At 44.8% G+C, this 72,089-nt stretch overlaps 1 long non-coding RNA gene across 1 annotated transcript; it reads right to left on the reverse strand.

The window, feature by feature from the left end:
• Positions 1-30,342: 30,342 nt before the first annotated feature.
• LOC122675688 lies at positions 30,343-49,893 on the reverse strand. The gene is made up of 4 exons (XR_006335318.1): positions 49,659-49,893; positions 41,445-41,557; positions 39,979-40,026; positions 30,343-30,569 (listed from the first exon to the last, which is right to left on the reverse strand). It is a non-coding gene; the product is annotated as an uncharacterized LOC122675688 (long non-coding RNA).
• Between the last annotated feature and the right edge of the window lie 22,196 nt (positions 49,894-72,089).

Here is a 72,089-nt window from a genome sequence, read left to right on the forward strand (position 1 = left end):
TCAGAAGAGTAGGCATGCCTAGCCCACTTGTAAATCTCACTGCCTGGCACCCAGTAGGTATTAGTTGCAGGAATGGTCTGGGAGGTCTCTCCAGTAATTCACTGAAAAGAGACAGAGGCTTCTTAAGAGGAATTAGAGTTGAGATTCATGTGGGACACTTCACCTATTTCCTGACTAGCAAAGTGATTCCGGAAGCCCAGCACTTGGCCTTCAGCTACAGAGGCCCATAAACAGTAGCTCCATTTTTCCTTCCAGCTCTAAGCTCTGTGTCTCCCCCACTTGGCTGGACTTCCTCCCCCGAAATGCTAAGTTTGCCTGTCTCTCTAGATAGTCCTGAGCTTCCCAGATCCAGCCCCTTCAAACCCCTGTAAAGCTCCCTTACCCTCACTTAATGCAGGTTTTAGGCCCAAGGGGGATGAAAAACATGGTGATACTGAGATAAAGATGTTCTTGCTTGCATGCATGCTAAGTAGCTTCCAGGTGTGTCCAACTCTGTGCAACCCTATGGACTGTAGCCTGCCAGGCTCCTCTGTTCACAGGATTCTCTAGGCAAAGACATTTTTAGGTTTGAACAAACAAAGCCGACTCATTCTAGCAGGAGGAGCTGTCCAAGGATAGAGTAGGCTACTTTCTGGAGTGAGAATTCCCCACCATCTGAGGGGTCTACCAGAGGCAGGACCACCTCCTCAACAATGAAGTGGGAGAGTCAAGCATGGGATGGAGACACATCACTTCTAACATCCTTTCAACCCAGTCTTCCGGGACCACCTCTCCATTCTTCACCATTTTGAGTATCAATGATGTACTAAATACCTGAAATTTCATCCCCCTTTTTCCCTGAGGAGGAGTCCAACTTGAAAGGTTAACTTTCATCTAACTTCATCGTTACCAGGACACAGACTGTGGTAATAGTGGTGATCAAAGATGAATGGGTTTCTTCCCTTTTGTTAGTTTAACTCTCTTAAAATTCCACTTTTGATGCATTGCTCACTACCTCTGAAACCTTCATCATTTGTCTATCAGTTCCACACTAAACTCTGATCACTGTAGCCTGGCCTCCTAGATCTTTCACCATCAGGCTCCAACACCTCACCTTTTCAGCCTCACCTTGAACTATTCTTTATCCACTACCTTGTTCCTAGGGTGATAACTGCAAAGCCTCTTCATCTTTTCCATCTCCACATTTTTCTTTACATTATTCCAATACCAATCATATTTGTAGGGTCTATTTCCTTACTCCTCGGAGTATTTCCTTATTTGCTTATGCTCCTGCGTCCTCACTGTCATGTGCCCAGTGTTCAGTCTAGCTCTCAGGCCAGGTTTATTGGCTAGAATTAACTTGAATTAGAAGACATTTTTCCATGCAGGGAGGCAGAAGGGCACGTTGGTGACTCCCTTGCTATGAGTCCTTGCTTTGTCACTTCCTGGTGGGGTGATTCTGACCTAGTTACTTAAACTCCCAGGGACTCCATTTCCTCATCTGTAGAATGGGAACATTAACCCCCACCTCATGTCATGGGGTTTATATGAGTTGGCTTTAATGAAGTGCTTACTTCAGTGCCTGGCATACACTTAGGGGGTACCAATTCATTGTTTAAGGTGCCCTTTTATTTCTCCCTCTTTCATGAATATTAACTCTATTTTCCATGTATAAAGCACTTCAGAATTTACGAAGACCTTTCATATGTGTTTTCACATTTAATCATCACAGTAGTATGGGAGGTAGGTGTCACCATCCCCGGAGAGTTTTGGTGACACAGGTAAAAGCAGGGGGAGGCAGACTGTGACAGGAACTCAGAGATCCTGGTTCTCCGTCCTAAATGTATTCCGCTCCAACATCTGGCTCTCAGTCTTGCCCAGAGTGCTGGCTGTGACACTGTCCAGGCTGTTGCCAGATAAACCTCACCCCTGCCCTGAGGGGAGGGTCCATGGAGACCCAGGGTGGTGTCCCGCAGAGCCTCAGTGCTCTGACTGAATGCCTGGATCAGGCTTTGTCTTGTCTCCGTGGTGAAGGGGGTTTACTAGCTCCACGCACTCCCTGGAGACTCTGCGGTTTCATTTCATCTCTGCTGCAGATCATTCTGTGACCTTTGCTCCATCTCTGTATGCAAACCTTTCTCACTGCAGGCCACCAGGTAATGCAATCATGGAACAGAACACCCAGGCTAGATGGGATCGTGGAGATCATAAAGTCCACTTCCCCAAAACCGTTTTACAAGTGAGAACATAGAGCTGCAAGGAAGGAAATTGCGTGTCCAAAGATCCCTCTAGTCTAGGTGGTCCTTAAGGCAGGGTCATATTTAGGCCCAGGAGCAATAAGGACTTCCAGATGTTCAAGCTGGTTTTAGAAAAGGCAGAGGAACCAGAGATCAAATTGCCAACATCTGCTGGATCATCAAAAAAGCAAGAGAGTTCCAGAAAAATATCTATTTCTGCTTTGTTGACTATGCCAAAGCATTTGACTGCGTAGATCATAATAAACTGTGGAAAATTCTGAAGGAGATGGGAATACCAGACCACCTGACCTGCCTCTTGAGAAACCTGTTTGCAGGTCAGGAAGCAACAGTTAGAACTGGACATGGAACAACAGACTGGTTCCAAATAGCAAAAGGAGTATGTCAAGACTGTATATTGTCACCCTGCTTATTTAACTTATATGCAGAGTACATCATGAGAAACGTTGGGCTGGAGGAAGCACAAGCTGGAATCAAGACTGCCATGAGAAATGTCAATAACCTCAGATATACAGATGACATAGCCCTTATGGGAGAAAGCAAAGAAGAACTAAAGAGCCTCTTGATGAGAGTGAAAGAAGAGAGTGAAAAAGTTGGCTTAAAGCTCAACATTCAGAAAACTAAGATCATGGCATCCAGTCCCATCACTTCATGGCAAATAGATGGGGAAACAATGGAAAGAGTGGCTGACTTTATTTTTTGGGGCTCCAAAATCACTGCAGATGGTGATTGCAGCCATAAAATTAAAAGATGTGTACTCCTTGGAAGGAAAGTTATGACCAACCGAGACAGCATATTAAAAAGCAGAGACATTACTTTGTCAACAAAGGTCTGTCTAATCAAGGCTATGGTTTTTCCTGTAGTCATGTATGGATGTGAGAGTTGGACTATAAAGAAAGCTAAGTGCCAAAGAATTGATGCTTTTGAATTGTGGTGTTGGAAAAGACTCTTGAGAGTCCCTTGGACTGCAAGGAAATCCAACCAGTCCATCCTAAAGGAGATCAGTCCTGGGTGTTCATTGGAAGGACTGATGCTGAAGCTGAAACTCCAGTACTTTGGCCACCTGATGCGAAGAACTGACTCATTTTAAAAGACCCTGATGCTGGGAAAGATTGAAGGTGGGAGAAGGGGACGACAGAGGATGAGATGGTTGGATGGCATCACCTACTCAATGGACATGGGTTTGGATGGGCTCCGGGAGTTGGTGATGGACAGGGAGGCCTGGCGTGCTGTGATTCATGGGGTCGCAAAGAGTTGGACACGACTGAACGACTGAACTGAACTGAACTGAACTAAAATAAGGAAGGACCCTTGCTTTCAGGAAACACAAAGTCTAGGAAACTATGTTCTACTTGTTGTCTCCAGTGTCTAATCCAGAACCTAACACACACAGTAGGTGCTCCATAAATGCTTCCTGAGGAAATGAGTGATGAGTAAATGAATGTCACTGATCAGTCACTGGACAAGCTGGCCCTAGACCCAGGGCTCCAAATTTCCAGGCTGGGGCTCCCCTCTGCTCTGCTTTCCACCTCCCCCATTCAGACTCAAGTCATAGGTTTGAGAAACAGCTTGGAAACATGGCTAACATTGTTGCAAATAGTCCTGCTCATCATGTTTATTTGGGAGTCACAGGTGGACTCCCCGTCATCTTGGAGAAGAGTTTGAGCTCCCTCTTTCCTCCAGAAAGATGGAAGCTAAGCAAAGAGGCAGAGATGCCATGGAAAATCAACATTCACAGACCAAGACCTGCCCTGTGGGATACCATCACTGCCTAGAATGTTCCCATGCCTTTGTTGCCCAAACAGAAACTAGTATATGATAGATATTGGTTCATGATGGGTATCTTGACATGTTTCCTATTTTTTCTTGAGTTCACTCATTTCATAAAGTGTCCAAGCTGCAAGGTGCCTTAGAGATACCTAAGCCTAATAATCCCTCTATAGGACAAGTGGAAAATCAGAAGTCTAGAGGGGGAAATTGAGTGACTCATCACCATACAGCACGTCAGCAGCTCAGACTAACCTGGAAGCCAGGCTTCCTGGATTCCAGTTCAGAGATTTTTTCCATGCCCCATACTGCTAGACTCGGCATTAAGCCAGTAGACTATCTAGTGTCAGATTCTCAAAAGTGCAGGTTCTATATGATTTACCCATCTCTCTTGTGCTGCTGGCATGGTGTTTTGATTTCACAGAAACTCTTCCTTTGCTCAGCACTGTGAAGTTCTCAAAGTGTTTTCTTGTTCATTATAAGTCCCATTTTACAGACTGGGGAGCCTCAGGTGATCCAAAGGGCCAAGGGCTCTTGGCCTTAGAAGAATGGTAGCAGGACTTAAACCTCAGTGTTCTGACAACTAGTCCGTGCCTTTCCCCTACAAGCATAAGCAATGCAGTCACTCCTTGATGAGCAAGTGAATGAACGATGGAAGGATAGATGAATGAATTAATGAATGACAAACATAGGAATCAACCAATCACTCTTAAGAAACGATTTAAAGAAAAGGCCTCCAGACCCTCACTCTGCTCGGATCCACGGTAATTTGCTGCAGCTCCCTCACCTGTCATTTCTCTCCATTCAACACCACACATGTGTGCTTAAGGGAAGAAGAAAAGCTAACAGCACTAAATCTCCATTCTTTAAGGGGCCAATAATTTCACAAAAGCATGGAGAAAGAAATTTTAACCTCTCCAAATATCACCATCCAGAGATTACCAGTAGTTAATATTTTGGTAAGCATCAACTTTTTAGTTTTTTTTTTTTCAAAGCATATATATATATAATTTGTTTAATGGATTCATATTGAATCAATTGCCTAGTAATCTGTTTTTATCACTTAATAAATAAATCACAAATATCCAGTCAGGTCATAAAGGGGTCAAGGGGGAGAAGGAATGTGATATTCTGATCACATTTGATCTGCTGAGTAACACACAAGTGGTGAGATTCCCAAACACTGCTTTCCATCAATCATTTCAAGAATCCAGTGAAGCCCTATTGCTGGGCTCTGCCTCGGCCTTCCTGCTGCTAAGATGGCCATGGCTCTGACAATTGTTAGTTCAGTCACTCAGTCATGTCCAACTCTTTCCGACCCCATGGACTGTAGCACACCATTAAGACGTGAGTAATTAAAACAAAGGTCCATCTAGTCAAAGCTATGGTTTTTCCAGTAGTCATGTATGGATGTGAAAGCTGGACTATAAAGAAAGTCAAGCACTGAAAATTGATGTTTTTGAACTGTGGTGTTGGAGAAGACTCTTGAGAGTCCCTTGGACTGCAAGGAGATCAAACCGGTCAATCCTAAAGGAAGTCAGTCCTGAATATTCATTGGAAGGACTGATGCTGAAGCTAAAACTCCAGTACTTTGGCCACCAGATACAAAAAACTGACTCATTGGAAAAGACCCTGATGCTGGGAAAGACTGATGGCAGGAGGAGAACGGGCAACAGAAGATGAGATGGTTGGATGGCATCGCCGACATGGGTTTGGGTGGACTCTGGGAGTTGGTGATGGACATAGAAGCCTGGTGTGCTGCAGTCCATGGGGTCACAAAGAGTTGGACATGACTGAGTGACTGAATTGAATTAAAACAGCTTGGAATACCAACCTTCAATTCGCTAACCTCTTTTATACACACACACACACACACACACACACTCGCTATTACAAAGTCAGTCAGTGCTCAGACAGAGAGGCAGGCATCACAGGTCTTGCATGATCTTTGTAAAAACCCTGGAGAAAAAGCAGGGCTCACGTCATTATTTTAGAGATGAAGAAATTTAGGATCAAGGAGATTACATGTACCTGCCAGGGACTTTTGTAATACTTTTTTTTTTTAAATTATAGCTTCAGAAGTAAAATAAGTCAACAGCAATGAGCCAGTGTTTAGAGGGGAATTTCTTACATTTGAAGATTAGCAGAGAATTTATTCTGCTAATATTTATAGCGGAGTGGAGGCTTGAGCTCATGTCTGATCTTTCATTCCAGACTTTTCTTTCTACCATGCTACACTGCCTTCCTGACTTAAAACAGGTCTGAAAGGTTGAGCGATTTTAGTTCACTGCATAGAAGAGAGTACACATATGTGAGCGTGCCCCACCTCGACCAGCACGAGTGCTGACGGTGCATTCTGTGGCCTCTGCGGATGGGCTGGCAGCCTGTCACATCTGTAAACGAGGTTTAGTTTGATTAACGTGGGCCACTGGTCAGGACAACCTCCCCTGCTCAGTGAGGTGCGGGCCACTGGGCATGGCTGGCTGGAGGGCCAGAGAGAGGTTGTGATTCATTTCTGCCCCAGGCACCCACCTGGCCGGCCTGGTGCATGGCTGTGGGACCAGGGGAAAGTGAGAGGCTGCAGGCGCCCTGCCTGTGAGCTGGGGCTCGGGAGTAATAGCGAGAAGTGGGGTGAGAGCAGCAGCTGCTGAGGTTGATATTTATATAATGACTCTCTGTGTTCAAGGCAGGAAGTGAAACCGAGGTTCTGCTGAGACACTTTCCTTCCCCCACACCGCTGCCCACGGGCGGCTCCAGAGAGATGACATGGGGAGAGCCTAGCGGGCTATGTCCAAGTGTGTACAGAGACGAGCATGCCAGGGATGTCACGCTCATCTTCATTAAGGCCTTGTACAAAGGAAAGGGACTTAAGCAGGACAGTCCCCTGAGTTCCATCCTGACAACATCCTCTTGCTGTGTGACCTTGCACAGGTGCAGCTCCATCTTTGAGCTCTTGTTTCTTCCACCTGGCAATGAGCATCTTGGGCTCATCCCTGGGATGTCAAAGCCAAAGCTCTGCCACCTGGTCACAGAGACCACCCCCGCCACCTTGGAGTTCTTGACCTCAAACCCTTCTTTCTCTCCACCTAGTTCCACCTGAGGATGAGGAAAGTCTTGTCATTCTCCTGAAGCTTTGCAGGAATGCTGTGAGGATACACAAGATAATATCTCTAAACCCAGGGCCAACCATGCCTCATGGTGGAATTAGCATCAAGATCTTTATTACATTTCTGTGACCACCACCTGTGGTTCCTAGGGACAGTTGTTCCCTGACTTTTCTATCTACCTTGAGCAAACTTTCTGCCTCTCTCCTTTGCTTTCCTTTCAAGCTTTCATATCTTTTCAGACTGTCTTGGGCTTGAAAGCAAATATTCCCATCCATGGCCACCTTCCATCTTACTTAAGCCTAGGTTTAAGAATTCTGTTCTCATCTCTCTTTTAAAAGAGATATTTTAATACAGACAGGACACCATCTAGAGAGTCTTTCCTATTCTGCTTCTCACCTATCATGGAGAGTTCACAGTGGAAAAGGGCCTTAAAAATGAGGTAGTGCCTTGCTTCTCAATGAGGGATGGACAAGCAGCAGCTGCTTCATTGAGGAGCTTATGAGACCTGCAGGATGCTAGGCCCCACTCTGGACTTACAGAATCAGAATCTGTGTTTTAGAACGATCTTTAGATGATTCATATGCACCTTACATTTTGAGAACCACTGCCTTAGCCCAAGATGCTCATCGCCAGGTGGAAGAAACAAGAGCTCAAAGATGGAGCTGCACCTGTGCAAGGTCACATAGCAGGAGGATGTTGTCAGGATGGAACTCAGGGCACTGTCCTGCTTAAGTCCCTTTCCTTTGTACAAGGCCTTAATGAAGATATATTCCCAATGCCAGCACGATGAAGCAAGCTGGGTAATCACATTCCTCCTTTTCTTTTTTCTCTATATTTCATTTATGAGTATTTTTACAAGCTACTTGACTAATAGAAAATCAATACATATGATTTTTCCATCATCTACTTTGAACTCATATCTGGTCTAAGTTGCCATCTCTTGTTACTGAGTTCTACAGAGTCTGATGTTTATTCAAAGAATGTCCATCTAAAGTTTATTTGAAGGGGAGCTTCTGAGTAGCTGGCAAGGAAAGAGAAATGTGTTATCAGATGTTTCAGCTACCTCAGCTTTGCCCCTCAATGACCTTGCCAGGAAGAACGATGAATGACAGCGTATTTTAGAATCGCAAAATGACAAAACTGGAAGAGACATTCGAGATCATCTCATCCAGCCTCTTCTGGTGGCAGGTGGGGATGCTGAGGCATAGAGAGAAATGAGTTGTTCAGTTTTTTCCAGAAGTTAGTAGAATACTGGGGGCAAGAGTTCAAATCTCTTGCCTCTCAATTCAGGGCTCCATGCTATGAACTTCTGTCCACTCCCTTACCAACTAAATGGAATGGACAAACTAAATGAATAAGTCCTCTGGGCCAGAAAGCATCTACTCTAGAATTCTGGAGTAAGTCATGGGTAGAATTGGCGTGCTATTGTCCAGAATGCACATCCAGTCATTATAAACGGTCACTGAACCGGAAGGAATGCCGCCCTGCCGATGGATTTCCCACCTGGGAAGTATGAACTACTAAACTTCATTATTGTGTCTGGAATTCACAAGAACAAGTGGGATCTTGAGACTGTAAAACCATAACTTATTGGGAGAAAAAGCAGAAGGACTTTAACAAACCAGTGTTCTCTAGGTTTTAAAGCAGGGGACTATGGAAATTCAATGCTTTCAGTTTTCATAGATTCAAGCTCTCTGTGCCTGGATTTTTACATCAGAGAGCAGCTTGATTCCAGAATGGTTTGGCATGATACTATGCCATCTTTCATAAAGATCATGGAAATAATAATAGTAATATTGTTACAACCTCTCCAAAAAGAGACTATTAACCAAGAAATCTCCAGAAATCAAAAAATCACCCAGAACTGGGGTTTAATTCATCCTTTAATAAAAGACATGAAAGAAAGAATATAAAGTAGTAAAATCTTCACTTTTGCAAATGTCACTGAGCGTTTCTAGTCATCATGGTGCCTCATTTTCAGACTACCTTAATGGTTTCACCATTAATATTTCATCAGATGCTCAAGATGCACCTGTAAGCTGAGCAGAGCGAGGTCTGTCCCCAATTTTAGACCAGGAAGCCACACTTCAGGGACCAGAATGTCTTTCCAAACCTTACAATCACTTGAATCCCAGTTGGACTCCAAATCCAACACTTTTCATCACACAATATTGTTTCTGGGCAAAGAATTACCACAACACACAATACCTTCTAACATCTGCACACCTCTTCAGAAGTTACAAAGCATCTAGACAGCTTTGTGACATGAGGAAGAAGGCAACTAGCTGTTGAGAACCTGCTGTGTGTGACCAGGGGCTATATTAGATTCTGTACATAGTTGCCTCATTGAATTATGACCATGACTCTTTGAGGTGGGTGTTATTTTTTCTTTCTGCCTATTAGGAAACTGAGCAAGATTAGGCAATTTGTCCATGGTCACAATGTTCATGGTCTGAGCATGGGTGAACCTTAGATTTGAACCCTGAGTCTATTTGGGTTCAAAGCCTTTCAAGGTGGAATGTTTCTGTTTTTCTCAATGTAATATTTGAGGAAATAGAAATGTTAATCAACCAAAATTGTAGAGTTAATAAATCAAAAAGAAAGAATTCAAACTGGAGTTTCCTGACTTTAAGTCTCAGGAGCATAAAGGTCTGAGGAGAATGAGGGGAAAATGTAATAGCTGAGCCCCAGTTTGGGAAAATATAAAGCAGTGCTCTTAGATAAATTATTCCTTAATCTCTCTTTATAAAATGATGGCCACTAATGTATCTCAGGAGGAGTACATGGCAACCCCCTCCAGTATTCTTGCCTGGAGAATCCCATGGACAGAGGAGCCTGGAGGGCTACAGTCCATAGGGTCGCACAGAGTTGGACACGACTGAAGTGACCTAGCATACATGCACAATGTATCACAAATCAGGAAATGTATTTAAGTTTATTTCATTTCACTTCTCTAAATGAGTACTGAGCATAGATGCTGTACAAGGTTCTGTCCAAGCTATTTGCATGGATCTTCTCTTTCTTGTCTCTTACCAATTTTTTGGAGTATTGTTTTCCCCATTTTCCAAAGGAAAATGAGTGACAAGTTCAAGGTCATATAGTTAGTAACTGGCAGGGCAGAAATTGAGATCATCAATGACATCAATCATCAAAGCTACTGAACTCCAGTAGCTTAAGCTGGGGCATGTGGGTTTCATCAGAATGAGTGTGGAAGCCAACAGAAAGACATCCTATGATCAAATGATATCAGTGTGTGGCCTCAGGGAAAACATGACAGTTCTATTTATGGGTCTTCAAGACAACTTCAGCAGAGCTGGGGGAAGGGCAGAGGGCTATTCACATCACCAAAATGATGGAGCTTGTTGGTAAAAAAGATAGACTTAAAAAAACTAGATTTTTGCCAATCAAAAAAAGACAAGATACTATAACACTTGATAGAATGGAATTGTGTACTTAATCAGTAAGTCTCAGAAAGACAGAACTATCCCAACCTCCCCTTAACCCAAAGTTTGCAAGAGTTAGATTCAGTGAAAATGAAAGGAAGTATACTTTATATAGCAGGTGGTAACTCAATGAACCCAGAGGTAGTAATTGGCTAGAGATGGATTTAAGAAGGGATTATTTAAATACAGTCATCCGTCTTGCTCTCATCCTAAGTCACTTCTGTTGTGTCTGACTCTTTGCGAGCCTATGAACTGTAGCCCGCCAGGCTTCTCTTTCCATGGGATTCTCCGTGCAAGAATACTGGAGTGCCATGGCCTCCTCCAGGGAATCTTCCTGACACAAGGATCGAACCCACATCTTTTACACCTACACCTCCTGCCTTTGCAGGCAGGTCTTTTACCACTAGCACCACCTGGGAAGCCCATTTAAATATATGAGGATTCATAAATTTCACATGGATGTATTAAAAATGTGTGAGCACTTAATTTGACCTGGCCTAACTTACCAGCTCATGGGCATCCACTTGATTGCACCCAATAGTAAAGAGCTCACTCTCTCCCTAGGTGGAAGATTCCAGCTGTTGAGAGCTCTGTACATCCAAAATGTGTTTTCTTAGGTTTAAACAAAACTTATCTCTATTTACTATGCTCATTTTGGCTCAATCTCTGCCTTTAAGATGCTGAACAACAAATCTGAAAATTCTTCCTTTTTATATGCCTTCTGGAGTTAAAATCCAGCTCTTACTCCTATTTGTTGAAGTCAACATCATGAACAGAAACCATATTTAGGCAGAAATTTTGAGGGGCACTTTAAAAATTCTAAAGGAAGAGTATAATGTGGCATTTCCAGTTTTGAGAAGCCTAAAGGAATAAGTATTGGATTGGAAATCAGGAGACCTAGATTCTAGCATTCTTTGACTTTTTATATGAAGTCCATGCCACTGTGTCTGTCACTAATTAGATTAGTTAATGGATCTTAGAGGGCAGGGACCTCACATTTCTGGACCACAGGTTTTTCTCTCTCCTCCTCCTCTCTCTCTTCCTCTCTCTCACACACACATACATATACACACACACAAACATGCGCGCACGCACACGCACATATATATCTCTCACTTCTTAGCCTTCAGAATCATCTAATTGCCTTTTGGGTATCTTTATTTTCATATCCAGCAGGCAGTTTATGCTCCATATGTTCTACACCAAATTCTCTCACTCCCACCCTCACTCCTTTTCGTTTCCAGCTTTATCGAGATATAATTTACATACAACATTGTGTAAGCTACAGGTTGATTTGATACATTTATATATTGCAAAATTATTACCATCAAAGCATAAGTTGACATCTATATCATGACACATAATTACCATGTCCTTTCTGTAGTACAAAAATCTACTCTCTTTGCCACTCTCAAGTACATAACAATATTATTAACTAGAATACAATGCTATACATTAGATCCTCAAAACTTACTCATTTTATGACTAGAAGGTTGTACTGCTTGACCACCCCCAGCCCCTGATAACCATCATTCTACTCTCTGTTTCTGTGAGTTTGGCATTTTTAGAGTCCACATATAAGTGAGATCATACAGTATTTGTCTCTTTCTGTCTGACTTATTTCATGCAGCATAATGCCCTCAAGTTCCATCCATGTTGTTGCAAATTGTTGAATTTTTTTCTTTGGCTTGGCTGAAAAAAGTACTCCATTACATATATCACATCTTCTTTATCCATTCTTCCATTGACGAACACTTACGATGCTTCCATGTCTTGGCAGTTGTCAGTATGGGACCACAGTTCCCTTAAATATAAGATAAAGAGGTTGAACAAGATAGTGTTTATTCTCCCTTCTGTCCATGATTCTCTGGCTTCAGTTTAGTTAACCGGTGGTAGCTGTGAAACACCAATTCACTTATGAAACTCTCTTCAATATATTATCTCTAGAAAGTAGTTTTACCAGTCCCTAAAGATGGACCAATACAACTGGATGGAAATTTCATTGACCTTAATTATTGGACACTATAATTATTGCCCCCCCATTCCTTGTGAAAGCAAGTTCATCTAAAGTTAGAGCAAATATCATCAGACTTTTGTTCATTTTCAGCTAAACTGTTTATTAGTAGCCAGAGAAAAGTTATTAAGTAGAAAGCAAATGGAAAAAAAAAAGTTAAAAATTTAGTTTCAGATCTTCCCAACACAGGTCTCCTGAATTGCAGGCAAATTCTTTACCATCTGCGCCACCCAAGAATACTGAAAGCCCAAAAATACTGGAGTGGGTAACCTATCCCTTTTCCAGGAGATCTTCCTGGCCCAAGAATTGAACCAGAGTCTCCTGCATTGCAGGCAGATTCTTTATCAGCTGAACTACCAGGGAAGCCCAAGCAGCTACAACACACTTGGAATTGTGCTAAGCTTTTAAAACAGGTTATCACATTTCAGCTCTATTAGAAAGTTCTGAGGGAGCAGGAATTTTACATCTTGTTCATTTTTATCTAAGTCTCATGAACATCACCTGGCACATAATAGAGATTCAATAAATATCTCAAAAATTTTAAAATAAGCATTAATATTATAAATCACTAATATTAACGAATTATTGACATCCCCATTTTCAGATGAAGAAATGGAGGCTCAAAGAGAGAAATTAACAAAAATTTTTTAAAAGTTAGGAAACAGCAGAGCTGGCATTTGAACCCAGGCTTTCTGAAGTCAAGATTAATGCTCTTGTCAGTAGAGCATAACTGCCTCTCAACTTAATTATCTTAAAAACCGAAAATAAAATTGGGGTTAATCTCCTCAAAACATAAAGTAAAATTGGTAAGTAAGCATGACTGTCTCAATGATCGTCTTTCTGCCACTCAAAACCTTCAGCTATAATTGGTGACTGTAAGTTCTCTACCCACGAAAGCAACATTGAAGAGATTCAAAAGGATTCTAATAAACGCAAACAAAAAAACAGAAACACCTTGCAAACTTCACGGAAATTGCGAATGACTTTCTTACAGAAGGCATAGTGTCCCCTAAATTCCTGTGGCTCTGGGAACCTGGTAGCTTGAAAGGTGTATGGGAAAAAGATGGACGCTGACTGGCAGAGAACAGCTGGTCAGGAATGAATGCCAATGTGTCTTGTGAGGGTACCCAGGGGCTCTTCAACCCGGTTATTTTCCTTTTCTGTCCCTCTCCTCCAGCCTAGTCTTGCAAGAGGACAGGATGCACGCAGCTCCTGCCCTCTGTCCAAAGATGTGGGTGCTCGCCAAGGTCCCGACAGCTGCTGACTGAGGGACAGACCATGGATAGGCCCATTGCCCCTCTTGAGTTTTCTCAGGTGTAAAATAAAGGAGTTAGCTGAAATGGCCCTGGGGCCCCTTTTCTCTGACAGTTTCCCATCATAGTATCCCTACTCTTTCCTGCTCACCCCTCCAAACAGCACGGGCGCTGGCGGCCCGGAGTGGCTCTGGGGACTCCCCACCCTGCCGCGCCGCCGGAGCATCTCTGCTGCCGAGGTCTCTCCCCGCAGCTGCAGAGCCACAGCTGGTCCTGCACTGCTGACCGCTCCGATTTCCCTATGCAGATGAGGCTATGAATAAGCGAGCTCTGCCCAGAGGGAGAAGGCCCTCCTTCCTCACGTTCTTCTCAGACTTTCACTTTCCCTAACCGAGAGTGGCCAGGTGAGGCTCCTTTTCCAACACCCTCCTTGCTTAGAGACTCAGTCCTGCCTTCCACCTGCACAGGTAGGACTTGGTTTGCAGAAGAAGGAATTACTTTCCCTTTTTCAGTAAGGTTTTCCATTTCTTAGTTTTGTTGAGCCTTCCTGCACACCATACACACACATACACACACACACACACACACACACACATAAAGCAGTGTGGGCTTCTTTGTCATTCTGAGACATACACACTGGTCAGTCAATACCCATTATCCTTGGAAAAGACAGGCCCTGGTTGCTGCCTATCTGGGCGTAACAGTCCCCTGCACCCTGACCCAATCACATTTGCCTTCCTCAGATAACCTCATGACGTTAACTCATACTTTGATCCCTTCTCACAGACCATTTCTGGAGTCCAGTGGAAAGCCAGCCCATTCTCACAGCCTCTGCTTCCCAAACATGGTCTCCATAACACTTCCCCTTATATTTGTCCTTGTCTCCCTTTTCCCTTATTCAGAGTTACTTGTTGCACTTTCCACAGCTCCACAGCACATGTGTGATACATTCCTACATATATATACACATGTGACCATACGTGAGTAAGTAATTGAGTGAAAGTCACTCAGTCGTGTCCAAGTCTTTGCGACCTCATGGACTATACAGCCCATGGAATTCTTCAGGCCAGAATACTGGAGTGGGTAGCCATTCCCTTCTCCAGGGGATCTTCCCAACCCAGGGATCGAACCCAGGTCTCCCACATTGCAGGTGGATTCTTTACCAGCTGAGCCACAAGGGAAGCCCAAGAATACTGGCATGGGTACCCTATCCCTCCTCCAGCAGATCTTCCCGACCCATGTGGTTTATCATGATTACTTGGAACCATGTCATCTTTTTCCGAGTAGACTGTGAACTCTTTGGGAACAAGACTTGCATCTTGCCCATGTTGATAATTTTCACTGACTTAAGATAAGTACTAAATGTAGGTGAATTCAGTAACTTTTGATGCCCCCTTAATGTGCTTAAGAAATTAATCTTCTATAGTTTCTACCATGGGGAGGACATACAGGGCCATTCAAGGGTTAAATGGAAGCCTTATGATTCCTTGGGTCCCACCCTATCGTGCTTCTTTCAGCTTATGTTGACTTCTCCTGTTACCAAGCAAAAAACAAACACGGCGTCTCCACACCGTCGTCTCCCTTGTACCTGTCCATTTGGTCCCCTGGGTTGCTGTCTTGTGCCAGGCTCTTTTCTTTCTGATCCGCCTTTCTTTGAATGTATTTATTTGCATTTCCCTCCACACGTGCCTCAAAAGGACATTCTCAGGTTAATTTGGGGTTTATGGTTAACTTTATTTGTAGCTTAGGTGGTAGAGTTCTGTTTCCTGTCCCAACAAGCACTGGTTCACTTATGTCTTTATTAATTCATCCAATAACTAAATAGCAACCGAGACATGAGGGATTAAAAACTTGAAAGTCCTCTGTCTCCCGACAGTGAGGTGATCCCAGTCTCGCAAGAGAAACTAGACACTCACAGAAATCATGTATAGTACCAGGTAGATGGCAATAAAAGTCTAAAAGAAGAGGTGGAACCATCAGGTATTCGATACACTCAAAGCGTGAGAGATCACTCCCTCTGGAGGGGAGAGGGAAAGGACGAGGAAAGGTGTCACAGAGAGAGGGGTGGCCTTAACGTGGATCTGCAAGAGTGAAGTGGGATTTGCACTCACAGGCAGAGTTGAGCTGCAGGAAAAAAACACAACCAATGTCCAGAGATGGAAAAGTACAGGACCGAGAAGAGTGCATAGTTCAGCTGGGCAGTGTGCTCAGACAGAGCTCTGAGAACTATGGCTCAACAAGCAGGACGGGATGCATGTCGGGTTGGAATGGAGCAGGAGAAGGCTGGAGGGGGAGACCAGGTGCCTGCAGCCTCCAGGGTGAGAAGTGAGAGGGTGGTGGCGGTGAAGATGGGGGGAAGGGAGGGTGTGAGAAATGCTTCTACAGTCCTGCCTAATGCCTCCAAATCTCCTTGACTCATTCTCCACAGTCACTCATATATCCCTTCTCACTGAAGGCATCACACGACTTGCCCTGCCCCCTCTTTGGAAGCTTATCTTTTGATCTTCCAAGTGCGTAACTTTCTGCCCAATTATTTGTCTTCAACCCATCAGAGCAGGTCAACCGCGCGCAGCTCAGAAGTCTCACTGTTCCACTTGGCCTAGGTTGCTCGCTCGCCCTGTCTCCATCCTCGGCACCCTCATCTGCAGAGCCCACATCTCCGTGCCCTCACGAGGAGGTTCGGTCAGAAGGTGAAACCTAGAGGAGGACTTAGGCACAGGAGGAAAGAGCAGAGTGGGTGAAACGAATCCTCATGGGGCTTCGTCTTGTGTACTCAACCGGGACTGAGCTTCACCAGGTTAAGAGGTTAAAAAAATCTTAACCTCTTTTACTGGGAGGCCAAGCAAGGACCAAGATAGCAGAGCCTGGGCAGGGGAGGGAGATCAGGAGGAACTAAGAGAGGCTCACATGGGCCCAAGGGACCAACACAGCAGTGTAACCACCACCAGTCCTGGGGGTCCCTGGCAGAAAAAATCAGAACTGGGAATGTAAAAGCACTGCTTTATCTCTACTCAGCAATATACCTTGGGGCCCTTTCCTTCCTCTGAGCCTCAGTTTTGTTGTCTATAAAACAGGGATTATGACATCCATCTTTTCTGCACCCCATTGAGCTGTCTGTAAAGCTAGAGTAAGGTAAGTGAATATGGAAGCACTTTGAATAGGTAGAGCACTACTTCACGGGCTTATTCTCATTCAACTCAGAACCCACTCATCGGGATAGGTGGACAGGGTGAGAAGAAAGGAACAGGGGTGCCTAGAGAGTGGAGGCTGTGGATGCTCCTATTTTCCATGTAAATCTAAGGTGATTGTCCCTGTGGAGCATCTAGTTCAGTCTCATTTGACAGACGAGAAACTGAGGCCCAAAATGAGGGACTTCATGGTCCATGATTCCAAGGTGGGTCAGAGGACAAACTCAGGGTCCGAGGATCTCAGGCCAGTCCTTCTTCAACCCCACATCCCTGGTTCTCCAAATGGAAGCCAGAATGGAGGTAACTGGCCCAGAATGGAGACCACTGGGCTCGCTTAGTTCCTAAATCACTGGTGAATAGCTACACGATTGGAATGAAGGGCTAGGTGTGGACTGGATCAGACTCCAGTTTTTAAACCATTGTGTTTAGAATCCTGGAAAATCAGTTTCCAAGATCCAGAGCATTCGTGACCTGAAATGAATGTTGCAGTTTCAAATTCGGGATTGCCTATCACCTTTCTCTTCTCTTCCTTGGGCATTATTGGGCTTCAAGATAGGAGAAGAAAGGAAGAGTTCTCCTAGGAGCCAGTAACAGGCAAGTGTCAAGAGAATAGGAGTGCCTACCCTCCAATAAACATTCCACATGTACCTAACCCTGCTTTGTCTTTCCAATGACTCTAGGTATAAACAATCTCAGAATGTCCATTTTCAGGTGAAAACAAATACTGGGACTTAGATAACTCAAGTATCTTGAGTAACAGATTAGCGTCAGGTTTGTACCTAAGGCTTCTCTATGCCACAGGGAGATTTCTTTCATTTGCAACTTCTGCTCCAAATCTTTCTCACATGAGCTCCTGCAAAGCATTGGACCCACTGAAGAGCATGTTCATTTCACCCATGAGAGTCTATAAAATACTCTCCCTGCTTCATCCACTAGCTTGCATGTTTTTGTCTTCTAGTTCATTCATCATTACACAAGTATCATCTGAGGATGGCGCTGAGCTGGGCTTGAGGGGGCTGAAACACACTCTGACTCCCTGATTTTGAGAGCTGGCGAGAGTGGGGAGGCTCCAGTCAAGGAAGGACAGCTGTGCCACCGAGAGAGGCACACAGGTATGTGTGTGGTGCACCTAGCTGGTGAGCATGGAGAAGGAAGCACACCTGCACAAGGCGAGGGCTCAGGTGATCAGGAAGACCAGTGGGATGTGGGATCTGGACCGGGTAAAATGCAGGATGAGAAGGGGCTCGAGTTGAGGACAGAAAGTCTGGGGCTGGTGTGTGAAGGATTCTGAGGCTGCACTAAGGTGCTAGTTTCTTGCCCGAGTCAGCCCAGATGTAGGTGGTCCCTCGGGTGGCTTTGTCGAGCCTCAGTCTCCCCTGTTGTGACCTGGAAGCCTTGAAAGTTGCAGTGAGGGTCCTGTGTGAAGGCGATCAGGACAGAGAGCAAAGGCAGAACGTGCTGAGCAGCTCCAGGGGAGGATGTGAAGGGAATGCAAATCACAGATATTTATAATTGCAGCAAACTGAGACTGCGGGCCGCCAAGCACTCCCTCTGGAAATCCTGAAAACCTGCCGCCATGGGCTGTGCCCAGATCCCAGCTGGAGGCCGACTTCTCTCTTCTCAGCTCCTGCCAGGCTGTTCCTCATACAACAAACACGAAGCTCCCCGCGTCATTCCACCTACAGAGGCGTCAGCTCCGCACCCTTCCGTCCTCCCTTTTCAAAAAACCCAGCCGAGTCCTAAACTCCCAGGTCCTGGCAAGCTCTTTTTCAGTCCTCAGTGCCTCACCAGGCAGCCCTGTGAAGGCTAGACTCCCAGAGCCAAGAAGCAGCTGAGAAACAATCTGATTCCCATTAGTCCCCCATACAGCCCCTCATTGATGGAGCCACCCCCACGCCAGGCTTGTACCAGGCATCTGAGGAGCTGATAGGCAAGGCTGGGTGGGAACTGACTTCAGAGAGGCAGGGAGAACTCCCTATCAAAGAAAGGGAAAGGATCAGCCTTTTCTTCTTTTGTTAAATACAAGTGAAACTTCTTTTTCAAATGTTATCTTTTATGGGACCCCATGAGGACAACTGGAAGTTCTCTTTTGGTGACTGCCTCAGGTTCTCTAGAGGGATTCTAGAACAGTGCTTCTCAGACTTTAATGTGCACATGAATCCATAGTGGATCTGGTTAAAAGGCGAATTCTGACCTAGAGGTCTGGGTTGGGACCTGAAACTCTGCATTTCTAACAACTCCTGGTCAATGCTCATGTTGATGATCCATGGGCCACACTTTAAATAACAATAATCTAGAGCTCTTAATATTATTTTTTGAAAACCACTGATCTCTAGAACAGAGAGATGGTGAGAATCCCCACTCCCCATTCCCAGAAAAATCAAACCATGGCTCCTGGATCAGCACCTCCTTCTCTAGATGGAAGTCAGCTTCTACAGTTAACTCCACAGCAAGGTCCTAGGATCCACCTCTTTACTTTCCTCTGCCTGGAGGTGTCTGTCATTCCCACAAGGAATGTCTGCAAACATTCCTAGGAGGCTTGGCTATGAGGAAGAACTTTAAGATGTAACCTTCATTCTAACAGGGAAGTACAAAAGGTTCAAGTTAATCTTCTTAACGGACAGACAGAGCAACAGACAGACAGAGAAAGTGATCAAGACAGTGTTCCCACTGGCCCTTGACAAGGGTGGTCTGTGACAGCCACCTTCTCCCTGCCCTATCCTAATCCCAGCCCCTGAATGATGGAAGTCATTTCCCTCACGGTCTCTGTCCCTTATGTCTCTCCCCCTCAGGATTGAAATGCTCCCACTGAGGTCAAGGGTATTTTTAGCTCTGATTATGTGGGTCTAGGCTTGGCCAACCCTCCCTGGACATCAGTCTTGGATTCTGCAAATGCCAGGTGTCCTAATCCAGGAGGCACGGAGGCGACAGGGAAATCTGAGTGCATTGGAAAATGCAGCATATGGCCTTTTGAGGATTTTGTCCTCATGTTGTGTCTAATAAAAACAACAGTAACACCTAATGCTCAGAAAAGGCTTCAACATTTCAGAGTACTTCCACTGGCATCGCCTCATTTGGTCTGCCCCCAAAGACTCATGGGAAACGTAAGGCAAAAATGATTCTTCCTTCTATTTATCAGAAGGCCCAGGTGCCCAGCAGGATGACAGAGCTAGTTAGCAGTTAACTTGAGTCTTCAGCCTCCCAGGTCCAACTTCACTGCCCTTTACCATATGCCCTGGCAACCCCAACCTTTTGCTTTTCTCTTTAGCTTGGTTTTGTTTTTTGGTTTAAACCCTTCAAGGAACAATATTGGCAGACCTTCATGTAAAAAGTCTGGGATCATCCGTGCTTTTAAGAATGGAAGACTAGAGACAAGGAGGAAATAAGCAGCCTATATCAGTCATGGTCCAAGGAGGAAGCAGAGGACATACTCAAAAGAGGGTCACCAAAGAGAGATTAATTAAAGAATAGCTCATTAGGCAAGGCTAAGGAAACCCAAGAGATGGTGATGCACCCTGAGGATAACAATAACTGGGAGTTGTTACTAGTCCTCAGGCTGAAAAGGCAAACGGAAAGATGGAGAGGCAGTTACCAGAACCTGGTGAGCTAGGCAATTTTGAGGAGAGGAGAGGGCTGTCCAGCTGAAGCTGGAGACTTCGACAAATGCATGCAACCATTGCCAACCTATAGCCTGTAGAGAGGGGGCTGAGGAAGAACCATCCTCCCTTCTCCCACCCTCTGCTCACCCAACTGAATCCAACCAGAAGCCAGAGGGCAGAGTAACCTACTGAGCTCCTCAGCAGTCAGCCTCCTAGAGAGGCAGGACAGGACGGAAGGAGCATGGATGTGGAGGGTCGGTCACACAGAGAACACCCAACACAGAGCTGTTGGCAGCTGCTGGTAGCTGCCCTCAGCAAGAAATTTGTGGAGGGGCTGGGGTTAGAGGGGGACGCAGTAGCCCAATTGTCTCAGAGCAAAGTCACGCTAGAGCCCAGCTGCAGCTCTCTGGGAGCCAATCTGGCCCTAAGTCTCAGGGGAGCACAAGAAAAACCAGACCAAGTGCTCCCAAGAGACGTTACTAACACCACAGGCAAGGTTGGCCATCCTGGGGGCTGGGTTTAAATCCCAGTTCCTTCATCTTGCTTGGGGTGACTCCAGACAATTCATTAAATCTCTCTGAGTCTCTGTTTCCTTGTCTGTAAAATGAATGTGAAAATAAGAAGTCTTGTGCTGTCTGTCTCAGGATGCACTGGTACTTTATACACGGGGGTGGTGCATAAGTCAGAAGGCCACATAAGAAGCCACAGAAGAGTGCCCTGGATCCCTCACTGCCTAAACCATCCAAACCTCACTTGTTCTCTGTAAAACAAGCCCCTAATGCCTGGATTTGAGGAAGGTTAAAGCCAAGGGAGCCCTAGAATCATTTCATCAACCTCCTCTCATATGAAAAGAAGACACTGAGAGAAAGGTCCCGCAGTTAGTGGCAGAGCTGGCCACACAGGTCTCCTCTCACAAGCCCGTGGTGCCCCTCCAACCTGCTCTTGCACACAACAATCAGATGAGATAAAGGACAACAATGTGTTGTGCCCATTGTATTGGTAGTTGTCATAATTGTAATTAATAACAATTTGTGCCCCACATACCTCTCTAGGGCTGAAAACTCCCATCAGTAACTATGTTTTCAAGGGCCTGGTGAAATGTGACGATTTTACCAGGGTAAAACACGTGAATACCCACATGCACATCAGCAGGTGTGTTCATCACAGTAGCTAAGGATAAATGTCACCTAGTGGTGGACAAAATCCTGAAGGCACCAGAACACAGGACAGGCAAGTTGTGATGGACAGTAGGTGGCTGGGAAGGACGGGGCCTGATATGTTCACTTTGCAGGAAGAAAAGCTCAGGTGGGGTCTTATGAGGCTGAAGGCTTAGTCCAAACCTCAATTGGCTAGAGGAGAAATTGGATAGAGGATGCAAGCCCAGCCCAGAGAGGCTGAAGGGCCTGCCAAGGCCTCCCTGAGGGCTGGCAGAACCAGGTTCCACTCTCAAGGTGATTCATTAGCAGCCAGACCCTATGGGGTAGACATGTCCATGTGTAGACTCCTCAATGAAGAGTTTGTTCATTACAACGGGATCCCATGCTACACTGTGGCTTTCTATCTGAAAGCCCAAATCTCACCTCTTCATGAGTTAAGGTCTTTAGATTTCAGACTGTCTGGATCCCTCACATTACACTGAGCTGGTTCTGTTCTGCTTCTCCCACACTTCCCATTGCTTCAACTGCTCCTCTGCTCAGCCAGGGTTGGTAACTCGTCCCTACATTCATTCCACAAATACCACTGAGTACCTCCTATGGATCAGGCACATTGTTTATCACTAGAGATGCAATGATGGAGCCCTGTGCACCCAGAGCTGATGGTCCAGGGGAGGTTGATGGAATCTTCCAAATTCCATGGAAACAAAGTCATGCGCAAAGACAGGCTCGGTCTAGAGTCTGAAGCTGAGCAAAGCCATCTACTGCTCCTGGAAGGGCCACCTTCATCACAAGTATCTTAAAAGGACTGTATGTAGTCCATCCAGAGAGCCTACCCCTCTCTATAAAGACAAGGGCAGTAGAGTGTTATGTCTCAAAATGTGAGAGGGAGCTAGGTACCTGGGTTCCCAGGTAGTTCAGCTGGTAAAGAATTGACCTGCAATGCAGGAGACCCCGGTTTGATTCCTAATGGAGAAGTTCCCCTGGAGAAGGGATAGGCTCCCCACTCCAGCATTCTTGGGCTTGCCTGGTGGCTCAGACAGTAAAGAATCCGCCTGCAATGTGAGACCTGGGTTTGATCCCTGGCTTGTGAAGATTTCCCTGAAGGAGGACATGGCAACCCACTGCTGTATTCTTGCTCGGAGAATACTGGACAGAGGAGCCTGGAGGGCTACAGTCCGTGGGGTCTCAAAGAGCCGGACATGACAGAGCAACTAGGCACACAGATAGATGCCCTAGGAACAATTCTCAGCTCACTTCTTGGTGTATGACCCTGGGTGAGTTCCTTCACCTCTCTGAGTCTCCTCTTCCTCCTCTGGCTTATAAAAGCAATTAGTGTGTTGCCCATGGCACCACTATAAGAATTAGAAAGAGGAACACATGTCGAGCTCTGAGAACAGTTCTCAGCATGCCAAGGAATCAAGAAATTCTATCTGTTTGCTTGTTTTTTAAATATTTATTTATTAATTTTAATTTGGGGAGTGGGCTGCATTGGGTCTTAGCTGTGTCGCTCGGGATCTTTCATAGCCCATTCAGGCTTAGTTGCCCCTCCGCACATGGGATTATCTCCTCAACCAGGGATCAAACCCGCATCCCCTGCTTTGGAAGGCAGATTCTTAACCCTTGGACCTCCAGGGAAGTCCCCACTCGCTGACAGTTTTTATAGGTAAACTGAGGCTAAGATGGGATGTGACTCATCTATTGCCTTTCACCTGGCTAGGGGCAGATGCGGGGCTGGAACTCAGATGTCTCAACACCAGGCTAGTGCTCTTTCCATTCTACCTACTACCTCCCCATGGGAATATCCACAACGTGAATTTCGTGATAATCCCATTTGAATGTTTAAACAAACTGGGAAATTGAGATTGTATTACCATACAGAACCTTTCTCATTTGGGCCACTAGAAAGGTCAAATTTCTTCCACTCAAGTAACCCCATGGCCAGCAACCAATCACCTGCCTGGCTATTCTTGCTTAGGAAACCGAAGCCTCTGGTCTACCTCCCTGGCGAGCACTCAGGGCCAAGTGTTTCCTTCCGGCCTTATCTCACTGAATCACTGTACCCCTGCAGCCCTAATCTCTAGTTACTTCCCCATCGCACTTATTTGCCTAGATTGAGTGCTGTTTTCACAATTCCATTGGCTAGAGCTTTGCGAAGAGGTGTAGAATCTCTGAGTCCCTGACGTGAAGATCTGGGGCCCTACAATAGGCCAGCAGATCCATGGAGTCACAGCCGGGGTGGTGGCCAGCCGATGGCCAGAACTTGGTGAAATGCACACAGAGGGGTATTTGTGTCGCACCGAAGCATATTTAACAGCTTACTGAAAACTCACAGCCTGAGCTCTAACCACTTACTGATTCCACTGAATCACAAAGTGTTAGAGCTCGGTGCAACTTTAGAAATGATTTGCTCTGATCTCCCTCTTTTGTAGGAGTGCGAGAGGCTGAGTGGAAATCAGAATGAAGAGCAACAGAGTTGAGACCCTGTAATTGTTCAAACTGCTCAGGCTTAATCCTGACTTTATGAATTACTGTGAGGCCCTGGTCAAGTTGCTTCATGTCTCTGCACCTCAGTGTCTTCATCAGTAAGACAGGGTAGAGGTTCATAACTTATGGAATGTTATGAGAACTGAGTAAGTTGATAACTCATGAAGTGCTTAGAACAGTGCCTGGCACATAAGCACCGTAGGTTTGTAAAACAAACTGGGAAGACAGGTGACTGCGTGAGTGACAGTGAGTCACATGGCCACTCTGGGCACACATAGGCTGGATTAACTTATGTCTGCTTGCCTGTATGCTAAGTCACTTTAGTCATGTCCAACTCTCTGTGACAGTATGAACTATCATCCACTAGGCTCCTCTGTCCAAGGGATTCTCCAGGCAAAAATACCAGAGTGGGTTGTCACGCCCTCCTCCAGGGGATCTTCCCAACCCAGGGATCAAACTCGCATCTCTCACATCTCCTGCACTGGCAAGTATGTTCTTTACCATTAGCTCCACCTGGGAAGCCCCAGTTGTGTCTAAGTTCCTCTGTCTCTCATTGTCATGTCGACTGCTTTCCTTGCTGGGATGATGAGGCCTGGAAATCTCACTCTGAGCTGCAGTCTGAGATGCCAAAGCAGCTGTTTGGAAGGAAGAGCATGACCACCAGTGGCCACCCTGGCCTGGCTGAGGCAAAACACTCTGGAGCTTTCATTCTTGTATTGACCTGGGTCAAGCCATTGCAGGAGGCTCCTTGGAGTGAAATGGAGTCTGCGCTCAGGCTTTTGTTAGACGACACAGGAACCTCCCCCTCTCCCTACCTCCCCCCTCCCCCCACCCTGTTACTCTCTCATCCACCTCCTCTTTGATCTCTTGAAACTGGCTGAGGACTCACGGAACACACTCTTTTGTTCCACTCAGGTGTTCTCTTTTGGACCCTGATTCTATTTAAAGAGCTCTGTGATTCATTTGGTTCTGCTGCTTGGGGTTTTGAGAGTGGGGAGAAGAGAGTGAGGGACAAGGTATTATATATACAAACTGAATGTGTACATGCGTGCCTGCTCAGTCAATTCAGCCGTGTCCGATTCTATGCAACCCCATGGACTGTAGCCCTCCAGGCTCCTCTGTCCATGGGATTTTTCAGGCAAGAATACTGGAGTGGGTTGCCATGCCCTCATCCAGAGGATCTTCCTGACCCAGGGACCCAACCCGCATCTCCTGCATCTCCTGCATCTCCTGCATTGCAAATGGATTCTTTACTGCTGAGCAACCGGGGAAGCCCTTGAACTTGTACAAAAGGTTGTAATTCAGGGGAGGCACGGCTCACTGAAGATGAGGAAAGAGTACCAGCCGCCTCACTGGTGCCTGACGTAAGACTTGAGTGACAGGGAGACGCCCCAGACCCCTGTGGATCCTCAGCAGAGTAAGCTGTCCCCATATCTTTCTCTGGGTGCTGTGCCATTGATGGTGAGAGCAGGGGGATGGGTGGAGAGGGGCTCAGACTCAGGTTGCTCCTCTCCTCACCCCTCACCACCTCCTCTGATCTCCACCACCCTAACTTGATCCCTCATCACTCTCATCTCTCAGCTCAGCCCCCTCTTCTCCAGTCCTACTGCTGCCCCCCCTGCTCTCCCTACTAAATTGCAGCCAGCTTCTCTTTAAACCATGTCCTGTTGAAACACCCCCGGCCTCCCTGCAGCTGCTAGAACAAAGTAGACTGACTCCTCACTAACCCTCAAGCTCACTGATCTTAACTCCCACAGCTCCCCATCAAGTTACACTCTGCTTTTCCACTCCAAGCAGTCACTCTTTATCCTCCACTAGGAAGACCTCATCACTATGCCTCCGTGGAAACCATGGGCTCCAATCATTTACCTGCAGGGTGGCCTTGGGAAAGTTACTTAGCCTCTCTGAACCTCATGTTCTTCATTTACAAAGTAATGCTAAGAGCGAAGGGCTTTCGTAAAGAGGAACTAAGATAATACTTAGCACAGTGCCTAGAACACAGTAATAATAGAATAAAAGTTAGCTATAATCATAGCCATGGTCATAATGATGTTGATGATTGGTCTGTCTTAAGTCATTTCTGCCACACAGCCTTCTATGTTTTCCCAACCGAGTACTAGCTCTTTTTCTTTTGAAGTGTCCCTGTCTGATGGCTGTCCCCATGTTCTACATAGTTTTACAGAGATTTTTCCAATTATTCTGTTTCCCTCCCTGAAAGCAGAAACTGATCTTCCTCTGAATTCCTGGTTTCATCTAAAAATGGATTCTAGCCTTTCATAGGTGCTCAGTAAAGTTTCTGTTATTTGAATGTTCCTCTGAACCCTGGATGCAAGGCCAGAGGAAGTTAATGGTGATCCCGAGCTGCTTGGGAGCAATGGGTCCCTCTTTAGAAATGAGAGAGAGCCACTCACCACAGGACTCTGCCTGCTTGACACTCAGCATAGCCTGGGCAACCAAAGGGGCCAACAGGTCAGCTTGGTGAACTCTCTCCTCACGCCCCAGCATCCTACTTCCCAAAGCCTGGACCAGTGTTGTTCTTGGTTACCAGAAAGAACTGGGGAAGCGTGTACGAGTGAGAAAGTGCTGCATTTGTCACTGAGATGCTGCTTGGGAAATGGGAGAAGGAGCAGGAAGAGGTCCTATTTTCTAAGACTTGGGGAAGGAGAATGCTGGTCAGAGGGAAATGACCTATGGCTTATGCTCTTCTTCCAAGCTCAAGGGGAAGATGCTGCCCTTGTATATGGAATTGGTTAGGAAAATTTTCCTATTTACAAGGAGCTCCTCAGCTCTCTGTGGGTGAATGCGGAGGGGTCCCAACTTGCTGGTTCATCTGAATTGCAAGCCTTGGCTGGCAACCGCAGTTACCTCTGCCCCAGGCTGACCTCATTTGAAATTCCCTGTGTTGCTGTCATAGCCAGAGCTAAAACCTGATCACAGAGCTCAGTGGCTCTGGGCTGTAGGTCAATTCACTCTCAGTAGTTGTTCCTTCTGAATCCCAGTGTGCAGAGACAGGCTGACTGTCCCCCACCCCCCAGGAGTCTAGACTTGGAGGGCACCCCAGGGATCATGACGCCTAGTCTACCTCTAGCCCCAAGAGGAAGGATCATCCCACCGGGCAGTGATGGAGCCAAGAATGGAATGCAGAGCTCTGGCCCTGAGTCCAGGGCACTTTCCACTCACCCGAAAAGGCCCCAAAGACTGTTCAATCCGAGGACATAACCCGCAGAGAAAGGAGGAGATTGTGAAATGCTTCCACTAGAAGCTGAGGGCTGGCTGAGAGCCTAGAAAGTTCTCCAACCCTCCTAACCTAGTCACAATTCAGCAGTTTTCGTCCCACTTGTCCATGTTAACCCTCTCTTCTACGAGGGCAAGGCCTGCCTTCCAACAAGCAACTCTGAGAAGAGCCATGTTGACTTCTGCTTGTACCTTCCCGGACACCTCTGCAGGCAAGACCTTTCCATTGAGCAACCACCTTGAGCAAACCAGCTCTTCTTTGCCCTCCATGATTACTCGGCAACTCTGCACAAGAGTAACCCAAATGTTTGTTTTTATTTCAAACTTAAGATCGAAAAGCTAGCTGTGTGTTTTCTTTCTTTCCCTTGAGGAAGTTACCAGGGACCTGGGGGACTTCTCATCTTCAGCTCTTGATTCCTAGCTCCACACATCCCCATCTTTTGCTGACCCCCAGTCTGTGCCAGGTGACCCAGGACATGCCAGGGAGGAAAAGATACCCCTCCAGAGGGAAGATGTTCCCTCCAAATGGAGTCTCTCACTCAACCTCCGCCTAACCTCCCAACTCCAGGGTCACCAACCAACTCTTGTCTCTACCGCCTCCTGCCAGCCTGGATCATTATCCCCCAGTTTTCTAGTTTACAAAGCATTTTAACCTCATGGTATATGATGTCCAAGGCCGCCCTGACATAGGGGCAGTATTTCACATTTGAGAGAAGACAGTCCCATGCAATTATGCATATATCTGGACATGATCTGTCCAAGTTTACATAGAAAGCAGCATCATTAGCCTCCTGATTCTAAGTCCTCTGTTCCTTGCGATCTCTCTTCTCCCAGCGACTCCCTTATTATACATCTTGCATATTCGGCTAAAAGGAGTTTTCTAGATCACCATTGTTCTCTGACTACTCTCACATTCACAAAGCTTCAGAGATTCCTCCTGCCTCCAGGATAAAATTCCAGTGATCCGGCTGATCTTTCAGAGCCCTCCACAGTATGACTTCAGTGTTTGCTCAACGTTACTTCCACTGCTTCTGCTGGGTGGGTCTAATTGAATTTTCAATACTATCTTCTGCACTTTTTAAACATTTGGACCTTTGTCCTATGGCTTCTCTGGACCTCCTCCCCATACTTTACTCCAGGTCTAGCCTTCAAAATTCTATTTCCTTCAGGGCTACCTCCTGCTAGAAGTCTCCTCGAATGGCCTCAGCCCACAGTGAACTCTCCCTTGTGACATTCCTCAGCCTTCATCAGCCACCCCACTCCCCTGGCCTCAGAGCAAACCTTTGTCAGGGAGGACTGAAGCTTGCCTTTACCTGCCATCTCCCACCTCAGCCCAGGCCTGGGCTTTGCATATCGAAAAAGAGTTGGTCACATACATCTATTGGTAGTTCTCTGCTAAATGCGAGGTTCAAGAAAACTTAGGGGTAGTATTTGCCTTCTCATGACCCAACAAGTAAGAAACACAGAGTAAATGTTGGATCAAAAGTAAAAATCTTCTTTTCCATAACTGAAGTGTTTAGTGGACCTTTTTCTCAGAGAAGGAAGAGGAAGAAGAAAGGGATAGAGCAGGATGGTTCAAGTCCAGATCAAAGAGCCTGACTTCCATCTCTGGCTCCTCAGGACCTAGTAATGAACATACAGCACTGCCCTGGTACCAGGTACCTTAAAAGTGAAAGTGAAAGTGCTGGTCTTTCAGTCCTGTCTGATTCTTTGCAACCCCACGGACTGTAGCCTTCCGGGCTCCTTTGTCCACAGCATTCTCCAGGCAAGAGTACTGGAGTGGGTTGCTATGCCCTTCTGCAGGGGATCTTCCCAACCCAGAGAATGGAACCCTGGTCTCCCGCACTGCAGGCAGATTCTTTACCATCTGAGCTGCAAGAGAAGCCCATACCATTCAGCTTGGAGCCTCAGTTTTTTCAACTGGGAAATGTGAATGATTGACTGCCTAGCGCATATATCTCCATAATAGATGTGAATGTGCTTTGTGAGTTTAAATGCTAAACCTCTATGAGGGATGGTTAATTTCCAAAGCTCGAGCCACCCACTCCTGCCCAGTGTCTTTCCTCTGTTAAAATCCATGAGGACATTTGGATCAACAGAGAAGCGAATGCTCCCTTTTTTACCTATGCTGTTGACCAATGGCCTTTGATGCTGGAAAAGTCCCATGATCCTTGAGCTATTATTAGGATGGTTACATTGGCAGAGGGAGGCTATAAACAGCCAGCAGGGCCATCATTAACCTTTGGGTTTCCCATTTCAGGAACCAGTTTCAAAATAAACCTTTCCTCTGAAGAGAGCGCATGTCTACAGTTGCTCATGACCCACTGAAAGGAAAGGGAATTGCACTTCATTGCAATTGGGGAGAGATTGGGGAATTTGTCTTGCGTGAGTTTGCTTAGCCCCAGCCCTTAATCATGAAACATGGCTCCAAACTGCGGACTTGAATCTTGAAGTTCAGCCAAGTTGGGTGGACTTCTGAGTGCCTCCATGGCTGGCTCCTCTGAGCCTCATGCCCTGCTCCAGGGAAATGACTATGACACAAAGTGAGGGGACAGAATCTCAGGGAACAGTAAGGAGTCAGGAAGGGAGGAGTCTGGGGCTGAGGGTTTCTGCGGGGTCTTGCTCCCAAGTCCATGCCTGCCTCGGAGCTCCCCATGGGGATTTAGACCTCCCACATTTTCATCTGAAGTACCCCTGGGGGTTCCAGTTTCCCATGGCCCAGCAGGCTGCAGTGAACCATCCCCTCATCGCCCCCTTCCCCTACCACACATTGGTAACCTCACTTCATTTACCACCCCCCACCACCTCTAAAGCAGCCAGGATATTTTAAAAACCCTTGTTTTGATCTCCTTTGCATATCAGTTACACTATTTCTGAGCGTGTTTATTTTTATTTTTTTTTTCCGGTGGTGAGCCCGTTGCTTTGAGCCGTCTGCTCGCACGTTTCCACTTCCCCCCGCTTTCCTGTGCACTGCTGTGGCCTCCAGGCATGTGGCTCAGGCTACAGTGAATGGTTCTCATGGGTCTGTGGCCTTTGAAGGAGCAGGGAGGCAGGTTCTTCTGCCAGTGGTCCTCCACTTCTCCTGACATCTGCAGAGGGGAGATGAAATTTCAGTTATGTTTCCTCTGCCTCATCTCCCAACAAAACCAATTCTGTTGCTCAGTCTGAGAGACGGGGGTCAGGGAAAAGGCTCTGGATTGGGCATGAGAGAGACCAGAGTATTCATTCCAACATTGACACTGACCTTGAAAAAAGCCTCTACCTTCTTTGGGATGGTCTTAAATTTTCTAAACTTCTTTCTGGCTCTAAATTCTAGGATTCTAACCAACATGGGGATGCTACCCTATCACCGAGCAAGATAGCTCCTATTCTGAGGATCAGCTTTGGAGATGGTTCTGAGATGGACGTGTTGGAGATGCAGAAATGACTGTGATACTCCCGTCTCAGGGAGTCAATTTGTGGGACAGAACATCTCTTGCTGATACGATCTTGTAAAATGTATGTGTGATGACTTGTGAAATGTCCAAGCTAAAGCTTTCGAGTGAGTCATGATGTATGTCTAAATCTACGTGCTTTCCAACATTTTCCATGTCATGGCATCCTTAGAAAGTGATAGTATTAATACTTATACAGCATACTAAGCAAATGAATAATTGTGTACTTGTTGTGTTGGCAACCAACCCATTGATTCTGATTACTCCAAGGACTAAGGAGAAAATATGTGGGTCCACTGGGCCCAGATTGGGAAGCTTTGGTTGAGAGGATTAAGACAACTCCAGAAAAACAACAGTGTTAAGGCCTATGATAAAACACAAAATGCTAGCGATTGTGGTTCTGAGCTTTGTGTTAGCAAAGCCAAAATGTAAGAAAGAGAATCCTGAAAACAGACCATAGGGTTCAGATAGAAAATCCACCATTTGTCAACTCTCAGAAACACTGAAGTTCAGTTTCCTCTGTCCTGGAAATAGTATTATCAACCACTGTAGGACTAAATAAAGTATTGCACCTCAGCACATTCTAAGCTCTCAATCAATGTTAGCTATTATTGTTATGGCTAGTGTAAGACAGGAAATTAAATGTCATTTGGTTCAATCCTCCCATATGAGAGAAAAGGAAACTGACTTGATCAAAGTTGCATAGCTAGTTAGTAGCTGAGATGGGATTGAAACCCAAGTCTTCTGACATCAGTTTTATGCTTTTATATAACTTAAAAAATAGTAGCTCATCCTGTATTAAAAACCATCCAAATACCTAAGTACTTAGGGTGGGTTCCCCATCCCTAAAGAGGTTTGGAAGATGAGACGATTCATATTTGTTTTAAGCTGGTTTATCAGTGACTCTGCCGTAGGCACTGACAGGAATGAAATCACCTGACATCTGCCTTATATTCCAAGTAGGTAGTCAAGGGCCAGCCTCCAGGTTCCAGAAAGCATGGGAATAGGTGCAGGGGCTACACATCTGGCATCTCAAATGCCAAAAGCACCAAGCCATCATTCTAGAAACCCCATTTTACATCTGAACATACTGAAAATCTAGCTCATTTGGAGTCACCGGTCCTATTCAACCACAAAACAAAGATTAGAATCTGGAGCTCAGACTTACTGCTGGAGCCTTTCCACAGAGCTCCACAAAAGAGGGAGAATTTTAGACTCATTGTTTGCATTTGCTGACCATGTTGCCTAAGGCTAAAAGCATACTAAGGCATGCATGTTCAATTGTGTCCAACTCTTTTCAACCCCATGAACTGTAGCCTGCCAGGCTCCTCTCTCCATGTGATCTTCAATTACTCATTTAAATGGTGTGTGTGTGTGTGTGTGTGTGTGTGTGTGTGTGTTAACCAGCCACAAATGATTAAGGCAACTTATAGGAAATATAATAACCAATAATAAAGTGGACATTAAAATAAATTCTAATGTCTTGGAAATAAACCATAGAATACCCAGGCCCATGCAGTCCAATGACACATGTGAAGTGAAAGTGTTAGTCGCTCAGTTGTGTCCAACTCCTTGTGACCCCATGGACAGTAGTCTGCCAGGTTCTTCTGTCCATGGGATTCTCCAGGCAAGAATACTGGAGTGGGTTGCCATTCCCTTCTCCAGGGAATCTTCCTGACTCAGGGATTGAACTCGAGTCTCCTGAAGCTTCGGGCAGATTCTTTACTGTCTGAGTCCCCAGGGCAGTCCAGTGGCACATGTCTATTTAAATTTAAATTAATTAAAACTAAGTATAATAAAAAAAAAGTATCTAGCTTCCCAGTGTCACTAGCCACCTTTCAAGTGCCCAGTGACTCCATGTAGCTGATGGCTACTTATTGGACATTGCAGATGTGGAATATTTCCATGATTGTGAAAAGTTCTATCAAACACTGCTGTCTGCACAGGTAACCAGGTTGTATAGTTCTACACACTTGCAATAATTCAGCCAAGACTGTGGCTCTGAGCTTTGTGTTAGCAAAGCCAAAAAAAAAGAAAAAAGCCAAGTCAGTGTCCCATTACCAGTTCCTCAGGGGAAACAGACATTTTAGCCCTTAGACCTAAGAGAATTCATCTGATGGGGCTTCATAGAAAGATCCCTGAATGACATGGGAAATCATATTTTTTAAACCACAAGGGACAGAGTAGGCACAAATTTCAATGTTAATCTTTATACTGACTCACTTATAAAAGTTGAGGGTATAATTCACCCAAATTCAACCTAAATGAAAATACTTGTTTGGGGTGGGAAGGTGGGGAGGATACTTATTTTCTCGGTCCTGGAGGGGACCACCTTCGCAACGCAGCTCAGGTGAATTGGCTCCCAGGGAATGGCAAAACTTGTGCTGAGGCCTGAATGATAAGATGAAGTAGTCATTGAAAGTGTGCAAGAAGAGCATCTAGCAGAAGAGGGAACAAGTGCAAAGACCCTCAGGTTGGGAAGCGTTGGCAAGTCTGAGGGAGAAAAAACCCAGTGAACATTGTGGATGAGGCTGAGATTGAAAGGAGATGATGTTAGACATAATTTTGTTGGCAAAGGTCCATACAGTCAAAACTATGGTTTTTCCAGTAGTCATGTACAGGTGTGAGAGTTGGACCATAAAGAAGGCTGAGCACTAAAGAACTGATGCTTTCTAACTCTGGTGCTGGAAAAGACTGTTGGGAGTCCCTTGGACAACAATGAGATCAAACCAGTCCATCCTAAAGAAAATCAACCCTAAATAGTCATTGGAAGGACTGAGGCTGAAGCTGAAGCTCCAACACTTTGGCCACCTGATGCAAAGAGCCAACTCATTGGAAAAGACCCTGATGCTGGGAAGGATTGAGGGAAAAAGGAGAAGGGAGCAACAGAGAATGAGACAGTTGGATAGCATCACTGACTCAATGGACATGAATTTGAGCAAACTCAGGGAAATAGTGAAGGACAGGGCAGCCTGCAGCTCATGGGATCACAGACAGTTGGACACAAATTGGCAACTGAACAACAAGACGGAAGTCAGGGGACTGGACCTGTATGGTTTTACAGGTCATAGTAAGAGAAGTTGGCAGAGCTGTGACATAATTTGTGATTCTCGAAACATCACTCTGGTGACTGCACAGAAAGTTACTAGGGGCACAAGAGTCTAGGGAAAGAATGTGATGGTAGTTGGAATAAGATTATTGCTGTGGAGATAATGAAAAATAGTCTGAATTGACACCTATTTTAGACGTAAAGGTCAATGTAACTTGCTAATAGATTAAACATGGAGCTTGAAGGAAGTCAGGAAAATTACTAGAATGATTCAAGTATTTACCCTGAACAAATAGCAGCTAGAAGGCTCAAACCACTTCCCATGACAGGGAAGACTTGGGAAGGAGGAATAGGAGGAGGAGAAAGGGATAAATCAATTGTTTTGTTTGGGTCATGGTTTCTGTGAAATACCTATTAGATATACAATTAGAGTTTTATCAAGTCTGGAACTCGAGGGAGAAGTCAGGTGGAGACAGAAACTTGAAGTCATCTGCATATAGATAGTATATTAAAGCTTTGGGATTCATGGAGTTTATCTAGGATGAGTAGAGACAGAATTGAAACAAGAACCTCTGAGCACTCCAAAATTTGATACAGAGGAGAAAGAGCCAGGCAAGGAGACAAGAAGGTAAGAGCAAAAAAAAAAAAAAAAAAAGAAGGTAAGAGCAAATGAGATGAGTGTGGAATTCCAGAAAGCTAGAGAAGAAAACGTTCAAAATCAGAAGGATCAACCATGGTGCATTCTATCGAATAATCTAGTTAGTTGAATATATTTTGGCTTTGGGTGCATCCACCATTGGTGACCTTGATAAGGGCTGTTAAGTATAGAGTCAGAAGAAATTTGAAGCATTGTTGAGGAAAGAATGGGAGCTGATCAGAGGAGAAAGGAAACACAGATTTTACCTTTTTAAAGTTTTTTTGTGACGGCATCAGAGAAACGGGATGGCAGCTATGGGGATATGTGGGGTCAAGGGAGAGTTGTTGTTATGAAAACATATTTGTTGGTTAACGGAATGGATGTAACAAAATAAGAGAAAATAATGTTGCAGGAAAGAAGTACATGAAAGGAGATAACATCCAGAGGACACAAGGAAGAAGTGAACTTAAGAGGCTGTGACACTCCCTCCACTTGATAAGAAGTAGGCAGTGTATGTGGGTCCAGATGCAGGTGAGTTAAGGAGTTGGTAGAGGAAAGAGGCAGTGATTTCCTCTGATAACAAAGAAGGAAGGTCATCATCCTGAGGTACAGAGAGGGTGCAGCACGGTGGAGATTTCAGAGGGAGATAAAGGTATGAAAAAAAATCAACCCAGAGCCTGATAAAGTAAATTTGCTAGAAGTGTTAGAGGGCACACTGGCAGGGTCCACTGAGGGCTGTGGTCATAAATTTAAAGTGACCACATGATCCACAATGTTCTTAACAGCATTCTGTTGCTTAGTTGCAGGCAAAGGAGGACTGAGAAGATAATCACATTTCACCAGTATGGGGGTTTTGCCCAATGAAGGGAAGCAAGGGAATTTAGGGTGTTGGAAAGAGAGTGGTTATGATACAGAGCAGAGGGAGTTACAGTTGGAATAGGGGTTAAGGCTAGTCAATAACACATCAGTGAACTCCACATGTATCCAGACCATCTGCCTGGACCTCTCAGTATGTCGAGAGATTTCCTTCCCCCGGAAAAGGGAGTTTATTACTGGCTTCCTTTGGTTTTTTGCCACATCTAGAATCCCCCCTTCAAAGTTATGCAACCAATTAGAAACTGAGTGTTGGGTACCAAACTAGGAGATGGAGGGAAGAGTCAAACCTGAGCACAGAAGGGGATGTTTTTCCTAGTAACTCACAGTCTACAGCCAAGTCTCACCACTTGACTTAGACCTAGATGAAGGCATGGGGCAAGAAAACATCCCACACATGCAGAGAAAAGACTTGGGTTTCCATCGGTGTCTGTTGCACTCACGAGGTGAGAAAGTTCCCTCACATCCTGAGCCTTTGTTCCCTTAAACCTCTGGCCCTACCTAAGTTACAGCTCATTATACAGATCTGATGAAATGGTGAGTATAAAATCATCTTAGTTGCCAGAAAGTGTGGAGATGTGTGGAGATTATACTGTCATGCCTCTGTACATTGGTCTGCAAATATAGGTCACCATGGCTAGTAGGCCACTGGCCTTAAAATTGGAAACTGATGAAATGCTAACAATGAAAGGCAAGTACATTTCAAAACAGAAGCAATGGGAAGCAACTGTCTCTCTTTTTTGTGCAACATCCTATGAACTCGTGGCTCTCACAGCCCAGGATGTTGCTGCAGTTGTCAGCCCAGCGTGCTTTAACAGCACAAGACTAATCCCTGAGTCACCCCATAATCCTGATTTAGTAACTTTATTTTTCAATACCTCAGTCATCTTCTCTGTAAAGTGGGAAGACTCATACCAGCTCCTACTCAACTTCTAGGGACTCCAAAAGATTCAACTTATTATTATTATTTTTTTAAGAAAAATTAATAACTGGAAAGTACTCCGAGTTACTTTGAAAACAGGTGAGGGTAAATGTGAAGTGTCACTATTATTAAGTGTGAGGCAATACTTCCCACCCCCACCATGTCCCGGGGTGACAATGTGAGCTGTGTGACAGGCTATTTTTAAATTATCATCTCTGGAAGCATATGGTCCTGCCCGGTGCCAAAAAGAGAACTGACCTGCTTCTGTTTGTTTACTTGCCAGTTTTGACCTGATGGAGCATTTTCTATATTCTGTTAAGATGATCCTTTATACCCTAAACTTTTCAAGCAAATACTGAAGTTTTTCTGCAACATAGCCTCCAAGAGACCATGTCAATATAACTTGCTTAGACAATAACAAAGGCCATAAGAGGACAGTAGTGTGTTTATACAAATCTTCCTTCTGTGTCAGTGAAGACATTTGAGAGTTTGCCTGGTTGGTGTTGGTGATGATGATGGCGATGGTGATGGTGATGGTAATGATTTATTTTATGTTTTATTAATAACAACTGCTACCAACTAAAGCTGTTTTGTGCTCCAAATATACAGCGCTGGTGGCTCAGACGGTAAAGAAATATACAGCGGTAGCTTTTTAAAAGCTTCATGTTTGCTGCCCCCTCTAATTGACCTGACTTCACCCTCTGCCTGGCAGGACTCCTGAATTGAGTTAAACTTCTTGGATTTGATTTCTGATACCAAATCCCTGGAAAGATATCCAGCCACTCAGGTGAAAAAAGAAAGAGATGAAAACACCTATTTTGTGGGACCTGACTTTTGTACAAGGCAGATAAAACATCCCGGTCAAAGTAAAGAAAGAAGGATAAGAAGGAACCTACAATTTTCTCTTTCTTTTTTATTTATTTTTTCTGTAAAGTCCAGAGTCAAAGTCTCTTTTCTTGGGGTCAAGTGATAACCAAAAATAGAAGTAATGAGATTTTGTGGCACTTCACTTATCTAATTTAAAAGGTAATTTATAAATGTGAGTGACAAGGAAAACTTAGAAGGTAGGGCCTGCTTCTGCAATTAAATGACTGAATCAAGAAGATGTGAAAGGAATGTAAAAAGTTCTGGATGCCTCTGGGAACAAATAAGAGAATCAATTATGGAAATTCACACAAGGTCAAAGTTTAAAAATTGTGAAGCACAGATACAACCAACTACAGGTCTTCCTCAAGCACTAATGAATGCTCTTCATTAGAGAAGTTCAAGAAGAGAATGGATGCATATTTTCTGGAGATAGTGGAGGAGAAGTTCTGAAATTGGCTACAGGTGTGAACAGGTGAACTTTATGATTTTGGCCAGCTCCTAAAATCTATCTTTCTTTGGATCAGCCAGCAACTTCAAATCCTTTTTTTATGCAGAGACAAATAGACACGGTGAGACCAATTTGGGTTTTCTGGAATCTTCCATAGAGATGCTCCCTATTTCTTGCTCCTCCTTGCCCAATTTCACTCAAATCCCAAAGTTGAAGCAGGAACAAAGGAGGAAAGATTAATAAGGTGACTTTGTTCTCCTGTTACAAGCAGAACTCTTTCACTTACATGTAATTCCTTCTCTTACCATTTCCGTTGGTCTGGTCCAAACCACAGCATCCTGTGTCTGGACTCCCCCACCATCCCCCTTCTCTCCTGTATCTCCCCACAAGTCCATCTTTCATATGTGAGTCCTCCTAAATCATTATCATGGCTTATTATTGACCTAAAAACTGTCCTGACTTTTCCTTTCTAATAACTCTCTAAAATCCTTAAACCCATAATTCAAGCTTGATGGTGACTCTAATGCCAAGTAGATTGATCTACCAAGAAAGTCTTCCACTATTTGACTCCATTATGCCACACCCCGATGGGGAGATTTTCTGTCTTCTTTGTCTACTTCATCTCCCAACTCAAGCCTTACCTCCTCCAGGAATCATTCCCAACATCTCCTGCCTGGCTGATGATCTCAGCTTCTCTGAGCTCCTACAAATCTTAGCGTCTTTACCCATCATTTAAGCAGTTAATAGAGCCTTGAGGTGTTTCATATATTTCATTTGGATACCCAAATGAATTGTCTTGTTTCCTAATATAGGGTTATAGGTTTCTGGAGTGTAGGGATCATCTCCTGTATTTCTTTTGTAATCCCCGGGTGCCTAGCACATTGTTGGACACAGAGTAGTAGCAACAATCCTTCAGTCTCACAGCAGCCTTTAGGGTTGAAACAGCACTTTGATATGTCACTCAAATGATTCCTGAAACAACTAGCAAGGTCCACAAGGCAGACAGTGAGTGAGGAAACTGAGGTCCAGCAAGCTGCATATCCAACAGGGATTCTAACCCAATGCTCTCCCAAATAATAACTATTAGAAGAGTAAACAAATGAACAGATCTTGCAGTTCAAATATTTGTAGGTAGCCAAAGGGAAGTGACTGTATGTTTGATCACTGCCTATTCTGTTGATGTAGGTTGACCTCCAAAACAGGCTAAAGAATCCACTTTGTATGGGTAGACTCCGTTTGAGAGACAGATGGCCTCTGCCCCTCTGACTTCATCTGGTAATGAGAGGAGATTCTATGGAGAAGATTGAGTGCTTTGGAATGTGTTTGTGTGGGAGCCTAGATGGAAATCAGCAACCTCAGGGCAAACCTCTGAACCTGCCCATCTTGAGGCTTCTAGGACTCTGACCAAGGCAGGTAGAAGGGACCAGTCTGGAAGAGGCCTTAGGCACCAAACGGTCCTCAGTGATCTTCACTTCTTTAATTGGTAAATTCACCCTCTCACATTTAAAGACAGTTTAAAAGACTTTGGAAATGTGTTCCTGTTCCTACAGAAACTACCTCTGAATTTTCTAGTGAAAACTCTGCCAACTTTGTTAAGCCAAGTTCCTTTTCCCCCTCTTTTCTTTGACCATGAAATCAGCTTTGGTGCCAACGCTCAGATCTAGCAGGTGTTTGACGCATCATGTGCTGTGATAAGTGTTTGTTACAGAAGTTCATTCAAGCTAATCACCATAGCTTTTGAGGCATCATTGCCACTGATCATAAAACTGTCCTTGAAAATGAGAAGCCCAAGATACTCAACCAGAATGTATTCTTTTCTTTCTACTTTTATGTTCTCTGTGTCCTCTCCACACCTGGTGTAATAGAGAGAGGAGGTAGAAGTCAGGGGATGGGGACTTGAATCCTGCTTCTGCCCCAAGCTAGCCATGTGACCCTGGTGAAGTCATTTCTCAGTCCTGAGCCTTATGGCTCTTTTTTACACTGGAGAGGTGAGAGCGGGAGACTGCCAAGTTCTCCCTAAGTCCTGATATGTCCTGAAGAGAAGACAGACATGCTTGCCTTTCCTCACCCAGAATGTACTTTACATAAGTGAATTGACTTCCTTTTTTCACTCGTTTGTTCCTCTAGTCAGGGGTGAGGGGAGCGACGCTGCCCACAGGAGCATGGGTGGGGGCGGGGGACTATGTGGGTGTGGGGGTGGGGAGGGGTTATGCTGGTAAAGAAAGGAGGTGCAAACACCACTAATTACTTGAACTACATAACACTTACTTCTGTGATGATATTAAAGGACCTTCCGGGTATTTAGCGTATGAACACCTACAGGAGAATGATGAAGAAATTTTCAGTTCCATAATTGTTCCTGAAAAGGCATTCAGAAATTCTAATTCTGCAAATTAGATTACTTTAGAGGGGGAAAAAAGGTGAGAAAAAATTTTCATATCAAGAAGAAAAAAATATCCCCTTGCTATTCTTTGCCCCCAAACCTTTAAACCAGCCCATGGAGAATCAGACTTTAGGTCTTTTTATGCATTAGAGTTTGTACCCAAAATGTTTGCATACATTTTATCACTTGATCTTTGAAACAGCCCTCTGAAAGGAGGTCTTTGTCATTGTCTTCGTTTCACAGGTGAGGAAACTAAAGCTCTAACAGGCTTAGCAACTTGTTAGTGTACACAAATCATAGGTGGCCAAGTTCAGAGTGAACCAGCTGGTCTGGAGCTGTCTGTGCTAAGCGCTCTTCCACAATATCCCAAGAGGAGTTCTCATTGGCCTCAGACAAAGAGGTGAATGGGCTTCCCTGGTGGTTCAGATAGTAAAGAATCTACCTGCAATATAAGAGACCAGGATTTGAGCCCTGGGTTGGGAAGATCCCCTGGAGAAGGGAATGGCTACCCACTCCAGTATTTTCACCTGAAAAAAAGGCTGTGGACAGGAGTCCATGGGCTTCCCAGGTTGCTCTAGTGGTAAAGAACCTGCCTGCCAGTGCAGGAGACATGAGACACAGGTTCAATGTGAGACACAGGTCAGGAAGATCCCCTGGAGGAGGGCATGGCAAACCACTCCAGTATTTTTGCCTGGAGAATCCCACGAACAGAGCAGCCTGGCGGGCTACAGTCCATGGGGTCGCAAAGAATAGGACATGACTGAAGCGACTTAGCACACACACAACAGTCCATAGGGTCACAAAAGAGTCAGACACAACTGAGCGACTAACAATGTTCACTTTTCAAAGAGATGAGTAATTATCTACAAGACTGGATTGGGGGTTATCTCTCTAAAGGTCTAAAGGACTGCTGTTCAATCACAGACTGACAGAGCAGCAAAGTCCCACCTACCCCTGCCACACCCCCTCCTCCAGATATCACCCTGGCCTTTTTCTTCAGCTGAGTACATCCCTGGTACTCTGACCTACTGGGATAATTTGGTGGCAAAATCAGTCCTGAAATCCTTCAATTTCATCTTATATTCTTCAAGATACCTGGTATTAAAAATCAAGTGATTCCACAGAACACGCGCTAAAGAGAAGACCAAGAATTGTTTTTTTCAGCCACCAAATAGTCCTGCTGGCCAGAGTTGGACAGAGTTGACTTTTATCTCGGTTTCTCCTTGGTCTTATATTCACCAACCTCACTAATATAACACAGAAGGGCCATGGCAGACAGAAATGTGACTGCCCATGAGTCATTAATTCTTGGCCTTCAGCATGTTTTGAAAATGTGTTGTGAAATGCTTACCAATCAATAATTCCATCACTGGGCAGTAGAGAAGCTGGGAGTTGTGCAAGAAGGGAAGTGGGGCATTAATGCTGGTCACTCAGGAGGCTCCAAATTTCTGCTGAGAGCAGGACCTAAAGACACAAAATCTCTAGAATTGTTTTTAAAGGAATCAAAGAGAGGATCAAGGCTAAGGGTGAGTGAAAGTAGACTTGTGCCCTTGCATGAGACCAGTAAAGTGGGACAAGCTGTTATTTGCAGAAAGTCCCAAGCTAGCCTGTTTGTCCTTTTCTGTCAAAGGCTAAGAGACATGTTACACCCCAGACTGCGTCTAGGTATCCCTTCTCCATGACCAAGACCTCAGCCTGAGCTACAGGTATTGCAAGTGTCCTAGGTGAAGGAGGGTGCCTGGTACCAGGGGAAGGAGCACAGAACAAGAAGGATTCAAGCCCCTGTCTGCACTCATTAGGTCTGTGACATTGGGAGTGGTCACATCTTTGTGGGATCTTCGGGACCTTCCTTTCTACTGAAAGGAGAAGGCATCTGCCCCACAGACCACAGAAAGCTCTGAGGTAATGAGGGGTATGCAAACAATCTGCAAACTATACAAATATGAAGGACTATTGGTAGAAGCCCATCCACCTTGGTTTTGCAAGCTCAGCTGGAAAGAATCTCCTGTTTAAGGAATGGCATAGTCCATGAACGGGGTATGACTTGTGGTTAGACTGGAAAACTGAAGATTGTCCCACGCAGACAACAGAGAAGAATTTTCAAATTCTTAGAGTGTGCCTGTCACTGTTAGCTGGAAACAGTGCTGTGATGGTAAATGTTTAACAACTGGTTCTCTGGGATGATAAAACCTGGAATTGTAGCATTTGCTGACTTCCGTGGGGTAAATTCTAGCGCCATGTTGATTTCAAGCTACCAATGTGACATCACTGAACCATGAAGTGAGGAAAAGATGCCCACAACTAGCTCTCCCTACTGAATGCAAGCTAGTTCCATCACACTATGGAAACTTTGATCAACGCTGAGGTTGGTATAATGGACTTTGGAACCCTTCTTAATACACAAGTTTCAAGTTTTAATATCTAGTCACAGTGTCTGTTCCTCCAGTAATTCAAAGATGAAAATTTTTATTTAAATTTGTACTTAGCATTTTTATAGCAAATCTCAATTATGGATTTCTTTATGGACATTGTTGAGCCCTAAAATACTGTTCTATCATCCTAAGTAATGTTCCTCTTCTTCAACCTGCAAATCTGATAATAGATCAGCAAGCAAGGTAAAACGGAACACAGCATGAAGAGGGAGTCAGGAAACTTGAGACCAAGTGTTAGCAATCCCATCTGTGTGAACTTTTATAAGTCACCTGCCTTCCCTGAGTCTCAGTTTTTACATCTGTAAAATGGGAACAGCCCTGGTTTGCTTGCCTTATAGGGCTACCATGAGATCAAAGGCAATCACACCAGTGCGAGTATTTTGAGAAAAGCAAAATCCTACTGGGATTTGAGTGATTATGATTAACTTCCAAAAATAAATTATTGGACATGGCTATTCATAAGAATTATCAACTGACACCACACTGGAAAAGCCCTGCACAGGAGCTCAAATCCCTTCCCTGGAGTAGAGTTACTCCCAGGCAGGATCGGTGTGACATGAAGAGAGCAGCCCCCAGGACTGTGGGGTGGCTCAGCTCTGCTATGCCGGGTCCAGGGACATTGGAAATTACTTGTGCTCACAGACTTTCACACCAAATGACCTGTGGAGGTTAAAAACAAGACTGAGCCCAAGCTTTGTCAATCTAGAGCTGGGACAAGGTCAGCGAGGAGCTAGGCAACGGAGCCTGCTTGGTAGATTTCCCCAGCCGACTTGGAGGCCATCTCTGAGGGGATGAGGGGGCCTGGGGAAATCTGCATTTTATAAAGTGCCCCTGTTAATGCAGATGCATATGACAAAAATGGTACATGATGTAAAACTCGATGGAGTGGAGCAAGGAAAGCACCCAACCCATGCTGTGCCAGGGCATAGATGGAAAGTAATACTTCTTGAGGGAAACCCAGGAAGACACCATCATAATCCATGACCTGGCCAAGCTTCTTTCTTTTCTTAATTGAATGGTACTGCCACTATCCATCCACCCACATACAGGATGATCAAGACATATAGATTTGTCTGCTTGGCACACAGGATATCAGTCACTGAGGTCTCTGCAAACAAAACTATTCATTGTCAGCCACCAGCTGCTACCAAAGGCTGGCACAGAAAGATGCTTTCAAGGGAGGTTTCCCTAAAGCACTGTCTCTCCACCCACTCCTCTAGATATCTTAAAGAAAAAGTTCTGTGGATCCCTGTACCACTAGTGAACACATCCTAAACTCAACCTCATTGGGCATGTCAAACAGTATTTTTTCTTCCACCCATTTGGTCCAGAAATACTTATGAGGCTCCAATTAAGTCAGACACACGTATAGAGCTGGAAACTGAGGATGAATGAGATTCCATTTCTGTCTTTTGTTGTTATTCAGTTGCTAAATCATGTAGACTCTTTTCGACCCCATGGACAGCAGCACACCAGGCTTCCCTGTCCTTCACTACCTCCTGGTGTTTGCTCAGACTCATGTCCATTGAATCAGTGATGCCATCCAACCATCTCATCCTCTATTGCCCCCTTCTCTTGCCTTCAATCTTTTCCAGCATTAGGGTCTTTTTCAATGATTCAGCTCTTTGCATCAGGTAGCCAAAGGATTGGAGCTTCAACTTAAGCATCTTATGGTCTAATTTTTACATCTGTACATGACTACTGGACAAACCATAGCTTTAACTATATGGACCTTTGTCAGCAAACTGAACGTGAAAGGCACTCAGTCATATCCGACTCTTTGCAACCCCATGGACTATATAGTTCATGGAATTCTCCAGGCCAGAATACTGGAGTGGGTAGCCTTTCCCTTCTCCAGGGGATCTTCCCAACCCAGGGATCGAACCTAGGTCTCCTGCACTGCAGGCAGATTCTTTACCAGCTGAGCCACAAGAGACGCCTAAGAATACTGGAGTGGGTAGCCTATCCCTCCTCCAGTGGATCTTCCCAACCCAGGAATCGAACTGAGGTCTCCTGCATTGCAGGAGGATTCTTTACCAACTGAGCTATCAGGGAAGCCCTAACAAAGTGATGTGTCTGCTTTTTAATACATTGTCTAGGTTTGTCACAGCTTTCCTTCCAAGGAATGAGTGTCTTTGAATTTCATGGCTCCCATCTCCATCTGTAGTGATTTTGAAGACCAAGAAAACAAACTCCACCACTGTCGCTCCAAAAAGAGTTAATGTTCTTGGAGGATTCAGAAACAAAGCCAATGGTTACAGTACCATGTAGTAAGTATAACTGAGATATGCCCTGTCCTGGGGTCTCCAGAGCAGGGAGCACTTAACTATGGTGGGGGTTGAGAGGGGATGAGAAATGCTTTCCAGAATGGAGGATGTCAGGTTTGCAAAATAGGAGGGATCTCTAGGCAGAAGGAATAGGTGGTGCAAAGCACAGAGGCAGGAGCATGATGTGTGCTGAGGGAACAAGTAGACTGTGATAGAAAATTTGTAAGAGGTGCACCAGTAGATGAGGCTGGAAACTCTCACCTGCCAAGCCTGGAGTAAAGATCTCACCGTGAAGGCCATGCACAGCCTTTGGAAAACTTGCAGAAGGATTCAGTTTGCAATTTTATAGATCCATTTCTAGAGAAGCAGTGTGCAAAACAGGTTGAAATCATAAGAAAGCAAATTAAGAAGCCATTGCAGTAGCTCAGGTGAGACCTAAACTAGTGGTGATGGGAATATAGAGCAGAGGGTGGATTTAAACAAAATCAAGAGAGAAAGTCTCTAGGATGGATTGGGTACAGGCTGGAGGTTAGGGTTACAGTCATCTAAACAAACTCACTCCCATGCGAGTGATGGGAGCCATGAAATTAAAAGACACTTGCTCCTTGGAAGGAAAGCTATGACAAACCTAGACAACATATTAAAAAGCAGAGACATCACTTTGCAGACGAAGGTCCATATAGTTAAAGCTGTGGTTTTTCTGGTAGTCATGTACAGATGTAAGAATTAGGCCATGAGATGCTTAAGCTGAAGCTCCAATCTTTAGATTTCTAAGGGAAGGACAGCTTGTGTATATGCTGCTTTAACTGAATTAATGAATCCAGGAGAATGAACTAATTTCAGAAAGAAGTTCAGTTTGGTATATGTTCAGTTTGAGGTGACTTTGGAATATCTAGGGGAAGAAATTTAGGCACTAGTTTATATGAGTCTCTGAACTCAAAAGGGGGAACAAGATAGAGATATAAGAAGAACTTTGCTGCATTAGACGTAAAACTCTTGCTAAAGAGATTCATTACCCTTGAGGATTACTCGGTATGAAATTTGGTTTCAACATTAGTACCAGAAAAAAAATTCAAACAATTAAGACACTCCCTTCAATCAGAAAAAGAACATAATGTAAATCATCTTGTTTACTTTTTTCCTGGCCTGCCAGGAAGCTCAGAGATATATTTAACATTCAATTGCAGTAATGTACTGAGAAAGCCTTATAATTAACGTATTTGTCTTCTCGCTATTTTTATGGCTTTAATTTTTTATTTACTATTTAATATCCTCAGTGCATACCCCATATCATCAGGTGCCTTTACTTTTCTTAGGAAATAAAAAGCATGTATGCTTTCCTTTGATATTATTAAGCCAAGTTTGCACCCTATTCACTTCAAGTGTTTTTTAGGCTCCCAAAGAGTTTTCCTTTACAATTTATGAGAATAACCATTTTTTCCCCCAGGTAAAAAAAAAGGAAACAAACAAACAAAAAAAAAACCCCTCTTCAGAAAGGAATTAGTCCTCAGGGATCAGTTAGAGCCAAAGGGACCAGAAGCCTATAGATTGTTATAGAAAGCTAGAGTCATTGACTCAGAAAGAGCATCCAAAAGGTATATGAGAAATAAAATCTGAGCAGAGGCCTTCCAGCCCAGCCCATTTTGTTACTTCTCAGCCAAGTAAAACTAGTCCCAGGATGAGGCAGGGCTACAACATAAATAGCACCACAGAGGGTTTGGGTAAATTCCATTCAGGTTATTGGGAACTACCTTTTAACCTTTGAGGAACAAGAATGTCATAACAATAGCAGTTGTTACCATTTTAAAAGGCCCTTACATCATTACCTAACTTAATCCTCTCCAGTGTTCTGACAAGAACTGTGGTTATTCATACTTTATGCTATGTGTTCTCTTGCATAATGCATCTTGGAACCACTTTTAGGGAAAGAACACTGGTCTGAGCTCCCAGCCCTCCAGTAAGACCATTTGTAGTTTTGGAAGTGGAATGAGGCTGCCTGATTTTCATCTAGCACTTTGAGTTTCCAGAACACTGTCACCTCCATATAATATGTGACCCTCACAGTCACCCCTGATGTAAGCTGGGAAGGATGTATCATCTCCATTTCACAGATAAAACTAGCAAGTCATACCCCCTTGAGCTCACTTTGAGAAATAAAGGGAGGGCACTAAGACCCCACACCCCTAAGATGTCCCCTCACCCTGCCCTAGAGCCGAATCATCTCGGGCTTTCACAGGGAAGCCCTCCTTCAGGTTGCAATAACTCCTTCACTGGCAAAGTAAGATGCTAATGATAGAAACCTCCAGTGGACAGCCCCAGCTCATCTGACTTCCCTCTCACTAATGAACACAGCCTCTTGGTGCCACAAAATCAGAAGTTGGTTAGGATCCCTTCTTTCCTTCTATTGGAATTCACCTGCTTCAGGTTTCACCAAATAATAAGCCTCAGAGCAACCAGTCAAGAAAACAGCCATGTAAACAATTTTTAAAGCAGTCCATGAAATTTCGAACAGTGGGACTAAACAGCTCTCCCTAGGCCAGACTCAGAAATTCTTCTTAATCATGCATCTTCTGAAGTCACTTCACCTGTCTAAGTCTTAGCTCCACCTGCAAAATGGGTCAATAATAACCTTCGTCCTGCCTCTCTTCAGAGGCAGGGAAAGATCAAAATTGTGTATTATTAGCACCTTATAAGTACTTCCATGGTGGCTCAGTAGTAAAGAATCTGCCTACAGAGCAAGAGACACAGGAGACACAGGTTTGACCCCTGGGTCAGGAAGATCCCCTAAAGGAGGAAATGGCAACCCACTCCAGCATTCTTCCCAGGAAAATCCCATGGATAGAGGAACTTGGTGGGCTACAATCCATAGCATTGCAAAGAGTTAGACACGAATGAAGCGATTTGAGTACCCAGCATTTTATGAATATGAGAGCCCCTCAATACTATTCAAGCAGGGAATTTCAAACCTTTAACTCAAGGGGCAGAGAGATGGTGTAGGAAAAGTGTTGGTCGATGGGTCAGAAGCTACTGGAACTGACATATGCATTGCAACCTGCATCCACGGGAAGAGAGATGCTGGGGTGACATGCACAGTCACGCAATGACCCCTCCCAGCACCCAGGCTGACAAAAGTCATCAGAAGATACAGTCAGAAATTCCTTTCAAAAAATCTCTTAGTTCAACAGTTTTATTCCCCAGGGAAGATAAAATGTATATACTTCCTGTAATCAATCACAAGCCTCTTGAAGCTTCAGTCAGAGAATTTGCACAATTCTAATTTGTAAAGGTGACAGACTAGAGGTGGAAAGTAACCATGGGGCCCTTTAATACATGTAAATGAGAACAGTACCCTGGTCTTTACTGAATTATAATGAACTCTCAGTTTTCTGCTAGACCAGAATGTTCAACTCGTAGATGACAGAGCCAGAAAACCTCCTGGAGGCCCTTTACCTCATGTATCCTCCCCGCTCCCATTTTACAAAGCGGGAGACTAAGACACATGTGACCTGCGCCACAAGGTGGAATCATATAAAAGCACATGCTGTACCCTCGCTGGACTTAATCCAGCATGTGTTTACTGAGAATCTACTGAATTCTTAGTGGGGAAATATAGATGAAAACACCAGAGAAACCACTGTCAAGAAAGCCAGACTCCACTAAGGAAGATAAACAAGTAAGCAGAAGTTTCTGGCATGAGTGGTATGGGCCATATTAACAAGGATACAAAATGCCATGTGGATGCAGACTTCAGAGAGGTCAGCTCCCCCCCGGGGTGATCAGAGAAGACTCCACCTGTGTGTGTACGCTTGCTCAGTTGCGTCCAACTCTTTGAGACCCTGCGGACTGTGGCCCACCAGGCTCCTCTGTCCATGGGATTTCCCAGGCAAGAATATTGGAGTGGGTTGCCATTTCCTTCTCTAGGGGATCTTCCCAACCCAGGGATTGAACCCAGGTCTTCTGCCTTGCAGATAGATTCTTTACTGCTGAGCCATAAGGGAAGCCCAAGACTCTGCCTAGGAGTTGGCATTTGAAGGTTCTAACCACACAGAGTGGAAAAGCATTCCAGGCAAAAGGAACAGAGAGAGCTAAGGCATGGGGGTGAAGAGAGAACACAGCATGCGCTGAGGGTTTCACACACACCGTTGCAAAGAGCAGGAGGGTTTGTACCAGCTGCTTCAGGATAATCTCGGACAATGTCAACAGTCTCAGCTGCTATCCTCCACCTCATTCGGCACGCTCCCGGGGGCAGAGGCCTGTGTCCACCTAATGGGCCAGTACGAAAACCTGGCCCAGTGCTGATGGCATTGTGGGGCTTAATAAATTCCCTTTGAAGATGAGAAGACTGTACGGGAGAAAAGAATTTGCCACTCAAGTGAGTCAGCCGGAACGGCAGGCGTGTCCTGGCTCCTCGGGCCAAGCACTAGGGCCAACGGGCCAGACATGCTGGGTTACTTCCCCCTGGGGCCACTGGATTCCACCTGGGGACATCGAGTCTTTTTTCAGCAAGTCGTTCCTAAGCCACAACACTCCTGGCTCATCCCTAGCCTTTGTAGTTTCACCAGCGTAATTGATCCCAGAGCTCTGCTTCCTCCATGCCCATTGGTTTCCTAGGAAGTGATGGTGTATCAGACGCCCTTAGAGCACCTGCGCAGCCTGGCCTCCTGGGGCAGAGATGGAGCGACATGTGAGAGGCAGACATAAATAGTCCTGAGTTCTGCAGTCATCCTTTTGGGTGCTCTGAGCTTCCTGTCCTGAGCTAAGGTTTTCTCCTGGGGTTAGCTGAGGCACAGAGAGATAAACAAAGCTTGAAAGTGACTCTCCCCACTGGAAAGCTAAAGGCACTTTCAAGACACTGCTTTCTCCTACCTTCTGATGAATGTGTCCCAGACTCGCCACCATCATACCCTGGGGAAGGCTCTCCAAGGTGTGTAGGTTGAGAGGAGAGACCACCTGAGGATGAAACTTCTTTCAGGCATCCTCCCACATATGTTGGGGCTACAGAATGTCAGAGAGCCAGGCAAATCTTGCCAGGATTCACCATGGCAGGAGAACCTGTCACCCCAGCGTTCAGCACTGAGCAGCCCAAACAAGCCCTAGTGACTAAGGTTTTTTTCCACTTACACCTGGCTCTTTTGCTTTCACCACACAATTATATTAGCAAATGAGATCCTTGAGTAAGCAAAACAGGTCCTTCACAGATTCTTTTGTAAGAACACATTCCTGAGCCTACTACAGATATTTAGAGTCAAGGAACATTTATTCACACAGGCTTTTCAAAATACACCTCCAAGCTACTTTCACCATGTCGTTGCCATGATCTGAAAACTCAAGTGTGTCCAGAAGCAGGCAGCCAGTGGCTTGCAACAACTGATAACTTGGCAGCAAAAAAAAAAAAATTTAAAAGCAAGGCACAGATGCATATTCAACATATGTAACTGACAAAGGATTAATACCCTGAATATAGCAGAGAAATCCTATACATCCATAAGAAAAATTAAAAGCAATAGAGATACATTGGCAGACTGTACGAACATGCAAAGTACTGAAAGAAAAATGATTCTCAGCATATGGTAAAATGCTTAACTTAACTAATAAAGAATGCAGATTTTAAAAATTAAGAGATGCCATCTCACATCCATCAGATTAGCTAAAATTCTTGAAGTCTGACCATATGAAGTGAAGGAATAGAAACTTTAAAGCCCATTATTAAGAAAATGGGCTTAATAAATTGTAACACATTTAAGAAAAAGAAATGCAATATAGAAATTAAAGTGAATAAACTATGTACCAGCATCAAACATATTTAAAATAATAATATTGAATGAAAAAAGCAATTTGCAGAATAAGTCAGTATTATTACATCATTCATGCAAATTTTAGAAACATGAATCAACACTGTATACTGTCTTGGACACATGTCTATGGAATAAATGTACCCAGTATGAATAGGACAAAGGCGTCCCATCTTTGGATGGTGGTTGTTTGGGGGGTCAAGGAAAAGGGCTGGGAAAAGGTGAGTTAGACAGAGACTCAGTTGTTATGGGTAATGTTTGTTTCTTGTAAAAGCTGAAGCATGCCTTCAAATTCAGGGGGGTGGAAAGATGAACATAAATGTCAGGATAGGCTAGGTTTTGCTATGGTAACAAAAATCTGAATCATAGACACTTCAGACAACAGAGATTTGGCTTTTTTTGCTCATTCATGGTGGGTTGGCAAAGGGGCTCTGATCGTTGTTGTTACTCACGGACCAAGTCTGACAGAACAGCCACCACCTTCTTGCCGGCAGCCATGCCAAGGAAAAGAAAGAACAATTACATGCTCCAGTCTAGAAGTGACATGGTCACCTCTTCTCACAACTAATTAGCCAGAACTAATTGTACAATCCTCCCTGGCTCAAGGGGCCAGGAAGTACAATTCCACTATAAGCTCAGAAGTGGATACAATTGGAAATATGTGGGTAATGGGCTTCCCAAGTGGCCCTAGTGATAAAGAATCTACCTACCAGTGCAGGAGATGCAGGTTCAATCCCTGGGTCGGAAAGATTACCCTGGAGAAGGGCATGGCAACCCATTCCAATATTCTTGCCTGGAGAATCCCATGGACAGAGGAGCCTGGCAGGCTATAGTCCATAGGGTGGCAAAGAGTTGAACACCAACTGAAGTGATTTAGCACACACATGCACTCAAGAAAGTTTATTGCAACGTTATAGTTTTCATCATCCTCTTTTTAAGTGTTTGAATTATGTTTCCTATTTCACAAAATAGAAAAAAAGAAAAAAAAAAGGCCCTGGTTTGGAAATCAGGAGACTTGCTCTTCCATTTGAGGAATGGAAGGTCTGTTCCTGGGCCTGTCGCCGTGACTGTAATACCCACACTGGGGTTCTACAACCATTGATTCCCCATGGAGGTGACACAAAGCAGATTGACCTTCCTTGCTGTTGTTTAGCTCCTTGGAAGCTAAGGAGTTGGCAGTAAGAAGCCTGATATAAGGAGAGGTGGTGCATGGAACATGGATTGTAAAGTCCAAAGACTTAACCAAGTCCTAAGAGACAACTAAGTCCCAGGTGGACCACTCACACTTCCTGTCACCTTAGGAAAATTACCATACCTCTGGGGCCTGTTTGCCTCATCTGCAAAATGGGCACAACAATAACAGCGACATCTCTGAATAGTTGTGATAAACAAATGAGGTATGGAAAGCGATTTGTAACTGTAACGTGCTGCACAGACGCTCACTATTATTACTGACCTAAATTTTGCTGCAAGGGAAGCCTCAGGCCAGATTTACATTTCTGGCCGACAATGACTCATACGACTTCCCTCAGCAGAGCCACCTGGTTGACAAAATAGACCCAGGCATCATCCTGTGGTCCAACCGCTTGAAGAATCTATTGATTTCCTCTTGTGAAAGCGAGTCTGGGAACAGGGATGAAACACTATTGCAGATTCCCGAGGGAGAGTAAGAGAGGAGGGTGTGATTCCTCAGAGCACAACCCTGAGGGGGCGAGGTCCTGGGCCGGGATTGAATCTGGGTCCCTGGGACTCATCAAATATTGGAGCTGGAAGATTATAGAAGGGAGAGAACAGCTCTTCCAATCCCCTCTTTTTCCAAATGAAGAAACTGAGGCCAAAGAGAGGCAAAAATGATGATCCTTTTCAACCAGCAATAGGTAATCACAAGACCTGGCATGCACCCTGGGGTCTTCCATTCATTTAGAGTGTAACCAGGGCAAGCCCCTACCAAATACCTCAGTTGCCTAACTTGCAAAATAAGGGGATTGAACCTGACCCCCATAGTTATCTCTCGTCTGTTGTTTTGAAAACACCAAATTCTATCAAGGTTGAAATGCAGCAGAATCCTCCCTAAAAATGAACTCTCTGGTCCAGGCTACTGACTTTGCAGGTCTGACTCTCAGGAGTCATCGTCCCCTCTCCCCACACACCGTGAATGCCACCTGTTTACCTTCCTCTCTGTCTGGCCCAGAGGCTGTTTCTTGATGTAATGCCTGTATCCTCTGGGCCCTTGGAGGCTTAATGCTCCCGACTCTGCCCTTACTCAACAAATATCCCCATCTGCCAGTGTTACCAGCTCTGGGTTTGAAGCCAGGAAAACCTTCCTTAGGCAGCAGAGAACACAAGACATAACTCAGGCTGAAGCTCCCAGGCACCTGGGTCTGGCCTCAACGTCACTCCCAGAGGATGCTTTGCACGGCAATATAGCAGCTGATGACACTTCCCCAGAGATCACAGGAAGCTATACAGCCAGATGCGAGGGCAAGTCTGACCCGCTGGCTGCAGGTGCATCCTGCTGTGACACAGGACACAAACTCCACGGGCGACATCCCACACCTTAGGGCCTGGGGCCTTGCCCCTGAGGCTGCCATAGGCCCCTCCCCACAGATGCTAAGTCATCCCACTAGCAATTCCCAAGAACAGAGAAAAGACTAGCGTCTCCATCTGTAGTAATAAGAGGCAGCCCCTACACCTGCCAGGTGCTTCACCTGCAAGGCACTTGTCAGTCTAAGAAGCCCCTTCGTATTCATTGGCTTATTTGGTTTTTATGAAGAACTGAGAGCTGGCCAGTTAAAGGTTGATTCTCAAATGTTCTAGATGAGGAACTTCATGTGACACTCAGACAGGTTAGAGGATTAAGGTCAGATCTTCTGACTCTGATCTCTACTCTTTCATCCATAGTATAATGAAAGTATTATCATCATATTACAAAATACATTAATGACCAAGCCAGAAGGCCAGGATTTCAACTGGTTTCAAATAAAAAGACAATCATCAGCTCACTTCTTCCCTGCAACAATCAGTTTAGGAGAAGAAACCACTTCTGAAACCAAAACAGCATTTATATTGTGATTTGTGTCGTACCTGGTCTCTCGAATCCAGGTCTTGAATATCTTCCCACTCCTTGTCCACTTTCACCCTCTAACTGGATTTTTGAGTCAGTGCGATTGAGGAAAGAAGGACAGAAAGCAAACATTCACCTGAATCTTGCTTGATGTACCAGTTGTGTGTGTGTGTGTGTGTGTGTGTGTGTGTGTGTGTGTGTGTGTGTGTGACAACCTGAGAATGTCTCCTTAAAGGGATGTATAAGGCTGGTTATAGCAGTAACTCCTTCCCTACTGGTTCCTACTTCTCTCAGTGATCTTTGCCATACATCTGAAGCTAACATAACTTTGTTAATCAACTGTACTCCAACATAAAATAAATTTTTTAAGAAAATTTAAAAAATCCTCAGTGGTTCCTCATTGCTTAAAGTGATCCTCAGACCAGCAGCATCAGCATCGCTTCAGAGTTTTTTCCAAATGCAGAATTTCAGGCCCCGCCCATTACTGCTTCAGAATCTGATTCTAATAAGATCCCCATGTGTCTGCACAGGAGGCTTGAGAAATACTGACATAAAGAATCTGACCCAGATTGCTGACGCTGGTAAAGTCCAAGTCACCCTGGCTGCTTAAAGACAACCCTCACCAATACCCACATCCTCACATTTCCCCTCTTACCTTTGCTCCTGTAACTCTTCTTCCCCTGGTTTTTCCCTGAACCAGGTAACCTCCCGCTCTTTGAAGTGTGTCTCAAAACCACCTCCTCCAAGAAGCCAAGCCAGATATTCCTATATAGGAATGATCTTTCCTTCCTTTAAATCGCAATGCCACAGAACTTGTACTTTCTATCTTGGATTATAATTGTTATGAGCATGACTTATAGCTCTCTCCAAATATGAGCTCTTCAAGGTCAGAGTTTAGGTCTGACTCATTTCTATATTTCCCCAAATGATCCAATACTTTGCAAAGTTCCTACTATAATCTGCTTCCTCAATACATTTGTCTTTAATATTTCTAACAGATATATCCAGAAAGATTAAGAAATTCAGTATCCTTGTGATTTTAGACAACCATGACCAAACCTGAATACAATCTAAACTTGGAAATGTTCACCTAAAATATTCAGTCACTGTCATGAAGCTTATACACAGATATTTTTCCCCACTGCCCTGCCATATACACACTATGTGCATCCCATTTGTTCTTTACTGTTAGAAATGCAATTGGCCAGATAGTACTAAGAGGAGAGGGGAAATGATTGCTATACACATGATGTGCCAATTCCACACTGATTTAGCATCTTAGCAACAAAAGGAGAATGGAACATAGTACCCAGATTCCAACATCTCCATCAGGACCTACATTTGGGGCAAGCAAAGGTTCCCTGGCCCTCGTTCAGTCACTTAATGGAGAAGATTCCAAAGACAGAATGCCACTGGTGTTCTTCCAATTATAGAGTCATCTGATTAGAATTACAGTAAATGCATAGCTCAGTTTGCATTATCCTGATGTGACCCGCGAACCAAGCCACCCTTGTCAGAGCGTATGAGGGGACTGAAGTCTGAAGGTCCACTGCCTCATCACATTGGGGCACTCACACCAGTGCTAACCTGGAAAGGGGGACACACACAAGTTAGGACACTCCATGTCTGGAGACCCTAGAGCCCTGGGACTGGAGCTTGTTGCTTAATGTAGGAAGAAACACCCAAATACCACACACTCCAGACATCAAAGCAACCTAGAATTTTTGGACAAAAAGAGATTTGTCTTGGGGATAATTTTAGAATTAATTGTTTCAGTTATTCCCAGCCTGTCAGCATTGAACCCTGTGAGGCTGTCAATGAAGCACGAGCTTGTTCAACCACAGAGTGGGATCATGGCTTTGGGGTGATGGCTAAATGGAATTTCTTGCTCTGTCTGGCTATAGAAGAACATGGCAGGAATTCTACAGAATCAGAGACTCATCCGTCCCCTCTCACCTCTTCCGCTTAGAGCATGAGGTCTGGGAATCATTAGGGTGTTGAACCAAACCTGACTGTTGTGTTATTGTTTCTGATTTAACTACCAGACTGTTAAGCATTACTGCCCCAAACCCAGCTGGAGGGTGGTACCACACTTTGAAGCCACCGAGTCAAAGTGCTACTAGATGAAATTCTGCTCTACTGGACCATGAAATAGGTTTTCCAAGGGACAGAGAATGACAGACACGCAAGCCGTAGCTAAAGCTGTCTCACCAGAGTGGTAACGCTCACAGTGGAGCAAAAAGAAGCGCTGCCGTGTGATGGAAACCTGTCCACATCCTCAGTAGAGCTAGGTCAGATCACAGCCAGAGGGCACTTCGGAGACCAGCTCTGGAACCTCTGTTTCCTCATCTACAAGACCAAATGCATAGATGCATAATGAGAGACACACAGTTACATTATTCTTCTTTTCTTAAGGTAGCAGTTGAATTCTCCTGCCACAACTTGGTAGCTGGGTGACTTTCTAGATCTCTTTCTTCATTCAGACCTACCTACCTCACAGGGTTATCATGAGGGTCCAAAGAAAATGGAATGAGTTGGGGGTTGGTATGAGTTGGGAGTTGCTCTGATTCAATTCAGGAAGATGAAATCTATTTTCTTATTTTGTATAAATCTTATAACCTCAGATATGCAGATGACCACCCTTATGGCAGAAAATGAACTGAAGAGCCTCTTGATGAAAGTGAAGGAGGAGAGTGAAAAAGCTGGCTTAAACTCAACATTCAAAAAACTAAGATCATGGCATCTGATCCCATCACTTCATGGCAAATAGATGAGGAAACAATGGAAACAGTGACAGACTTTATTTTCTTGGGCTCCAAAATCACTGCAGATGGTGACTGCAGCCATGAAATTAAAAAGATGCCTGCTCCCTGGAAGAAAAGTTATGAGCAACCTAGACAGCATATTAAAAAGCAGAGACATTACTTTGCCAACAAAAGTCCATTTGGTCAAAGCTATAGTTTTTCCAGTACTCATGTATGGATGTGAGAGTTAGACTATAAAGAAAGCTGAGCACTGAAGAATTGATGCTTTTGCAATGTAGTGCTGGAGAAGACTCTTGAGAGTCCCTTGGACTGCAAGGAGATCCAACCAGTCCATCCTAAAGGAAATCAGTCCGGAATATTCACTGGAAGGACTGATGCTGCTGCTGAAACTCCAATACTTTGGCCACCTGACGAGAACTGATTCATTGGAAAAGACTCTGATGTTAGGAAAGATTGAAGGCAGGAGGAGACGAGGACAAGAGAGAATAAGATGGTTGGATGGCATCACCAACTCGATGGGCATGGGTTTGAGCAAGCTCCGGGAGATGGTGATGTGTCGCAAAGAATCTGACACAACTGAGTGACTGAACTGAACTGAACTCAGTACTGAAGAAAGGACAAAGCTCCTCCCCAACAGGCTTTCTTATAGCATTGAGGCACTTTACCTCTTTCCTTTCCTGGTCTGCACCAACTCTGGGGAGCAGAGTTGTATTAAAATCAGGGGAGAGAATTCTCTTGTGGTTTAGTGTAGTTAGGACACCAAGCTTCCACTGAAGTGGGCCTGGGTTTGATCCCTGGTTGGGGAACTAAGATCCTACAAGTCCCATGGAATAGACAAAAAAAAAGAAAAAAAGAAATCAGGGAATATACAGGAAGCAAATCATAGAATATGTATGTGTGTAAAATACATATATATATATGAATAGCTGTATGTATGGTATTATATTTTATGTGTGTGTATGTATGTACTTACATATATGTATATATGAACATGTAGAACTGTATGTTTTATTTTAATTTACCAAATTTCACAAGCAAACTTTTAACTATCAGGGAAATTCATTCTCAGTTAGCTAGAAATAGAGCAATGGAGGTAGGAGTGAAGAAGAAAGCTCTAATTATTGGTTGTTGAGACCAAACCAATCTACCCATCCCACCCAGCTATTCCTGATCATGCCATCCATCACCTTGAACTTGACCTGCCTTGCTCTGAGCAGTCACTGCATTGCCTGTGTTAAAAAATGAAAGTGAATTTGGTATTAGCTCAGACTTACGGGGCCCTCATCAACGGAAAAACTTGAAATTATGTGGAAGTCATCCATGAAATGCTGGTACTGAAAACGGGAGGAAAAAAAAAAACCTATTTGCTGCTTGGGATTAGGTGATAGGGCATCAGCAAGCAAGAAAGGGGGCCCTTCCAGTAGCAAACATGGGCAGACAGCAATCCAAAACCCAGATTTGAGTTCAGATTCAACAAAACCCAGGGTCTTCCTGGAGGGCTTCAATTCCTAGAGGCACAGCAGGTCAGAGACCTTGGACCAACCACCTTGTTTTGGAGTTGGAGAAATTTCCCTCTGATCTGGCAAGTGACTATGTTCAAGGTCACACATTCAATACATGGCAGAACCAAGGCTAGAGGTCAAATGCCCACTGACATTCTGAGGACCGTCCCTCCCTTCACACTCTCAAGGATGAGAATATACTGAATAACATGGACACACTTTCTCATTGGTCTCTGAAGGTTGCGGGATCTCAGTGTTCTTAGGCTCTTGAATAACAACCGGAAAACTCTGCCAGGACTTTCACTCTCAGAAAGTGGCAGCTCAGTGCTGTGGAAATCTGGATTCTCCCCCCAGCTCAGACACCAATCCTTGTGTCTGATGTGCTTTGGCTCCAAACTGAAGCCCCTTTGTAGCCCAGGAAGGAAAAGCATGCTAGAAATGGAGGGATATTAAAGCAGCGTTCTCTTCTCACGAGATTTCCAAGGAGCACAGAGGGGATGTCAGTGCCCTGCACCTCTTCACATCCCACCTCCTTACTTAGAGATAGGTAGATGTAGAAATAAAGTCTCACATCTGTCTACTAGAAGTGGACATCATGAAGCCCTGGGCTGTGTGTGAGTGTGGGCAGGTATGTTTAATTAATACTCTGAAACTCTTTTCTGACTTTTTATATCAGCTCCAAATTGTTAATCCTTGAGGAAATGTCTCTAGACAACTTGTATTTTGTCATTTCTTATTATCAGCATTCTGCAAAGCACACAGGTGAGTTCTATTACACTCTACAAATGAAGACGCTAGGACCCAAAGGTCCTAGTCACAGAGCAAAGCCAAGGACTATCATCAGTACTAGACACAGCTGCTGTTTCCCAGGATAAGCATTAGGGCATGGCTTCAATAACTGGACTCAGGGATCCCAATGATGTGCCAACAGCTTCTAGACCACCCTGCATTATTATTTTGCTAGGATGCTTGTTACATCATCTGTCTCCTTTTTGTCAAAGCCTTTCTACTGGGATGATATTCTCTGCCCCCTACCCCTGTCTCCACCATCCATTCAGCACACACACACACAGAGAAACTAATTACTTCTATATATTTTTTTAAAATTCAACTTAAGTGCTGTTTCTTCAAAGCTGTCTTTCCTTACCACCACATTCCCCCAAAATGCATCCTCCCGTTCCGTGGTCTCTCACATCATCTTCCTTTCCTTCTAAACACTCTCCAAGTTTACAAACATCCATTGAATTGTGACCTTCTGATATGGGTCCCTAACCTCCCTGATGGCAGGGACTGTCCCTGTTTTTTATGTTCTGTTGTCCCCTAAACCCTGGCACCTGATATCAAGGGAGCAGTAAAGGGAGTAAATGCAAAGAAGAGCTGGTGGGTGGGTCAGCAGGAGAACACACAAATACTCAGAGCTTCAGTGGTTCTCTCTTAATGGTGGGGCTCTGAAACCTTAGCTCAACAATCCGACAGCTCCCTGACATCTGCTAAGCCACGCTACTCTCCTTTATGCCTGCCATTTCCTGTGCTTCAGCCTGTGCTTCCTGTATCTCAGCCCTGGCTTCCTTCCCTACATACGCTGTCTATACAAGCCTCAGTCTTTTTTTTTTTTTTTTAAGCCTCAGTCTTGATGTCAGTCAGAAAGTCACTCTGGAAAGAGACTCACAGACTTAGAAAACAAACATATAGTTGCCTAGGGGAAGGGATACTTAGAGAGTTTGGGATCGACATGTACACACTGCTTACTCAGAATGGATAACCAACAAGGACCTATTACACGGCACATGGAACTCTGCTCAATGTTATGTGCCAGCTTGGATAGCAGGGAGGTTTGGGGGAGAATGGATACGTGTATATGTATGGCTGAGTCTCTTCACTGTTCATCTGAAACTGTCACAACATTGTTGTATTGGCTATACCTCAGTACAAATAAAAAGTTTAAAGTTTGAAAAAAAAAAGAAAAGTCACTCCAAGAAATCTTCCTTGAAATCTTCATAGAATATGAAAAACCCCTTCCTCTGCTTTCCCACGGCTTCCCGAGGTCAGTGTTACAGTTGCCCGTGCTGAGCCCCTGCCTCCTCCATCTCCACAGCCCCCGTGAGGGCTCTGCTCATCAGTGGTGCTCAGATAATCCTGAGTGAGTCAATCAAAGGTTCAAAGTTTTCCAGCATGCCATGGTGACCTTCTCAAGAGCAAGATGCTTCTATTAACCTCTCCAGTGCTACGCTTTGCACCCAGAAGGTGTTCAACCATGAGTTGACTGGAATGCCATCCTCCCCCAGACATGATAGAGCAATCACAGAGGAATGTAGTGGAAAGAGTGTGAACTTGGAAATTGTTCTGATATACTTGCTATGTGACCTTGGGAAAATGGCTTAATGTCACGATCCTCGTGTTCCCCACCTGAGAAGAACACCACTTGCCTAAGGCCACTGTGATGGCAGATGGATGTTAACAGATCTGGCATGTGCCTGGCACCCCAGAGGTGTTCCGCCCACATCAACTCCTATTTCTCTTTTTGTTTCTTGGAGTCACAGAGACTGGTCAGCCTGACTTCCCCCTCGGCCTCCCAGGAAGCAAACGAGGGATTGGAACCCGGAGTCTGAGACCCATTCCCTCGTTCCAGTCTGGCCAGCAGATGGCAACACCCATGCCGGGTGACTCCTGTCAAACTCTTTCCGTCCTGACAGAGGGGAAGGTGACTAGAATAGGCTCAAAGGGTGACTCAGCTCCAGTGACTAAGGTGAGGAGGTGGTAGTAGTGGGAAGGGTATGGGGGTTGAAGAGGAAATGAGTGAATACACTATCTGATGAAGGATGCTCCAAGATAAAGGGACTTGACCCTGGTAAATTCCTGGCTCTGACACAGTGCAGACAGGCGGGGCCTGAGCGCCCTCCCTTGACCCCCTCACCTCACCTCACCATGAACTAACTCCTACCAGCCCAGAGGGACCTTCCAGAGCAGATGCTGGATGTCCTTCTGCCCTCTGGAGGCTTTTATCCCAAGGACTGAGACACATCTGAATACCAGTTTTGATAAACTGGTTTTAAAAAGTATCCCTTATCACCAAAATCATTGTGAACGGGTTCTAATTCTGACAGCTGCCCGACTGCCAATCTTGGCTTCGCTCAGGGTCCATACTATTTTTTCCACCTATATCATCACTTTAACATCCCCATACATGGCACATGCAACAAGTTTAAAACTGAAAATGCCCCACCTACCCACCTCCCTCAGCTCTTCTTCTCATTAGCTGTACTAACATCTACCCAATCACCTAATCTAGACCCCTCCTGGGCCCCTCCTTGACCCATACTCCCCATCACTCCACGATCCAGGTCAATTTCAGTTCTTGAATATCTCACTCCATTTCTTCCTCTCCTTCCCTACTTACAGCTGACTCTTCTGAGTGAGAAGAGTGGCCTTCTGATACTATTTACTACGACTCTTTCAGGCATGTTCTAACTGACCCCTGTCTCTCATCAGTCTTTTCCAGACTGTCCACAGAATGCTATGTCCAAACCGCACTTATAACGTTATTCTCATCCTACGTAACATCCTGCAGTGCTTTCCCAATTCCTAAAAGAAACAGCCCAGACTGCTCAGTCTGGTGATCCAGGACCTGTCCACCTTCTGGTTTCTTCTGGTTACGAAAGCTTATGCACACAGACATCCCCTGGGGGAGCCAGTCCTCAGAATCCTGGTATCAATAATCTCTTTCCTCCTCTGGGTCTTTGAACATGTTGCTCTTTCTCACAGGTAAGCATTTCTCTGCCTTTGGCAACACTGTTTATCTTTCTAGATTCAGCTAAAATGTCACCTCTGTTGATTGGCCCTTTCAGATGCTCAGAAATGCACTGGTACCTCCTTCTCTGAGCCCTCTCTCAAAACATGGTCACTCTCACTAAGCACCATTGTGACTTCTTGTTTATACATGTCTCTGTCCAACAGACTGGAAGATTCTTGGAGGCAGATCCTTCCACAGAATGCCTACGTAGATGTTTTTTGAATAAATGAAATATTAAGACAGGCGTGCATGCATGTTGCTCAGTTGTGTCCTACTCTTCGCAACTTCATGGACAGTAGCCCACCAGGTTCCTCTGTCCATGGAATTCTCCTGGCAAGAATACGGAAGTGGGTTGCCATGCGCTCCTCCAGGGATCTTCTCAAGCCAGGACCAAACTCACATCTCCTGCATTGCAGGCGGACTCTATGGTTGAGCCATGGGGGAACCCCAAAAGATAGGCATGAGGTAATAAACACAGTCACTTTTATCCTCTGATCCTCAGTGTTCCCAGCCACAAAATAGGCATCTGATCCAAGTACCTCACAACTCTATAAGGCTTAGACTTTATACTGCACCATCCTTCAAAGACACAGCTCACACTCCCAGCCTACTCATTAGTAGGAGATATTGCTGAGTTATTTTTCCCGAGGAAGGAGTGGGACTGTGGGTCCACCCACATGGCAGTGACTGGTCTCAGAATCTCTGATTGAAGTCACAGAACTGCTCAAAGCCAGTGCTCTATAGGGGGACCCAGAAACCCAGGACCTACCCTACCATAGGCTGGGACTCTGACCATGTCCCCAGTAAGTCATGGGCACTGTCTGCCCACGTGGGCGCTTGTCTGTGGGCACTCACACAGTGATTGCCACAGTCCTCAGACAGGCACTGAGGATGACACATCGGTGCAAAGGAAGTCACCCACGCAGTCTCACCTCCCCCGGGTAACCTCTCCATGGTCACCTCACCTCCCAGCACCACTCCCACACTCACAGCCTCACGGGATTTTGGGTTGTCTCTCTGAGAACCTGGACCTCTGAACCTTGAGCCACAGCATCTTTCAGGAGGCAACAGGTGAACCCATGTTCTGATGGCTTTCTTCCTCTGACCCCCATTATTAGTTGCCCCTCACCGAACAGCTTCTGTCAACATGCTGGGATGAGCAAACGGGCTCACCTCGCAGCTTTCTCTGGGAAAAGCATTTGATCTCCCTGAGCCTGTTTCCTCATATATAAAATGGCACTAGTGGCTCTGCTCAGCTTTTTTACATGGGTGCTACCAAGATGCAACGAGCTAATAGGTGTGATTGTGTCCTGTAGATTATAGGCACAATACAAATGTGTAGGATTCACAGGAGTAATAATATTAGTAGACACTAGGTTCTGTCTCTAAGGAAAATGCAAAGGGAGAATTCAAATCCAAATATTTATTGAGTACTCACTGTGTGCCAGACACAGTACAGGGGATTGTCGCCAATCCTAACCGTAACTCTTCTATAACCAAATTCATTAGTGCTATAGCTTAATATTTATATGTCTGAAGTCTAAAGTTCCATGTTTCAAGATACATATATATGCATGTGTTTGTGTGGGTATATATATATATAAATTCATGCATTTTACATATATGGGAATAGACACATTATTTGCATATGTACAGGTGTGTGTGTGTGTGTGTGTATGCTTGAGAGAATAGACTATTTGCCCAGGAGTCAGGAATGAAGTGTAACGAAAGAGTCATGAGTTTTGGAATAAGACATACGCACCTAGGTTCAAATCCTGACAATGTTTCTATGATTTAGGAGCTTTTTGACTTGAAACAGGTGTTAAATTCACCAAAGCCTCAATTTCTCTATATTAACCACAGAAGTAATAAAAGCTGTCTCCGAGTTCTGTTGTGCAAATTAAACCATGCACACAAAATGCTAAGCATTGTCTACACAGAGAGGGCTCCATAGATGCCACCCCCTGGACTCTGCGCTGAGAGTTCCCCTCACACGCTCTGTGACCAGGAGCAAGCCACACAGGCCCCTGCCATGCATTTTCTACAGAATGAGAGGGCTGGACTCCATTCCCGGATTCCTCCCAGCCCCAGGACACCAGGGTCATACAGCGAGTATCTGCTTCATGCCTGTTCGTGGATTTCAGTCATGAGCTCAGCCCAGGCAAAGGCCCCAGGCCTGGGGTTCCCTCCCTTCCCAAAGCGTTTCCTTTCTCCGAACGTGCCATTTGCCGGCCCTCATATTTTCAATACAGGGTCCATTGATGGCTCTGAAAATGAATGTCCAGTGCAGCTGCGGGGCCACTTGAGCCCTCCGAGCAAGCGCTCTCAGGCCGCTCCGTCTGAGAGCTCTGTGTTTTCAGAGCCTGTTGTTGCCAGGCTGTCTGGAATCCTCAACACCTGCACATCAGCTTCCTGGGCCCTTTCCCTCCCCTCCCCCGCCGCACCCTCGTCTCCCATTTGCATCTGAAATGCAGCTGCTGGGGCCCTGCGGAGGGGAGCCCGGTGGACAGGACATCGCCTTGTTTGGTCTCCCTCCCTTGAGTCCAACTGAATCTGAGCCACCTCTGTGAGAGGACTCTTGTTGCCCCTTCATTATGTTTAAATGAGCCTCCTCTGTGGGAGAAAATTTTTTTTTAATAAAATAAAATAAAACCACCACAAAGGACCAAAGCAGATGACATCTGTTCTTTTGATGAAAGCTTTTTCTGTCCTGAATTAGACTTAAAAAAAAAAAAAGAGAAAAAAAGCATGGGGCTGGGCTTCATTTGTACCATTTCTCCCCTAAAAAACAAACAAAATGAGTCTCGCTTGGGGCAAAGGAGTGTGGAACAGGTAACCAGGAGGGAAGGAGAGAAAAGGAACCCTTCCTTCTTCCTGGGGGTTCTGCCCTTGTCACACATGGAATATTCAGACACCATTCCGTTAAGTACGTTCGAATGTATATTCTCTGTGTTCATTTTATGGGCAAAATATTTAACAACTCTTTAGCCGTTATCCCAACCTTCCCCAGCCATTTCTTTTGATTGAATACCGCAGGTGGGTCTGATGCAGGTGGTACCTGGAATATGGCATAAGAAACAATGACCTACATGCTGATAACCCCCAAATCTTTATCTCCATCTCTGCTCTTGTCTGCACACTAAACTCCTCAACCTAGCTCCCAGGCTGAACTTCACCTCTTCTCTGCCGACACCTGTTTCTTGCTCTGGGTTATTATCTCACTAAACGTACCCACTCGGATTCCTGGGTGTCCTCCTCTATACTCCCTCCTCCCCTAGCACCTTGCATCCAACCCGCTGCTGAGTCCTGTCCATGTTCCCCCTAAATAACTCTTGGTCCCTCCTCATGTCTCCTTCTCCATTGTCACTGCCTGAATCCAGGCCATCTTCTTCACTAGCTTGACTTGTCTGTATATGCCCCACCTAGTAACCAGCATTGCTGATGATGACCATTCTTTGAGCAAAACACTTGATGATTCTAGGATAAAATTGAACTCCCTGAGCTTGGCTTCCCAGAACGTTCATGAGCAAGCCCCTGCCTACTTCTCTGACTCATCCTATTGTCTATCCTCTGCTCCAGCCCAAGCAAACATCCTTCAGTCTCTACCTTGATTCATGCTGTTTCACCAGGGGCCTTGGCACACGCTGGTTTCTTACCTTTCTGACTCTCTGCATGTAGATTTCCTCTACTCACTTTCCTGGTCCCAGTTTAAATGCCACTCCTCCAGGAAACCTTCCCTGACCACACCTCTGTCCCTCTTCCCCAACCCTGACCTCCACCAGACTAGGCTCCATGCTTCTGCTCTGTTTTATTAGGGACTGTGTGCTACCCGCCCCCCCTGCCAGAGCCCTTGCTCAGTTCATTGTTATTACTTATTTAATACTCTGTCTTCTCCACTGAAAAGTCGACAGCAGCAGAGTAGGCATCTCTTTTTATTTGCTCTAATTTACTGACATGACACAAGCCTTTCAACTGATAAACCTCAATGCTCCTACTCCTTTGCTCAAAAGACCTCTTTCAGCAATAGGGGCAGGGGAGAGGAGAGGTCATATATTTTTGAAATAGAATTCTTCCTCTGGAACTTTAGATATATTTCAAAGTAGCGCCATAAATCTGGACGAGGAAAGTGTCTACAGCTTCAATCTTATCTCGAGGCCCCAGTCATGCACAACCATCTTTGATGCAAGATGAAGGTAAGTCTCCTTTATGTACAAAATTAGCCTGATAACAGAGCTCCTCACCTCCATGTTGAAGTCCTGGAGACCTTTGCCCCCTGAAATTTTTCTCCTCCATCTGCCTCATCATCCCTGAGGTTTGCCAGACTCCTTCCACAGCACAGAACATGGTAGAGTAAGAAGGAGTTGGGCAGGAAAGGGCACCAACTAGCTTTGATTGATGACCAGATCCCGGACATGCTTCACATAATCTCCCCAACAGCTCTGTGAGGTAGGCACCAACTTCCTGCATTTACTATGGAAACCGTGGCACAGACAGGTAAGGTGACCAGCTGTGCTCACACGCCTGTGAATGGAAGAGGTGGCCCGTGAACTCGGATCCGCCCACTCAAATGGGTCAACTCTTTGATTCCAGGCTGGCACTTTTAAAAGGGGGGGAGGTCCCTGAAGAGGAGTCTGACACAGAGCTGGAAGCTCTCTCCCAGCACAAGCACCTTAGCAAAATCCTGCTTAATCTTACTTCAGAAAACACAAAGGCAGAAGGGCCAAAATCCAGTTATACTGGAAAGCATATGGCATTGGAGAGAAGAAGCTAGAAACCAAGAGGTTCTCTCATTGCTTTCAAATGTCGCCTGCCTAGTCATATCTCCCAGGCAGGCATCATATGGTCCAGGGCAGGTCCTTGGTCTTCTACAAGCATCTTGCCACATCTCTCATCCACTTAGCTTCTTGTGGGTAGTCAGAGACCCTACGATTTTAAGGGAACTGATTTTTTAAAGAACCCTCTCTGAATGAGAACCCAACTACTTTTCTCTAGCCCAACGTAACAAGCTGAGGGTTCTATTTTGACAGTGGGATTTGCTAGCATTTGGGTGGCATCTTCTCTGTTTCTTTTTCTGCTCATCTCACATTCTTTCTAGGATTTTTACCCTTGGGAAGTGGAAATGGAGCCTGATTGCAAAATCAGACAGTGGGATGGTTCTACTAAAGACCGCTTTGTTCACTAGATTGCTAGTTATGAATGAGTGGGGGAAATTGAATTTGCTTACCATTAGAACCCCTCCGCACACTGGAATTCTAGAGGCTGAAATCTAGCACACACACAGAGCTGAGATGGAAAATCCAATGTGAGGTCAATGCTCAGAATTTATTCATCTCCTAAACTCAACCCACTTCTCCACTTTCTTAACAAACGGGTAGACCAACTGTAATGATAGTCTCCTACCATTCTAGGCTAAATCACATGGATTCTGGAGAAGCCAAGGAGCAGGGAGAAGTGAAAACAGCTGATGAATAATCAGTTCATATTTATTGAGCATTAAGTATCAAATATTGTAAAAAATACTGCTGCATCTGTGATTTGCATGTGTACTTAGTCATTTCAGTCATGTTTGACTCCTAGCAACCCCATGGATCGTAGTCCTCCAGGCTCCTCTATTCATGGGATATTCCTGGTGAGAATACTGGAATGGGTTGTCATGCCCTCCTCCAGAGGATCTTCCTGACCCAGGGATCGAACCTACATCTCCTTCATCTTCTGCACTGAAGGTGAATTTTTTACCACTGAGTCCATTTTATTTCATCTTAAATAAGGCTGTGAGTTTGGTATTTTTAACTCCCATTTTATAGATACATCGAATTCAGAGATAGTCACTGGCTCTGCTCTCCAGAAGACACATAGTTCCCTTTGATTCTTTTTATTCTCAGCCTCTTGCAGGTTTCTGTCTCCATCCTAGAAGAAATTGCGGAACCAAAAAGAAAACAGAATCAGGGGTTCCACAGGAACATACTTGGATAAACTCTCAACTCTGGCATCCCAGGGCAGGAAGGGATGAAGGGAAGAGAGGCCAATAGATATTATGGGGACTGGATTTGGAGCCATTTGAGAAGAGAAGGGAAGAACAGTGGCATTTTTGTGCTTAGTATCTTCTCCAAGCTTTTGAGCATCTCTTTTAAAATCTCCAAATTTATTTAGACCAGGCATCCCCAACCTCTGGGATTTAATGCCTGTTGATCTGAAGTGGAGCTGGTGTAACAATAATAGAAATAAACTGCACAGTAAATGTAATGGACTTGAATCATCCTGAAACTATTCCCCAACACAGTCCATGGAAAAATTGTCTTCCTTGAAACTGGTCCCTGGTACCAAAAAGGTTGGGGACTGCTGATTTATACAAGAAACTCCTAAAGAAGGAAGGAGTGGTGAAGAGTGAGCCTTGAACTGTTGGATAACATGTTTCCCATGATTTTCCTGGCCTGTTAAAGGCAGGGACAATGACCAAAGGGGCTAAGGGGAAGGAGATCCAGCAACAGAGTGGTTACCCTTGCCAGGCACAGGATGAAGGAGAAGGGCTGTGTCTAATTCCTGCCACATGAGCGAGTGAACTTTGAACAGAAAGAGAAAAACAAAAACAAAACTCTCAGTCTCACATTCCTTCCATGTCCAACCAACATCCTAATATCTCAAAGTTCAGTGTAAAACAAATATCAAAATGAATTTGATTTTTTCATTTTGTTAGCTGTAGAATAAAGATGGCTACTGTGGCTCAGTGGTAAAGAATCTGCCTGCTAATGCAGGAGACCCATTTGATCCCTGGTCTAGGAAGATCCCCCTGGAGAAGGAAATGGCAATCCAGTACTCTTGCCTGGAGAACCCCATGGAGCCTGGTGGGCTACAGTCCACGGGGCTGCAAAGAGTCAGACATGACTTAATGACTGAGCTTTGAGCTCTTGATTCCCATTTTATGGCTAAGAAATTTTAATATTTGTGATAGTCAATGGGCTGCCCATTCTTTCTTTCTTAAATATTAATTAAGCTTCTATGATGGGCCCAGAACTGGACACAATCGCAAACAAACCAAATATAAAGCTTATAGGCTAATGAGAAAGCAAATAATAAAATTAAAATTCAGCACAGAAATAAATACAATTACAAACTATTATAGAGTAATGCGAGGGGAAGTCTTCCCTGGTGGCTCAGTGGTAAAGAATCGCCTGCAATGCAGGAGACGCTGGTTCAGTCCTTGGGTGAAGAAGATTCCCTGGAGGAGGGCACAGCAACCCACTCCAGTATTCTTGTCTGGAGAATCCCATGGACAGAAGAGCCTGGTGGGCTACAGTCCATAGAGTTGCAAAAAGTCAGGCATGACTGAAAAAACTTAGAATGCACGAATGCAAGGAAAACACACTGGGAAACATGAGGGAAGCCCTATCTAAAGAGGTGGCATTATTCTGTGAGCCAGGACAGGAACCGAGGGGCAAGCAGGCAGCAGAAACCACCTGTGCAAAGTCCCTGAGGCTGGAAGCCAAGCAGCCAGTGTTGCAAGGAGTGTAGAGAGAAAGAAAAGGTCAGAGGGCAAGGCAGGGGGCACTTTGTGTCAGAGGGCTTTCTAAGCCATAGTGAGAACTTTGAATTTTATTCTAAGCAGTGGAACGGGAACCCATTGAAGGATTTTAGACATGGAAGAGACATGATCTGATTAATATATTTTTCAATTACCCCACTAAATTGTGGAAAATGGAGTGGATGAGGATGGGGGAAATATTGCTGAAGTCCCTATAAAAGCTGATGAACTGAACCCAGTGAAACATAAATCCTAGTCCTTGACTTCAACCATAAAGTCTCTATGAAAAAGCCATCATTCATGATTTATAATTTTTAAAAATATATTTTATGAAACAGAATCAAAATTTTTCAAATTTCTTATCAGCTAAAATGACCTAAAGTCCTAGGGGCTGCTTCAGGGTAATGCCTTGTTCAGCTGGCTTTCATGACCCCTTTTTTCTACTTTCCAGGTTTTCCAAGAACAAGGGTTGAGAAGGGCAGTCATAATTGGGGAATAAATAAATAGGTCATTTGCATCCGATTTTCCTACCCAGCCTCAACCTCATTACACAGCAGCAGCAGCAAATGTCAGAGGCAGGAAGCATACAACAAGAAGAATTAACCACAGTTCTTTTTTTTTTTTGTCCAAACTTACACACACACTGTCACACACACATACAGTTGGTTTGAAGTGGGGGAAGGGTAGGTAACCAGCTTTCTCACATTTTTAACCAATAGAATCTCACGCCAGTCATCAAAACAACAGGCTTTCAGGCAGTTGACCTTTTGTGATGAAGGGTTTTGTGGGGAGAGGAGAGAGAAAGGAGAGAGGAAACTTGGGCTTTATTATCCTGATGGTTCAATGCTGAATCAGTCTTATGTTACAGACACATTAATTTGATTAAGACACAATCCATGGGTCATTCAAGCATAAAAAATACTCTTGTTTAATTGCAAAATTAACAATGAAATAAGATAAATCATTACTAAACTGGAGATTATTTGGGGGCTCATAGCTTTTTTGCACCCCCCCCCACTCAGTTCATTTTCTCCATCAAAAGTTGTTTTTGACACTTAGAAGAGAAAAGCAACAGTACACTGCACACCAGCATTCCGCCCTCAAGGCATCAGTGGGCTCACGGTCACTCAGAATAGACACTGCTGGCAGACCCACTTCACAAGAGATTCCAAGTCTCTTAGCCTCGAAAATGTTCATAACCATCTCAGATGCCCAGTCCAGCTTGAAAACTAAAGGCCAAGATCCTGGCTTTCACTTTTACTATTAATACATTGCTCCTTTCCCACCACTTTGTTTCTTTATAGGAGCAACCTATTTTTCAGGCCCTGGGCAATCTTAGGTCAAATATCTCTTGTATTCCAGGCACTGTGTTAAGTGATTGTAAACACAGAAGCAAAGACCAGCTTCCAGATCTCAATAAGCCAGCCCTCGAGTTGGTCACTGGCTTCTCTTCCTTCTGTGACTCCCTGAGAAATGCCTGGCTGTGGTTTAGTGCCCATTGTCATGCTGTAGTGGAGGCAGGCAAAGACCCGGAAAAGGAATTTAATCAGGAAATGTGTGGAGAGGAGGTACAATTTGAACTGGCCTTAAACTGAATTAGGAGGAGCTGGTCATTCGGAGAAGGGAAAGGGAGGGCATTCCCAGCAGAGGGAACAGAATGAATTAAGGTGGGGAAGCTTGGGTGCCCATGAGGCATGTGGTCATTACTGTGGTGTGGCAAGTAGCAGCCAGGTGTTTTTCCTATCTTGGGAGAAAGTGTTAGTAGCCAAACGTATGCTCCAAATCTGGGAGCGTTAAGCACTTATCCCACATCAGTCCAATTCAGTCATTCAGTCGTGTCTGACTCTGCGACCCAATGGACTGCAGCATTTCAGGCCTCCGTCTATCTCCAACTTCTGGAGTTGACTCAAACTCGTGTATAACATCCCATATAATCCAGAAAGAATTCTGGATCAGAATTCAGAAGACCCATTGTTCCTGTGTCTAATACACTGTGTGAGTTTAAGCTAGTTATTTCTCCTGGCTGTGCCTCAGTTGGCTCAGCCTCAAAATGGGAATAAAAATCCTTTACCCATCTACTTCATAGGGTGCCTTTGAAGTTAAGCAGGAAACTAAATATGAAAATTTAACTTCAAAGCCTCCTATTCTCTGTAATAAGAGTGTAAAGCACTTATATCGAATTGAAGAAGTTATTAGTCTTACTGCTGGTGGGCATTGTCATGACATGATTCAGGGACCAGCAAGCCAATCAGTGGCTGAAGTGAAGGGACCATGACTAAGACTTGTGCAGATTTTATATTTCATCACATTTAAAACGTGGGTTCATGCAGTCTTTTATTGATTTAACAGATAAATAAAACTGGCTCATAAAGAACATTCAAAGTGAAAAGTAGAATTGAGCATCTAAGCTCCTTATTCTGTGCCCTTGCAAATGACCCTATCACTATACCAAGACTTCCCAGGTGGCTCCGTGGTAAAGAATCTGCCTGTCAATGCAGAAGACTTAGGTTCGATCCCTCGGTCAGGCAGATCCCCTGGAGGAGGAAATGACAACCCACTCCAGTATCCTCACCTAGAAAATCACATGGATGGAGGAGCCTGGTGGCCTACAGTCCATAGGGTCCCAAAGAGTTAGACTAAATGACTTAGAGATTAAACAACTACAAGGATCACTGTACCAGCATGTTCAACCTATGAGAATTTCTCAAAGCCACTGTTTAATGAAAAACAGCTACCATGTGATTCAGAAAATGAGAGTTTGAAATAGCTTCCAAGATCGCTTTCAGCCCTAGTTCTTCTTAACCATCTTATATACAGTGCTAAGGCCAGACCCCAACCCCAAGAACCTTCTCTGAGTTGCCAGGT

Source organism: Cervus elaphus, chromosome 19 (genome assembly GCF_910594005.1).
Source record: "Cervus elaphus chromosome 19, mCerEla1.1, whole genome shotgun sequence".
NCBI lineage: Eukaryota > Metazoa > Chordata > Mammalia > Artiodactyla > Cervidae > Cervus > Cervus elaphus.